The 60,562-nt window shown below is 39.5% G+C and overlaps 1 protein-coding gene across 3 annotated transcripts; it reads left to right on the top strand.

Annotated features, from left to right (window-relative positions):
- Positions 1–15,820: 15,820 nt before the first annotated feature.
- sgpp2 (sphingosine-1-phosphate phosphatase 2) lies at positions 15,821–55,579 on the top strand. Of its 3 annotated transcripts, none has more exons than XM_063044911.1 (5): positions 15,821–16,279; positions 28,634–28,789; positions 42,626–42,805; positions 48,767–48,856; positions 53,461–55,579. In XM_063044911.1, the coding sequence occupies exons 1-5, from the start codon at positions 15,998–16,000 to the stop codon at positions 54,004–54,006; spliced, it is 1,254 nt and encodes a 417-aa protein (XP_062900981.1). In that variant the 5' UTR covers positions 15,821–15,997; the 3' UTR covers positions 54,007–55,579. The 3 variants fall into 3 exon arrangements, with proteins under 3 accessions (XP_062900981.1, XP_062900982.1, XP_062900983.1); XM_063044913.1 differs by lacking the exon at positions 15,821–16,279 and adding an exon at positions 29,929–29,992 and having other exon boundaries at positions 28,654–28,789; XM_063044912.1 differs by lacking the exon at positions 28,634–28,789 and having other exon boundaries at positions 15,823–16,279.
- The last annotated feature ends 4,983 nt before the right edge of the window (positions 55,580–60,562 follow it).

Genomic DNA, 60,562 nt, shown 5'->3' with positions numbered 1-60,562 from the left:
AGGGAACCCTATTCCTAGTGGGGTGGCGGGAGGATGGAGTGAGAGCAGATGTGTGTGAAATGAGAGAAATGCGTTTGAGAGCAGAGTTCATGGTGGAGGAAGGGAAGCCCCTTTCTTTAAAAAAGGAAGACATTTCCTTCATCCTGGAATGAAAAACCTCATCCTGAGAATAGATGCGGCGGAGATAAGTCCCTCCCGGCACTTATCCTTGTAAGCGGAACAAGTGCTACACATGCCCTTACACTTCCTCCCTCACCACCATTCAGGGCCCCAGACAGTCCTTCCAGGTGAGGCGACACTTCACCTGTGAGTCGGCTGGGGTGATATACTGCGTCCGGTGCTCCCAGTGCAGCCTTCTGTATATTGGCGAGACCCGACGCAGACCGGGAGACCGTTTCACTGAACTCCTACGCTCTGTCTGCCAGAGAAAGCAGGATCTCCCAGTGGCCACACATTTTAATTCCATGTCCCGTTCCCATTCTGATATGTCTATCCACAGCTTCCTCTACTGTCAAGATGAAGCCACACTCAGGATGGAGTGCCTTATATTCCGTCTGGGTCGCCTCCAACCCGATGGCATGAACATTGATTTCTCTAACTTCCATTAATGCCACTCCTCCTGTTCCTGTTCTTACCCCATCCCTTATTTATTTGTTTGTTTGTTTATTTATTTATTTATCCTTTTTTTACTCTCTCGCTCTTTTTTCTCTCTCTGTCCCTCTCCCAATTACTCCTTGCCTGCTCTCCATCTTCCTCTGGTGCTCCTCTCCTCCTTCCTTTCTCCCTCGGCCTCCCATCCCATGATCCTCTCCCTTCTCCAACCTTGTATCCCTTTTGCCAATCAACTTCCCAGCTCTTAGCTCTATCCCTCCCTCTCTTGTCTTCTCCTATCATTTCGGATCTCCCCCTCCACCTCCCACTTTCAAATCTCTTACTATCTCTTCTTTCAGTTCGTCCTGACGAAGGGTCTCGGCCAGAAACGTCGACTGTGCTTCTTCCTATGAATGCTGCCTGGCCTGCTGTGTTCACCAGCATTTTGTGTGTGTGTGTTGCTTGAATTTCCAGCATCTGCAGATTTCCTCGTGTTTGCGATTATACCTACCTCAACCACTTCCTCTGGCAGTTGATTCCACATAGATTCCAATCTTTGTGTAAAAAAAGTTGCAACTCATGTTCCTTAATTTTTTTTCTCTCTCACCTCAAACCTATGTCTTCTAGATCATGATTCCATAACTTCAGGAAAAGACTGAGTGCATTCACCCGTCTACGCACCTCATGACTTTATACAGCTATAGGTCATAAGCTCATGCATCATTAGATTCAGATTCATTTATTTATCACATGTACATCGAACATACAATGAAATGGCTGGGGTCACCCATGTTGTAAAGACACTGCTCAGAAGAAGGCAATGGCCAACCACTTCTGTAGAAAAATTTGCCAAAAACAAACATGGTCAAGACACGACTGCCAAGTCATATGACACAGCACAAAATGATGATGATGGTGGTGACTATGAGCGGGATTGTGTGAGATTGTGGTGTGATCATAAGAGAAACTGGTGGTCTTCAAGATCAGAAGGATCCAATTATTATTTTCTTTTTAGTTAAGGATGACCAGCAGATTTGATAAGAAGGAATGGGTGTGGAGTATTGCTTGACAAAAAGTAGCACTTTCAATGGAGTTAGGAGATTTGAAAGAACTTTGGGTGACCAGAGTTTAGTATTTGGGGAGAATAAAGAGGGAGTGGGATACAGGAAGAAAGCAATTTATTGAAGACTAGAAATGCATAAAGGAAATTGAACTTGCAGGTGTGCATTAAATAGACCCAAAAATTCACACACATGCATCATCAATAATGATTACTATGGGGTGCCTCTGGACCTACTCCAATACCCCACCCCAAAAGCAATTCATGCCACTACTACTACTACGTCGACTCAGGCCCAGGGGGCCGGCGTCGGGCACGATGACAGACTCTCCACTTCTCCCTCTCCCTCATCAGTGTGTTCAGTTCATCTACATTAGCCGCGCCACTGTCTTCTAGGAGCGTGTTGACCTAGTCTTGGGAGGGTGCCCAGGGTTCATCCTCCCGTGCTTGAGCTCCCATATGATGACTAGGCTGGCAGGTAGCTCGGGGTAGCGTAGACAGTGCCCTGCTAATTGCAATCTTCTCGCCTTGATTTTAGTGGTGAGCATCAGTAGGTTGTTATAGAGCTCGACGTTCGTCATGTGCTGTTGCCAACTCACGTCAAGAGCCATCCGGAGCATTCGTGTATAGCAACCATCTACAGACTTCCGCATAGTCTTGGTGAGTGTTCATGTCTCACATCCATACCTGAGAATGGACTCTATGACTGCTATGAAAATCCTCTTTTTAAGCCCTCTGGTCAGGTTCGACTTCCAGATTTCCTTCATGTCATTCATAGCCCTCCACGTCAGCGTCTTCCGTATCTTTATGTCCTTCTCCAAACTCATCATTCTTGACCCAAGGTACTTGTAGTCAAAGACTTCCTTAATGGTATCAGTCTCTACGGTCTTGAGAGTACCTTCATCACAGTTAAACACCATGTACTCTGGAAGACTGGAAGACTGGAAGGCATTCTATTCATGCCCGTGAAGGTTAAAACACAGCGAACTCAAGGCAAAGAGGAAATGATGAGTTGATATGAAAGATGAAGAGAGAAGTAATTTATATCATAAGAAAAAGGAGCATAATTAGGCCATTTGGCCCAACCAGTCTGCTGCACCATTCCATCATAATTTATTTTTTAAAATCTCCATTCTGCTGCCTTCATCCCATAACCCTTAATCGTCCAGTCAGGAGCCCATCATTCTCTGCCTTAAATACACCCAGTGATTTTTTTTTGGCCTCCACAGCCCTCTGTTGCAACAAATTTCACAGATTCACCATCTGCTGGCTGAATACATTTCTCCTCATCTCAGTTTTAAAGGGACTTCCCTTTATTCGGAGGATGTACCCTGGGATGCTAGACTCTCCTACTAGTGAATTTATTCTCTCCATATCCAGTCTATCTGTCCTTTTAGGCTCTGATAGGTTTCAATAAAATGCCCTTAATCCTTCTGAACTCCATTGAGTACGGGCCAAGAGACATCCAACTCTCTTCATACATTAAGCATTTAATTCCTGGTATCATTCTTGTGGATGTCATCCGGACCTCTTCAGGGCTAACAAAACTTTACTCTGGCTGAATAAATGCGTCCTCAGCTCAGTTTTAAAGGGGCTTGCTGGACACCAAAGATGCATAAATCAGGATCGTCTTTATTGGCTACAGCTTAACATTCAACACTACCACCCCCTCAAAACTAATCAATAAACTCCACAACCTAGACCTCAGTACCCCCTTGTGCAATTGCATCCTGGATTTCCTCACTTGTATACCCCAGTCAGTTTCTATTGGCACAAGCATCTCCTCCACAATCTCCATCAACACAGGAGCACTGCAGAGATGTATACTTGGCCCCCAGCACTACTAGCTTTACACCTATGACTGTGTGGCTAAGTACAGCTCCAAAACGATATACAAGTTTGCGGATGACACCACTGTTGAGGGCTGTATCCAAGGGGGTGATGAATGAGCACACAGGAGGGAGATTAAAAACTTGGCTGAGTGGTGTAATAACAACAACTTCTCACTCAATGTCAATAAGACCAAGGAACTGATTGTAGATTTCAGGAGAGGGAATCCAGAGGTCCATGAACCAGTAATCATCGGAGGATCAGAGGTGGAGAGGGTCAGTAACTTTAAATTCCTGGATGTCACTGTCTCATAGGACCTGTCCTTGACCCATCAGATAAATATTATCGCGAAGAAAGTATGACAGTGCCTCTTCTCCCTCGGGAGTCTGTGGAGGTTCGGCATGTCTTTGAAAACTTTGGCAAACTTCTATAGATGTGTGGTGGCAAGTGTGCTGACTGGCTGTATTACAGCCTGGTATGGGGACACCAATATGTTAGAGCACAGAATCCTGCAAAAGGTAGTGGATTCAGTCTAGTACATCATGGGTAAAACCCTCCCAACCATTGAGCACATATACATGAAACGTTGCCATAGAAAAGCAGCATCCTTCGTCAAAGATCCTCACCACCAAGGCCATGCTCTTTTCTTGCTGCTGCCATCAGGTAGAAGATACAGGTGCTTCAGGACTCACACCATCAGTTCAAGAACAGTTACTACTCCTCACCCATCAGACTCTTGAACAAAAGGGGATAAATATACTTATTTAAGGATTCTGTTATATTGTTAGTTCATGCTCATTATTTATTGTTATTTATCTATATCTGCATTTGCATACTTTGTTTACAGTTCATAGTTCCTGAAGTTTACAGATTACAATTACTGTTCTATAGATTTGCTAAGTATGCCTGCAGAAAAAGAATCTCAGGGTTGTACATGGTGACATATATGTACTCTGAAAATAAATTTCACTTTGAACTTTGAACTTCAACTTCCCCTTATTCTGAGGCTGTAGTCTGGGATTCCAGACCCTCCTACTATTGGAAATATTCTATGCATATCTACTCTATCCAGACCTTTCAGGGTCTGATAGGTTTCAGTGGGATTCCTTTCATTCTTCTGAACTCCATTGAGTACAGACCCAGACTCTTGTCATATGTTAAGCCTTTCATTCCTGGAATCAATTTTGTGAAACCTCCTCAGGACCTCATCATTTTTCCTTTGATATGGGGCCCCCAAAAATTTTCACGATATTCCAACATCTTATAAATCCTCAGCGGTACATCTGTGCTTTTATATTATATTTTTTTCAAAATGAATGCTAACATTCTTTTGTGTTTTAGTTAATCCTCTTGAAATGAAAGCTAACGTTGCATCTGCCTTTATTTTACGACGAACTCAACATGCAAGTTAATCTTGAGGAATTTAGTGCAGATATGAAGGACAGTGAAAAGCAGTGAAGATATCTCCTAGAGGAAATTTGTTGTAGTTGTTATATAATCCATACAGAGCAAGGACTTCAAGCGATAGGAAAATGTTGAACGGCATGTCATGTTGAAAGAAAGCAATATGCCAGATGAGAAAGGGAACAAATTAAGATTTGGTGCACTATCACTTTAGTACTCTGGGTGAAGCAAGGGTCATAAGGTATATGCAAGTAGGAAGCCTTCGCTCTGTCAAGACATGGTTGTCTAAATAATCATACACAATAAGCACACGAATAGAAAGAGCTGAATTTACTAGTGAAAGAACATTGAAGAGTGGTGATGATAGCTGATACAGTGTAAATGATTGGGAGGGAATGGGAAGGAGATGGGACAGATTTATCCTTAATAGATGCCTTTGGCAAAAAATCCAGCAAGGAAGTAAGATAAGGTAGCTTGGGCTACTGCTCATAAAGATACAATAAATATGCCTCAATGCTTCTTTAGAGGAGATAGAGATTCAGAAAAGAAGCTGGAGTTATTTTTAATATTCATTTTTGGTATCTGCCCATCAAGTGCAGCAGTTATTCCCCATCAAAGGTGATAGTGAGCTAACTTCTTGAATTTGCAGTCCTGATGAAAGTACTGCAACACTGAAGGGCCAGCAACCCAGTTGTACGTCAAGGTGTTGTGCAGCTTGGAGGAGAACTTGAAGGGGAGCACACTCCTTTCACGTGCTGTCCTTGTCCTCCTTAGTGATAGAGGCCTGGGTTTGTGGTATGCTCTCAGGATAGCCTGGGCAGGGACCACTGAGCACTAGTGAGGGAAGGATTGAATATTTCAGGTGGTGTCATCTAAGGAGTCCACTTTATCCTGAATAGTGTCAAACTTCATGATAGTTATTGGTGCAGCACTCATCTGTGCAATTGGAGAGTATTCCTCTACACTCCTGATTTGTGCCTTGCAGAGGGTGGAAAAGCACTACAGACGTTGGAGAAGAGACAATCATTACATGATATTCAGCCCTTGACTTGTTCTTGTGGTTGATCTACTTCAGCTTGTGGTCATTGGTGACAGCCTGGGCATTGATGGTGGTTGGCTTGAAGGTGGTAATGCCATTGCACATGAAGGGTAGATGATTAGATTTTCTTTTGTTGGAGATGGTGATTGCCTGGAACTTCTTCAGTGTGAAAATTGCTTGCCATTTATCAGTACATATGTGAATGGTGTTTAGGTCCCATTGCATGCAGGCTTGGACTACTTCATTTGCTGAAGGCTTGCAAATAGAAATAAATATTGTGCAGGCATCAGCAAATTTACCTACTTCTGGCCTTACTGTAGAAGAAAAGATAAAACAGCTGAAGATGTTTGGACCTAACACATTGGTCTGAGGAACTCCTGCAGTGATGCCATATTCAGTTAACTGCAGCCTTCATGTCATGGGCAGTCACTCTTACTTCACCTGCAGAATTCAGCTGTTCAGTCAATTTTGATCCAAAGCTATGAAAAGCTCTGGAATATGGTGACCCTGTCCAAAACCAATGACTGAGAATAGACTGCTGAGTGGTAACTAATTGGATTGGATCAGTCCTTAGCAAAACCAGAAAATACTGGAAACACTTACCTTATCAGGCAAGATCTGTAGAAAGAAAAACAAAGCTGATGTGTTAGCTCTGAATCCCTGTATCAGAATGAATCTGTTTTGTTCTTTTTTGTGACCAGAACATGCCTGAAAATGTTTTCATCTTATCAGGTAGATACCGCTGTTATAATTGAACCAGAACAATGATGCTAAATGTGCAGCTGGTTCTAGAGTTCATGTATTTCTGCTGTGTTGTTTTCTGGCTCTGCAGCCTCTGCTGGTTCCGGTGCTGTCAGTTGTTTCCAGATATCACATGGAGTGAATTGAATTGGTTGGACACTGGCGTCTGCGATACTGGAGATTATCAGGAAGACAGAGTCATAGAATTACAGATTCATAGACAGCTGCTGCACAGAAACAACGTCTTTTGCTCACTGAGTCACTGCTGACCATTAGTTACCCATTTTCTGCAATGATTCTACCCTTCTCCATTTTACTCTCCCTAATCCCTATCAACTCCCGCCAAGTTGTACCACTTACCCTCTGCACCAAGAACAAGTTACAGCAGTCAATAGGCTTGCCAACCCCACCATTCATCCACTCAACACTAGCTAAATATGGTGGCTACTAATTCAGTGATTCCTTTAGCACTCACACTGTTAGTACGTGGAGCGTCCTTCTCTAATTTAATTGCCCATCACCATTCACAACTAGTCATGGTGGAATTGTGGAGCTTTATCTCGGTACTGGATTAACTACACATTTTACACCAGGCCTATTTTTCCTTCAATTTTAGTCACAAGGTATATGATACAAAATAAATCTACTGCCTCTTGGTTTGCACGCTTACCTAATATAAATTTTATTCCCATTATTATCAGAAGAATAGCTGTCAGAACTATTAATTAATATAGTCCATAGATGATTAATATCTTATCAATGGAATACATTCTTTGTGAAAGAAAATTCAGTTCTCATTAAGAAATTTTCTGTGCTCTTATCGCTACTCCTAAAAATGTCAAAAGCACTTCATATAAAAAGAATGAAGTCATGAAGTTGCATAATAACTACTGTTATGCAGCTAAACTATTTATCACAAGGTCTCAAATAGAAGTGGAGCCATTGATCAGTTAACATTATTTTGAGAAAAGGACATTGGTTAGAAAGTCAGGAGAACTCCCTGTTTTTTTCAACAACTCTATATTGGTATTAAAAGGAAATGTCAGTGCTTTAATGGATCTTGAACCTTTAGGTTTCTGGCAGAGAACAATTGATTAGGAACACAACTAAACTGACATTTGTAACCGTGTTAATGTTTCACATAATAAATGCATTCCAAACCACTGGGAGGTTAACCTGCAGATTCTCGATTTCTCAGGAATATGTGTAGATTGAAGGTTGCACTAGTAGCTACATTAACCCAGAATTTGGCACAATCAGAACAACTGAAGCATGAATTTGAAATCCAGCCATGTAACTAAACAATGCTGGCAATGGCAGCTGATTAAATAAATTTCCATGATATGCAAACTAGAGGGTAATAAAACCCCTGGGTCAGGCACTGTATTGTTTTTGTGTTTTTTCAAATAGTCTATCACTTACTATAAAAGCAAATGACAGCCCTTTATTGTTTTCATGAAAAAAAGCTCCTTTCTCCTAATAAGCTTTTACATATCATTTCCATTCTGCAACTGAAAGTGATCTGCCACCAGGATTCTGTCAGTGCTGTTGAGTCAGTCACGTGGAACCGAGCAAGAGTGATTCCAACATTGTCCAGGTTTTATGAGGAGAAGTCTCGATTTGTAATTAATTGATTTGCATCACAAATAACCTGCTTGGTACTTCAGAAGATACTCTGATAAAATTCCACATGTAAGCCGTATAGGGACAAAAGTTGTTGTTCAGGGAATTAAATAAACATCTTAATAAGTAAGATTTGAAGACCTGTGTGATAATGCAAAACAGAACTAACAGAAAACAGTACTTGGAAGTGACGTGGAGAAACATATGATACGAAACATGTGGACCACCAGGATTAGGTAAGCAATGTCTCAGTTTAAAAATTCTCACCTCTTGTTTTCAAATCCCCCCCATGACTTCATAAGAGAATTGGAAACACAAAGTGAAAATTCTTTCCAGTATCCTATAGCTGCATGGCCTCTGTGTTCTTCTATTTCTGGTTGCTCACCATTTCTGAGGATAATCATTCCTTCATTACCTATAGCCTTAAGTTCAAGTTCATGATTGTTTAATGCCATTTCCTGCAAACAAGTGTAAGGAAGAATGAAATAATTGTTGACTCTGGATCCAATGAAGCACAAAAAACACAATAAGATGAAGAACACAATAATAAAATAAGCACAATATATATAAATACATAAGATAACTTACATACATTCATTGACTGTATGTCCGTAAAGTGACACGAGCCACGGGAGTGTCTGTACATATGGTGCTACTGGCAGGAAATAATAAAGAAATGGCGATGTGCAGTGGGGAGGGGTGGGTTAGATCAGCCTTATCTGGTGGTCCTGGTGTGGATGCTGCATAGCCTCCTCACTGATAGGAGTGGGACAAACAGTTTTTGAGCAAGGCGGTGGGATCCCTCATGATGACACCGGCCTTTGTCCAGCTCCTTTCTGTACATATGTCCTTGATGGCAGGTAGGCGGGTGCCAACAATGCGTTGGGCAGTTTTGACCACCCATTGTAGAACTTTCCTGTCTGCTGCAGTGCATTTTCTGTATAATGCAGTGATGCAGCTTGTCAGGATGTTCTCTACTGCACATCTGTAGAAGGATGTGGTTATAAGTGTACATAGCCCAGCTTCCATAGTAAGTGGAGGCTTTGGTGAGCTTTCCTGGTTGTGTAGACTGTGTCCTGGGTCCCTGACAGGTTCTGTGAGATGTGCACTCCCAGGAGTTTCAAACAGCTTGCAGTTTTCACCGCTGTGCCATTAATGTAAAGAGGGGTGTGAGTGGAACAAATTCTCCTGAAGTCGATAATCATTTCCTTTGTTTTGGTGACATTGTGGAAGAAGTTATGTACCCAGCACCAGGCCCTGAACGCTTCCCCTCTTCTCTAAATGCCATCTCATTGTTGATGATGAGCCCCACCACTGTAGTGTCATTGGCGAACTTGACAATTTGATTATTCGGATGTTTGGCCATGCAGTCAGCTGTGGGCCCAGCACACAGCCCTGAGGGGTACTCGTATTGAGGATGATGCTGAGGCAAGAGCAGTTGTGCATCCTGACCATTGGAGGTCTGTGGGTTAGGAAGTCCAACACTCAGTTCCACAGTGGTGTGTTAAGATGACAGACAAGTAGGAAAGATCTGTGGGACAATAGCATTGAATGCCAAACTGAAATCCAGAAACAGCATTTTGACGTAAGTTTCCTTCTTTTCTAGGTGTGTCAGGGCCAGGTGCATGACTAATGCTATGGCATCTGCCATAGAGCAGTTCTATCAGTAAGTATATTGGTGAGTGACCAATGTGGCAGGAATGGTGTTTTTGATCTGTGCCAATCAAAGCATTTCCTGATGATTGGCATCAGTGCCATCGAGCAGTAGTCATTTGGTTCTGAGGAGTTATTTGATACAGGGATAATGGTGGCTGATTTGCAGTATGTAGGAACAGCTGCCTAGATGAGTGAGGTGTTGAAGATGTGCATGAAGACGTCAGTGAGCTGGTGTGCACAGTCTCTGAGTACTCAGCCTGGGATTTTGTCTTCTGGGGTTAACTCTCTGCAGACTCCTTCTCACATCTGCTGCTGTTATAGGCCATGGCTACTCATCTGGGAGGGGCGGTAGCTTCTGTGGCTGGCATTGTATTGCATGCCTTGAAGTCCGCATAAAAGTTGTTGAGGGCATCAGGGAGGGGAGTATCACTGGTACAGTTGACACTGTTTTTTTCTTACAAGTCATTAATACTCTTGATGCCCAGCCACACATACCAGGGGATCGTTTTCTGGAAGGTATTCCTGAATTTTTTGTGCATAGGCAGTCTTGGCCCTCTTGATGCCTTAGAAGAGGTTCTCCAGGTGGCTCTGTTTTCACTGAAGCCAGCATCCCATGTTTCTAGTCGGGATCACACCTCTGCGTTCAGCCAGGGCTTCTGCTTGGGGTGTGAGATGATTGTTCTTGAGGTACCAACATCACCTTCACACTAACAGATGTAGCTGGTGACAGATGAGGCATATTTCTTGAGGTCTGTGTATTCTCCGCATGTGGAAGCCTCCTTCAACATCTGCCAGTTAGTCCGTTCAAAACAGTCCTGAAGCATAGAGATTGCCTCATTAGGCCATACAGTGATGGTCCTCTGGACTGGTTTCTCCACTTTCAACAGCGATCAGTATGCTGGGATTAACATGACTGAGAAGTGGTCAGAGAGGCCAAGATGAGGGCATGGGATGGCTTGATAAGCTCCACATCCGTTTGTATAAACATGCTCCAGTCTGTTTGTTCCCCTGGTGGCTATGGTGACATGTTGGTGGAATCTGGGTAAAATGTCCTGCAGGTTAACATGATTGAAGTCTCCTACAATCATGAAGACACTGTCTGTATGCTTGTTTTGTAGAGAGCTGACGATACTGTAAAGCTCTCCCTGCAAACCTTGGCATTTGTGCTCAGGGGGATGTAGACAGCAGCGATGAACACAATAGTCAACTTCCTGAGCCCCTATACTTTGAAATTCCCTCCCTGAATCAATCCCCATCTCTCTTTTCCCTTGTTAAATCTTATCCCACTGATCAAGTTCTTTCTTATCCATCCTTATTATTTGAAAATGCTGCTGCAAAGTGCCCTGGTGATTTTGTGGTGATAAAGGCTTGATGTAAAACAAAGCATTAGTGGTTATAAATGTTAGTGGAAGAAGACCATTTTTTTTCTAAACCAATTAAATTGATGGACTAAGGCATGGTTAATAGTTTTCAATGTAGGCATAAAGAAGGAGATATTTATAGACAATCTTCTATGAGATTGTCAGCTGTTTACAAGATGTAGAGTACTTAAGTAGTTTTTCAATTGCACTCATAGCCTCCCCTCTAATAATACTTCATTCTAAAATGCAGTAGCTTTTCCCAGAAGGAATTAATACAATATATGATTTACTGCATAGTTTTCCAATGAGTTTTAACTAGTTACTTCACAGATGCTAAAATCAAGCTTTTAGAGACAATTGCAGGATTATCAAAAACTGAGTGTCGCAACATCAAAATAAGGTCAAAATAGCTCTGATGTAGCAGAAATGGTGCAATGCAGCAGACTGACTGAATTTACTTGTAATGTAGTTTCCACCTAAAATTCGGCGCTGCATATTTTGTCTGCTCATTGTGATCTTTGTGTTCACAGCAGTCCTGGCCTTTTTAGGTGATATTTAAAAAATTGAATTCCGGGTTTTGAGCTTAATCAACAGTGAATTCTAAAGTTCCAAGTTGTGCACTTCCAGATTTACTGATAATGCGTTGGGGTCCTTCATGAAGTGAAGAACTTCCCTGTTTGAGTAACCACTTAAAGCCTGAGGAATCTTTTAAGGTTGGGCTGCCATCTATGTCAATTAGCCACATCCCCTGATATCATTACTTTCCAACATCACAAATTTCTGGCTTCTTGCATGTTTTGCATGCACAACCATACCACAGCAAGAGCTGAATCTGAGTTGTTAACTTACACCTAATCTTTTGGTCTGACTGTCACTTTAAAGGATTTACATTATAAAAATATTCTTAAAGCAAACTTCATAAATTTTCATTCATTTGTTTATAGGCAAAGCCTACCCACCATCAAAGGCGTCTGCAAAAAGTGGTGCCTCAGGAAGGGGGCATCCATTAGGGAGAAGGTAAAAACTACTTGATGTTTTAGGAACAGCTTCTACCCATCTGTCATCAGATTTATGAACAATCCATGAGTCCACAAACACTACCTATACCTCATTATTCTTCTTTTACCCTATTGATTTTTTTATTTTTATTGTATGTTACAGCAGTTTTTTATGTCATATATTGTACCACTGCCTGAAAACAACTGATTTCACAACATACCGCATGTCGGTGATAATAAACCTGATTCTGACTCTGACCCCAGCTAACAAGGAAACAAACCAAAATCAGTTTCTTCAATCTGCACTGCAGTCTATATTTCCTAACCATCCTTCTCTCTGCCAACAGAGCCAGAAAGTTCACCACTTTTGTATCATTTTTGACTGACGATGACCGTCTGGCCACAGGTATGTTCCATCACTGAGACCACCCATTTCTCACTTATGTAACACAAACAGTGCCTTGAAGTGAAATTATCACTTTTTTTTAATTCCCCATCTCCCAATTTTGTTAACCCTCCTCTACTCTACCCAAGCTCCTTTAATTCTGGATCCTTCACAACCCTGATTTTAATTGTTTTTCCAATTTGCCTACTGAATTACCTACTCCATTTGCCTACAGAAGCAACAGGTCCGTAGCAGATGCCATCTCATTGGCTCTTCACACAACCCTGGAACATCTGGACAGCAAAGGTGCTCTTTATCGATTACAGCTCAGCATTTATTACCATCATCCCCTCTAAGTTAATTAGTAAACCAAAAACCTGGAGCTCAAAGCTCCTTTGTGCAATTGGATCCTGGATTTCTTCACCTGCAGACCCCCATCAGTTCGGATTGGCAAAATCATCTCTTCCACAATCTCCATCAGCACAAGGCTGTGTGCTTAGCCCCCTGCTCTACTCACTTTACACCGATGATTGTGTGGCTAATTACAGCTCCAATACCATATTCAAATTCACTGATGACACCACTGCTGTGATGAATCAGCATACAGGAGGGAGATGGAAAATTTGACTGAGCGGTGTCATAACAACAACATCACACTCAGTGTCAGCAAGACCAAGGAACTGATGGAAGACTTCAGGACTGGGAAACCAGAGGTCCATGAGCCAGTAATCATCAGAGGATCAGAGGTGGAGAGGGCCAGTAACTTTAAATTCCTGAGGGTCATTATCTCAGAGGATCTGTCATGCACAATTAAATGTAATTGCAAAGAAAACACAATAGTCTTCCGTAGGTGTCTTGTGGAAATTCGGCATGTCATCAAAAGCCTTGACACAGTTCTATAGATGTGTAGTGGTAAGTGTACTGGCTGCATTATGGCCTGGTGTGGAAACGTCAGTGCCTTTGAGTGGAAAATCCAAAAAAAGGTAATGGATTCTGCCCAGCATATCACAGGAAAAACTCTCCCAATCATTGCGCACATCTACATGAAGCATTGTCGAGGAAAAGCAGCTTCCATCATCAAAGATCCTCATCTCCCAGGCCAGGCTCTTTGTTGCTGCTACCATCAGCTGGACGGTACTGGTGCCTCAGGACCCACAGCACCAGGTTCAAGAACAGTTTCTGCCCCTCGACCATCAGGATCTTGAACAAAAGAGGATAACATTCTATTTCTGATGTTCCCACAACCAATGATCTCACTTTTAGGACCCTTTATCCTGTTATCTCATGCTCTCCTTATTTATTTCTGTTTATTTATATTTGCATTTGCACAGTTTGTTGTTCATTGATCCTGTTTACAGGTACTGTTCTATAGATTTGCTGAGTATGCCTGTACTAAAAGAATCTCAGGATTGAATGTGATGACATGTACAGAACATACTCTGATAATAAACTTTACTTTGAACTTTGAAATGATCTGTCATTATGGCTTTATCCAAAACTACTAAGCTTTAGGTTTGGAGACAGCAAACAATGCAGAGACTCTGCAAGTTGGGCAGCATCTGTGGAAAGAGAACCTGAGTTACCACTTACAGTCTCAGATCCTTTCTTTTCTTTCCCACAGATACTGCCTCACCTGCTGATTGCTTGTAGAGTTTTCTGTTTCATTTCAGATTATCATTGCCTGATTTTTAAAATTTTCTTCTAAGCTGTCAAGGTTGTATGTGGTGACATGTATGTACTTGCTGCCTCACCATAAATCTCTGTATTTTATTTTAATCTTACTCACATCATTTAAAATGATTGTTTGTGATCAAATTTATGGCCACTTGCACATACAGTAATCAGATTGCTGACACTCTAGGGATGTTTTACTATGTTACTCTGTTCTTTTTTCCCTAAAGCAATTGCACTGGCTGAGGGAGGGCTTGGTTCCAGTCTAAATTTTTGCTTTCAAAGGTAGCCAGGAGTCAATGTCATAGGTCGAGAAGGAGGTGTTTGATGTAGTAGACCAATAATGTCTCTTCCAGGCATTTTTGCTGGACCTCTTCCCTACAGCAGAGGGGAAAGGAGAGTCTTCAGGGACATCCCAAATACCCTTTCTCCATTTTGTGAGGTCAGGAATTCCCAACAGATATAATTTCCCCTCATATTCCTCTTCATTATCTCTGGTGTTAAAAGAGCTCTGAGTAAAATACCTGTCAAAGGTATCATATAAATGCAAGCAATTATTGTTAAATTTGTTTTGCTATTTCACCACATTCAGAAGACTTGTTTTTTTTATATTGAAAAAATAAACTAGTTCTTTTAGAGCAATTTTACAATTGTTTAATACAGTACAATGAATAGTCAGGGAGACTTCCTATTTTTAACACGTTCACAAATTAAGTTCCTTGCGACATCTTCTCCACAGATGTAATAAACAAGGTATATTTGCTCTGCTCCTTTATGAGCGGGAGGGCATAATGACGTCCATGGGGATAAATACTGGCAGCTGCTACAGCTGATGAAGAGGTTCTCCGCTCGGAGCCGGAACTATCTTCTGTTTATTAAGTTTCCCACTGAACACCGGTTGCATTGAATGTAATTAGTTGGTGTTGCAATAAAAAATTAGTAATAAAAAAATTCCCACTGAAGTGATCAATTTTTATTTCATCACATTGACGAGTTAACTACATGGAATTACACAGCTTGAAAAAGGCCGTTCGGTCCAACTCGTCTATGATTATTTTTTGTTTAAAAACTGCAGATGCTGGACATCTGAAATAAACATAGAAAATATTGGAAATACGCAGCAGGTCATGCATTGAAAGGGAAAGAGATTTCATTTTCCAGATTGCCTTCGTTAGAACTGACATCGCCTATGATAGTCTCCAACTAATTTCTCCCAGTCTTCAGCTGCTCCGTCAGAGTGACTTTTTTTAACCTTGTGTACACATCTACCTCTCCCTTAAAGGAGTCAAGTGTTATATTCCTTAACTATTTCCCACGGCAGCAAATTACACTCAGGTGAGAGCGCTCCATGCTACATCTTTAATTAATGTTCCGCCGCGAAGCGTGGGAAATCAAAGCAGGTTGGAATATTTAGATAGAGCCGTGAGCCGCCGCCTGCATCTGAGGACAATAGCTCTGGCATGGAGCCAAATGAAAGTTCCCTGTTGCTTCCTCTGTTTTTAAGTAACCTATTGCGTAAAACAAGTCTCAGCGGAGATTATCCGCGTTAGTTGAAAGCAGTTCCACAAGTGTAAACGTTTCAACTGATTTCCCGCAGCCGAGCTTGAAAGGACCTTTTTTTTAAAATCGAGAAAAGAGATGATAGGTTCGTTCCTCCAATCCCTGCAAGATCCTCGCCTCGTGGCCAGTTTCCAGAGGCGCTGTGGTTTATTTCTTCAGGTTGAAGACGGAGCCTCAGTCAGCTCTAGCAGCTCCTGTGGCAACCGGGCTGCGAGCCAGGGGCTCGTGGAGAATGAACGAGTCACCCGGACAAGTGCTTGCACTAATGGATACGGGAGGGACAGGGCTGGAGAGTCACTACAGCACCTCCAGGGACGCGAGGGGAAGGAACGTCCTGAAGTAAATGGATCCGTACTAAAGGTGAGAGATGCGGTTTCTGTCTAATGTTTCGGTTTCTTATAAATAATATCTCTATAAATACCAATTATTTATAACAAAAATTACACTTCTCTTCCCATTCGCCGATTGTTTAAAAATGTTTCCTTTGGACTTTGCTCCGTAGTATTTCACCTGCAGGCGTTCCCTGTGCACTAATGGGCATTTTTTAGCCGATAGAACAGGTCATTCTAGTCTATCAGGTCTAACCAGCAGAGGAAGTAACAATGCCAAGGGAGGAGTCGGATTAACTAATGGCGGGAGAGAGAGAGAGCAAAAACGTACAGTATTCCTCCTGCCGTGCCAAAGTGATTATTCATACCTGAGCGCTGTAAGTGCCGGAAAGAAAAAGAACTATTTGCATGGCACCAGAATAACGGAGAAATGAGTGCAACGATAAAACTCAGTTTAAGAAAACATCTTGCAAGAAGTTTTCTATTGAAGATGCTTGTATTGGGACGTTGCTTTCTTGATTGACTTGGTACAATATTAGGCTAGAATCATCTCTCCATGAGAGTCAATTAGACAAATCAGAAGATTCTGGATTCATCCTTGCCAAATTAAACTGACTTTTTCCCCAGTTGATTCATTGGGATTGGTATACATTTGAAAAAATTATTATCAGTGATCGTTTTCCAAGTACTTTTTCACTTTCAGATTGGTTTATTGTCGTATACACCAAGTGCAATGAGATTCCTTGCTTACAAAAAGCTCACAGAATAAACTAGAACTGGAGATGCAAACTACAGTAGCAATAATTCCACTTTATTTTTCAGTATAAAAGAAGTGAAGAATTATCATTACAGCTGTAGGCAATATAATAGAACACTAAACTGATAGGGAGCATTACTGGGGTGCGGAGATGGGGGATGGGTGGAAGCTGGAATATCTCTGTATTACAGCATGATTTCATAAGCTTCCCACTCTTGAGGGGCTGAGGGACAGTAAGTGCAGTTGTCCATTATCTCTGGCTGGACGGAAGGTGAAACGAAGCCTCGTTGCTTCCCGTCCTACCACACAGTAAACATTTGTAGCATCAAAATCTTCCGGGATTTTTAGAACAAATCTGGTATTTCCTGGGTGTTCTCTTTGTAGACAGAATTGTGCTTACACACAATTAGACCAAACTGTTTTGCCAGTTTGTGGATTTGACAGTGCACTGCAGTTTGCTCCTGTGTGCTGGGCGTGAGTTCAGAAACAGATTTCTAAATAGATTAGAGTGATGTCTTGAAGGCTAGATGAGGACATGACAAGGCAAGGGTACTTCAAGGCAACTCCTGGGCAGGATGCGGGACTCCTGGGCAGGACACAGGACTCCACCCCACAGAGGCAAGGACAGGGAGGGACAGACCCAACCACAGGGTAACGGCAAATGGCCTGGCGTACCCGACGGAGGCAAGGGACAGGGAGGGAGCTAGGTCTGGGGTGACTCCAAGACTCAAGGCGGCCGGTAACCTCAGCGGGCTATGGAACAGCCAAATCCATATCTCAATGACTGCATGAGCCTTCCACCAGTGGGATGCTCCAAGGGGAGACTGACAAGATGACCCAGCAACCACACTGGATCCCAGGGCCACTTATATTCCTAGCCCCAAGATGAGCATCAGGTGCTTATGGTTAAAACCAACCAAAAGAGGGACAGCCGGAAGACCCGGAGTCCAAGGACCGGACCGTGAACCGGAATGTGGACTTTGGACCGGTGCATGACACCGTGTCCATTTTACAGATGCAAAAAAATCCATTTAAGATCTCCCCCCTGTCTCTTTTGGCTTCATGCATAGATGATCACTCTGATCTTCTAGAGGACTCATTTCATACATTTTCCTTTTGTTCTTAATATATCTGTAGAACCCCTGAGGATTCTCGTTTACCTGTCAACCTCATACCTTCTTTTAGCCCTCTTGATTTCCCTCTTAAGTTTCTCTTGCATTTCTTACACTCAAGTACCTCATTTTTTTATTCCTGCCTATACCTGCTATACCCTTTTCTTAACCAAGACTTCAATATGTGTTTAATTATAATTATAATATAATTGCCTTTTATTCTGACAGGAAGATGTAACTCTGTACTCAAATTTCACTTCTGAAGGCCTCCCACTTACCAAATACACATCTACCAGTAAACAAACTATCTACACTTGCAAATTGGTCTTTCTTAAATTTAGAGTCTCAATCTGAGGACCATACCTATCCTTCTCCATAATTATTTTGAAACTAATGACATTACATGCAATATGTTCCCCTACACAAAGATTTGTCACCCACCCTGTCTCATTCCCTAATAGATCTAGTATCACACTCTCTGTAGTTGGGATCTCTATGGACTGATTAAGGAAACTTTCCCAAACACATTTGACAAACTATCCCATTCAGTCCCCTTACAGTACTGGGACATGGGAGTCCCGATCAATATGTAGAAAGTTTAAAATCGCCTTCTATCACAACCTTGTGTTTCTTGTAACAGTCCACAAATTTGCTCCTCTAAATCCCATGGACTTTTGCGTGGTCAATAACATAATCCCATTAACATGTCATCACCTTGTTATTCCTCAGTTCCACTCTTAAAGCCTCAGCAGACAAGCTCCCTAGTCTGTCCTGTCAGAGGACTGCTGTGACATTTTCCCTAACCTATACCATCACTTCCCCTTTATCCCTCCTGCTTTATCACATCTAAAACAACAGAGCCCCAGAATACTGAGCTGCCCAAAAAAATAGTGACCACATTTCACTATGGCTACAACATCATAATTCCATGTCCTGATCCATGCCCTAACCTCCTCCACACTGGAGGTCTCCTCGCCTTCCCACATTCTGCAGGATGGGCATTCTGCTATCCTGCCTGGCATCTCCACTGCTCTAACTGCACAATAAGAAAGAAAAAACAATTAAACTTTTTTTAAAAAATCATCTACAGCCTCTGCCTCTAATGTTCTATGTGTTTTACTTTCATTTCTATTGTAAGACATATCATTTTAATGTATTGCACTGAGCTGCTATTGGAAAAGAATAAACTTTGTGACATACATCAGTGATAATAAACCTAATTCTGATTCTGAAATTGACAGATGAGAAAATTCTACATCGAAGGGTAACGACTATTTGGAATTGTGTCCAGGAGGACTGTGGAGGATGAGTTGCTGAGTATATTCAAGACAAAGATTGATAGATTTTGGATATTTAGATTTTAATGCAAGAATATTATGGTGAGGTGAAAGAGAAGCTGTATAGTTCAAAGTTCAAATGATTAAATAAATTAGTAAATAAAAGTGACTTCATTTGGTTTAGTTGCTCAAATGCAACAGTGTTACAAGCTAGGAAGTTATTCACTGACTTCAGTGGGTAACTTAAATTTGAGATCAAGGTCCTTTATTTATTAAACTAATTTTCTAATTTGAGTGCTTAAGGAATAAATGACCCACACCCTTAAAGCTTAGTTACAAAGTGCATATAGACTCATCTCATGCACCCTCTGGACATTGCACTGTGAAATGTAAACATAAAAAGCAGAAAGTACAGAGGAGTTAGTCAGCAATTGCAGTAACAAACCAAATGATTTTTTGGGTGTTGTCCACTTTCTCCAGATAACTTTAGATTTACCAGCACGGAAAAGGAACTTACCACATTTTTATCCATATTAGGTGAAGTCAAACTTTATGTGTAAGGCATTGGAACTAAGAGAATTTATATAAAATCATAAACTTAAATATATAAAAATTCAACTGTATTAGTGTGCAAGGAAAGTGTAAGAAATAATGTTTCACAAACATCATTGCTTGAGCCATACTTAACTGGTATTTCAAAATTTGTAGAGATTCATAATTGTAGCTTTAATGTAGAACAAAAATATAAGATGTAGTTCAAAGTAAATGTCTTATCAAACTTACTTAATATGTCACCATTACAACCCTGAGATTCATTTTCTTGTGGGCATACTCAATGTCTATGGAATGATAACCATAACAGAATCAATGAAAGACTGCCCAACTAGAGTGTTCAACCAAAGTGCAGAAGGCAACGAACTCTGCAAATACAAAAAGAAGAAATAATAATGAGTAAATAAGCAATACATCTCAAGAACATGAGATGAAGAATCCTTGAAAGTGAGTCCACTGAGTGTGGGAACATTTCTTTTTAAATCTTTTTATTAATTATTATTGAAAATCAACAACAGAGAAAAATGCATCAAAATAATCAAAATAACATATCCATATGTAGAGTAAAAGTTAAACTATCAACCAGGCTAAACAGTATATCAATAATAATCAAAAAACAAAGTGTTAAAGCAACACACGTAAAAGTTGCTGGTGAACACAGCAGGCCAGGCAGCATCTCTAGGAAGAGGTACAGTCGACGTTTCAGGCTGAGACCTGACGAAGGTCGACTACCTCTTCCTAGAGATGCTGCCTGGCCTGCTGTGTTCACCAGCAACTTTGATGTGTGTTGCTTGAATTTCCAGCATCTGCAGAATTCCTGTTGTTTGCGTTAACAAAGTATTAAAGCTTTTTTTTATGGAAAAAAGGAAAGAAGGGAAAAAAAGAACCCCTACTAACTAAAACAGAGGAAACCCCTAATAACTTAAAAAAAAAAAAGGGGGAGAAAACCCATTTGGAGCACAAACCCGGAGCTATGCGCCATACAAGCTTCCATAAAAGAAAGACATCAAACCGCCAACCAAATTCTTATAACCAAGCATCAGAAAAGGACCATCTTAATTAACTCAAGTCAGATGATAATAACAGGCAAAAGAGCCTCACCTTTTCTCAAAGTCAAAGTTAGGATAAAAAGTTCGACTTCTAATTTTTTCCAAACTAAGACATAACATCACCTGAGAGAACCATTGTATCAAAGTGGGAGCAGAGGCATCTTTCCATTTTAATACAATAGCCCTTCTAGCCAATAATGTGACAAGTGCAATTACATGTTGGTCAGATATAGAAATACCATGAATATGTTGAGGAATTATACTAAACAAAACTGTCAATTTATTAGGTTGTAAAGCTTTAGAGATTATAGAAGAAATAGATTTCCAAAATTGTTTCAATACAGAACACGAACAAAACATATGTGTCAACGTAGCTATCTCAGTTTTGCATCTATCACACTGATTATTTACATTAGGAAAAATTTTAGACAATCTCTCCTTCGTCAAATAATAACGATGTACGATTTTAAATTGAATTAGAGAATGACTGGCACAAATCGAAGAAGAGTTAACCAGCTTCAAAATTCGCAACCAATCCTCTGTTATCAAGGTCATATTAAGCTCTCTTTCCCAATCTTGCTTGATCTTAAGTAAAGGATAATTGTCCTGTTGTAATAGCAAATTTTAAATTTTCCCAATAAAGCCTTTCATTAAAGGGTTCATTTTTAAAATAATGTCTAATGGGTCAGAATCTTGTATATATGGAAAATTACTTAAATATTCTTGTAAAAAATGTCTGACCTGAAGATATTGCAAAAAATGTGAATATGAGAGAGAGTATTTAGTTACTAATTTCTCAAAGGATATCAATCGACCTTCTTGAAACAAGTCCATGAAGGAAAAAATTCCTTTATTCCTCCAAAGAGAAAAGGTAGGGTCATTAAGTGAAGGTTTAAATAAATAGTTTTGATAAATTAAACAAAGAAGGTTAATTTTTTAAGATTAAAAAACTTACGAAACTGATACCAAATTCGTAATGATTGATTAATCATAGGATTTATATTTAGAATAGAAATTTTGGCTAATTGTACAGGTAAAGGAGCTCCTAATAACGAAGCTAAATGAAATTGTTTCACAGTTTTCAATTCCAAGTCAACCCAAGATGGTCGTTCCTTTTTATCGGTCCAATACAACCAAGAACACGCATAACATATATTAACCGCCCAATAATACATTCTTAAATTGGGCAAAGTAAGACCTCCATCCTTTTTTAATTTTTGTAAATGACATGTGTTGTTTCTTTAGATGCTGAAAAGGCATTTGATAGAGTTGAATGGAAATATATATTTAAAGTTTTAGAGAAATTTGGCTTTGGTACTAATTTTAATAAATGGATTAGGTTGATACATAAAAGTCCTATTGCCACTGTTATCACTAATAACTGTAGATCCCCCTTTTTCCAACTTTCTCGGGGTACGAGACAAGGATGTCCGTTAAGTCCTCTGTTACTTAACTTGATGTTGGAACCCTTGGCTATTGCACTTCGTGAAGCTAAAAATATTCAAGGAATTTCTATAAATGGGACTATTCATAAGATCTCCCTTTATGCAGATGATCTTTTGGTTTATATTTTGAATCCCGAAGAATCTATTCCTAGTTTATTGAAATTTTTAAATGAATTTGGTTTGTTTTCAGGATATAAATTAAACCTGCATAAAAGTGAATTATTTCCTTTAAATGATTCCGCTTCTATATATGATAACATTCCTTTAAAAGTTACGGATTCTTTTAAATATTTAGGTATTACCATTACTAAAAATTATGGAGACTTTTATAGAGCTAATTTAGTTCCCTTAGTGGATTTTATGAAGCAATTTTTTTCTAGATGGAATCCACTTACACTTTCCTTAGTAGGTCGAATTCATGCAGTTAAATTGATGATTTTACCAAAATTTTTATATGTATTTCAAAACATCCCTATTTTTCTAACTAAGAAGTTTTTGATCAAGTTGACTCTATTATTTCATCTTTTGTTTGGAATAATAAAAGACCAAGAATTGGAAAATGTGGGAACATTTCAATGATGGAGCAAGTGAAGTTGAGAGAAGTTATCCCCTTTGGTTCAAGAGCCTGATGCTTGAGGGGTAGTAACTTTTGCTGAATCTGGTGGTGTGAATCCTGAGGTGCTTGTACCTTCCTGGTGGTGCAGCTGGTTGGTGGGGGTCCCTGATGATGGATTCCACTTTCCTGCAACAGCATTTCATGTAGATGTCCTCAATGGTTGGGAGGACTTTACCCGTGATGGACTGGGCCATATCCATTACTTTTTGTAGGATATTTTATTCAAGGGTGTTGTTGTTTCCATACCTGGCTGTGACGCAGCCATTCTGTATACTCTCCAATACGTATCTACAGAAGTTTTTCAAAGTTTTAGATGTCATGGCAAATCCCTACAAACTCCAAAGGAAGTAGAGACACTGCCATGCTTTCTTTGTAATTGAATTTACATGATGGACCCAGGACAGGTACTCCAAAAATAATAAAATCTAGGAATTAGTTGCTAACCCTCTCCACCTCTGATCCTCCGATTAGGACTGGCTTATAGACCCCTGGTTTCCTTCTCCTGAAGTCTACAATCAGCTCCTTGGTCAAAGTTCAAAGTAAAATGTATTATCAGAGTACATACATGTCAACACATGCAACCCTGAGATTCTTTTTCTGCAGGCGTTCTTAGCAAATCTATAGAACAGTAATTGTAAACATCAGGGACTGTAAACAGTGAGAATGCAGATATAAATAAATAGCAATAAATAACAAACATGAAATAACAATATAAGAGTTCTTAAATGAGGACAGCTATCCCCTTTTGTGCAAGAGCCTGATGGTTGACGGCTGAATCCATTACCTTTTGTATGATTTTGTGTTCAAACGCATTGGTGTTCCCATACCAGACCATAATGCAGCCAGTCAGCACATTTTTCTAACACACATTAATAGAAGTTTGCCAAAGTTTTCGATGACATGATGAACCTCCACAGACTCCTGAGGAAGTAGAGGTGCTGACCTGTGTCTTTGCAATAACATTTATATGATGGGTCCCAGACTGTTCCTCTGAGATGGTGACACCCAGGATTTAGAAACATAGAAAATAGGTGCAGGAGTAGGCCATTTGGCCCTTTGAGCCTGCACCGCCATTCAGTATGATCATGGCTGATCATCCAACTCAGAACCCTGTACCTGCCTTCTCTCCATACCCCCTGATCCCTTTAGCCACAAGGGCCATATCTAACTCCCTCTTAAATATAGCCAATGAACTGGCCTCAACTGTTTCCTGTGGCAGAGAATTCCACAGATTCACCACTCTCTGTGTGAAGAAGTTTTTCCTCATCTCGGTCCTAAAAGGCTTCTCCTTTATCCTCAAACTGTGACCCCTGGTTCTGGAATTCCCCAACATCAGGAACAATCTTCCTGCATCTAGCCTGTCCAATCCCTTTAGGATTTTATACATTTCAATAAGATCCCCCCCTCAATCTCCTAAATTCCAGTGAGTACAAGCCTAGTCGATCCAGTCTTTCAACGTATGAAAGTCCTGCCAACCCAGGAGTCAAATCTGGTGAACATTCTTTGTACTCCCTCCGTGGCAAGAATGTCTTTCCTCAGATTAGGGGACCAAAACTGCACCTAGGTGTGGTCTCACCAAGGCCTTGTACAACTGCAGTAGTATCTCCCTGCTCCTGTACTCGAATCCTCTTGCTATGAATGCCAGCATACCATTCGCCTTTTTCACTGCCTGCTGTACCTGCATGCCCACTTTCAATGGCTGGTGTATAATGACACCCAGGTCTCGTTGCACCTCCCCTTTTCCTAATTGGCCACCATTCAGATAATAATCTGTTTCCCTGTTTTTGCCACCAAAGTGGATAACCTCACATTTTTCCGCATTAAATTGCATCTGCCATGAATTTGCCCACTCACCTAACCTATCCAAGTCACCCTGCATCCTCTTAGCATCCTCCTCACAGCTAACACTGCCGCCTAGCTTTGTGTCATCCGCAAACTTGGAGATGCTGCATTTAATTCCCTCGTCTAAGTCATTAATATATATTGTAAACAATTGGGGTCCCAGCACTGAGCCTTGCAGTACCCCACTAGTCACTGCCTGCCATTCTGAAAAGGTCCCATTTATTCCCACTCTTTGCTTCCTGTCTACCAACCAATTCTCTGTCCACATCAATACCTTACCCCCAATACCGTGTGCTTTTAAGTTTGCACACTAATCTTCTGTGTGGGACCGTGTCAAAAGCCTTTTGAAAACCCAAATATACCACATCTGGTTCTCCCCTATCCACTCTACTTGTTACATCCTCAAAAAAATTCTGAGATTCGTTAGACGTGATTTTCCTTCCACAAATCCATTTAAAAGAAACTGACCCTTTCCACCTCTGATCTTCTGTGATTACTGGCTCATGGACCTCTGGTTTCCCTCTCCTGAATTCTACAATCAGTTTCTTGGTCTTATTGACATTGAGTAATTGAACTGAATTGACTTGACTTTATTTCTTACATCCTTCACATACATGAGGAGTAAAAATCTTTATGTTACGTCTCCATCTAAATGTGCAATCATAGTAATTTATAATAAATAGAACAGTCAATGTAATGTAGTGTACACTCAGATCAGCGTGAATTAATCAGTCTGATGGCCTGGTGGAAGAAGCTGTCCTGGAGCCTGTTGGTCCTGGCTTTTATGCTATGGTATCGTTTCCCGGATGGTAGCAACTGGAACAGTTTGTGGTTGGGGTAACTCGGGTCCCCAATGATCCTTCGGGCCCTTTTTACACACTTGTCATTGTAAATGTCCTGAACCATGGGAAGTTCACAACTACAGATGAGCTGAGCTGGGCTGTCCGCACCACTCTCTGCAGAGTCCTGCAATTAAGGGACATACATTTCCCTTACCAGGCAGTGATGCAGCCAGTCAGGATGCTTTCAATTGTGCCTCTGTAGAAAGTTCTTAGGATTTGGGTGCCCATACTGAACTTCCTCAACTGTCTGAGGTGAAAGAGGCACTGTTGTGCATTTTCACCGCACAGCTGGTGTGTACAGACCACGTGAGATCCTCAGTGATGTGGATGCTGAGGAACTGAAAGCTGTTTACCCTCTCAACCCCAGATCCATTGATGTCTACAGGGCTTAACCCGTCTCCATTCCTCCTGTAATCCACAACCAGCTTCTTTGATTTTGTGACATTGAGGGAGAGGTTGTTTTCTTGACACCACTGCGTCACAGAGATGACTTCTTCCCTGTAGGCCACCTCGTTATTGTTTGAGATGAGGCCAATTAATGTAGTGACGGCAAATTTAATTAGCAGATTAGAGCTGTTGGTCTACAGGGAGTAAAGGAGGGGACCCAGCACACAGCCCTGAGGGACTCCTGTATTGAGAGTCAGAAAGCTGGAAGTGAGGGAGCCCACTTTTATAACCTGCTGTTGATCTGACAGGAAGTTGAGGATCCAGCTGCACAAGGCAAGGTCAAGGCCGAGGTCGCTGACCTTCTTGTCGAGCCTGGATGGAACTGTGATGTTGAATGCTGAACTGTAGTCCCAGAACAGCATTCTCACATAAGCATCCTCCTTCTCCAGATGTGTAAGGATGGTATGTAAAGCAGTGGCTATTGCATCATCTGTCGATCGGTTGTGTCGGTAGGCTGTTGTATCAATACCATTCAGTATCAATACCATTCAGTAACAGGCTGTTGTTATGGGTACAGGCACTCAGCCAGATTTTTCATCTCTCTCCTATATGCTGAAATGTCACCACCTTTGATTCAGCCTATGACTGCTGTGATCTGCAAATTTGAATAGGACATTGGAGCTGTGCTTATCCACACAATCATCACTGTAAAGTGAATAGAGCAGGGGCTAAGCACACACCCTTCTGGTGTACCTGTGCTGATGGAGATTGTGGAGGAGATGTTGTTGCCAATCTGAACTGACTGGGGTCTGCGAGTGAGGAAATGAAAGATCCAATTGCACAAGGAGGTATTGAGGCCAAGGTCTTGAAGCTTATTGGTTAGTTTTGAGGGGATGATAGCTTTGAATGTTGAGCTGTCGTCGATAAAGAGCATCCTGATGTATGCATCTTTGCTGTCCAGATATTCCAGGGTTGAGTGAAGAGTCAGCAAGATGGCTGTGGTGGACCTGTTGCTCTGGCAGGAAAATTGGAGCAGACCCAAGTCATTTCTCAGGGAAAAGTTGACATCTTTCATCATGAACCTCTCAAAATTTCATCACTATGATGCTAGTGCTACTGGGCAATAGTAACTGAGGCAGTTCAGCATGCTCTTCTTGGGTCCCGATACAACTGAAGCCTGTTTGAAGCAGGAGGAAGAGGTTAAATATTTCAGTGAATGGGTTTAGTTAATAAGTTACTTTCAACATTGGAAAGAGTAAGATGTATACTAGGGTAAGAAAACTATGTAAGTAACACAAAAGTTGAAAAACTGGTGTTTTAATGGGATGAGAACAAATAGATCTAGTGATTTTAGCTAAACCAAGTAGTATTGTTGGTTAGTAAGCCTATTAAAAAACTGGGGTTAATTTTTTGAGAATTATTGCTGATAAAATGAGAGCTTGCATTAAAGTGAACAAGAATGTTAGTTGTCTATATTGTCAGCATTGGGGTCACTAGAGAAGGAAACATAATTAGAAGATTTATAACATCATAACACTTGTAAAATTATAAAATTGATAATTCAAAATTAGATTCTGGAGGAACTTCATTTGCCAGATTGTAAACACAGTCATTAGAACTAGTATCATTGACATATCCTAAGGAGGAATTAGAGAACCACAAACGGAGAGGACTCTATCCTGACACTGTTCAGGTTTTCTAGTTTGCAGGGGAGACTGATGAGTGTATTGTGAGGGTGGGTAGGAGGTGCTCTTTTGGGTACAGGCACTAGCATGAACCTACCAGTTCTTGTCAGTGTGAAATGTTTATCTACTAGTAATGTAATAAGAAATCTGGTTAAAATGCAATCACACAATATTAATAATGTTTGTAGTGACATAAAGTAACATTAATCAAAACTTAGCTATACAGGTTCTGAGTATTAAGATATCCTCAGATGCTCTTACTTTGCCATTTATTTAGCAGATGTGCAATGGAAACCTCATTTATATTGTACAAAATGTTTCTGTCACACTTCTAGAGAATTAGTGCTAGTTGTAAGGAGTTCTTGGACTGTTTAATGGTTGCAGTCTACACCTCTTTCCTCTTGAGCACCTTTTTTGAAGTAAATCAAAATTTAATTTGTTTTCATTTCACTTAAGTAATAACATTTTTTATTTTAGAATGTAAAGTAACAAAAACATTTTTAGGGATACTGGAACAAATTTGAATCTCACCATATTCTGCTTTCAAATATTGAGAAAGCTATGTTATATTACAATACACGGAGCCAAAAGGAAAACCTGGTCTGTAACCATGCATTTGATCTGTACTTTCTACTCCTATGTCGATTAACTTGTATTCTTGATCCTGAAGCACCTTTTGAGGAAAAGAAAGTTGATGATTTTTATATCTACGTAAGCAACAAGATATAGGAAACATCTGTAGAATCTGGGACAAGGTAAAATTCTGCTGACTCAAAAAGAAAATGAAGGTGAAAGATTCATGTAGTTTTACATTTTCACAGGAAAAGCCAGCATATGTCGTGAAGAACTTTATCTTTTACTATTTGTTCCGATTTGCTGCTGCACTGGGCCAGGAGATCTTTTACATCACATTCCTCCCATTCACATACTGGAATTTTGACCCATATGTTACCAGGAGACTGGTTGGTATGTGGGCAGTAAGTACCTCAAATTTTTTTATACTATTTCATTTTGGCTATAAGTAGTAGAATACTACAAGACATTGGAATTTTAATTTGAATCCTTAACATTGCTGATTATGTATGTGTACTAAACTTATTTCTGTTTTACATAAAATGCATAGCACACAATGGATCAAAATATAAAGTGATGGCACCTCAAAATGCGGCTTGCCTCCACACTTACCTCATTTTTCCCCCCTAAGGAACTCTATGCAGATCAGTCCAATCAGAACGTAAGAAAATCCCTTCAATTACTAAATTTCCATATTACTAGCCATTCTCCTGCTCCACAAGCTTTCAAATTGAAGTGTGGTCTTCAACTGCAAGGGGGATTTGCAGGTGAAAAACAATTGCATCTCAGTTGAGTAGAACTTAGAAAAATTGAGGGTGATTAACATGCAAGGCAGAATGAATGGGGAAAAGGAGGGGTGATTTCTGGTGGAACAGGGGGGAAAGTAGAATGTATTAAAATAGATGGAAACTATAAAGGCTGCTCCAATGAGCAGAAGTAAGAGTCAGTGGGAAGTGCTAGTTAGAGATCATTGGCAGTTACAAGAAGGATAACTTGAGGAGGAAACATGGATAGGAGAATGGAGGAGTGATAAAGATGAGGGAATTAGAGTTTAAAAAAAAATAAAGAGAAAGGGTGTGAACTGCTGAGACTTGAAGAGATGAAAGAAAGGTTTGGAGAGGTTAGAGAATTTGCTTGCACAATTATTGTTATGGATATCAGAATTTTTGAGTGAGGAAATGATCATTTGGAATGTAAGAGATTTCATTCCTCCAATGAGTGTGAAGACTAACTTTATTCAACTAAGTTTTAGGGTAAATACTTCAGGAAACTCATCATAAAAAGCCATCAGAAGGAAGAAGTTAAAGTGCACTTTGACTAAGTGCCTTATTACAGATGTATTAGCCATAAATGCAGGAGATGAGCCAGATCACCAAGCAAATGCCTGGCTACATTTGAGCCAAGAGAAATGGCCGCTGGAGTATATGCATTAATGAAATGAAATCCTCCCTATTCAAAAGATAAAAAAGCTTATAAAAACGGGCCTTAACTCAAGGAAGATCCATCAATTTGCCCATGTACCTGTTCTCTCCCTTTTGTCTAGTTCCATTAGGAAGAAGTTGGTTTGTGAAGAACTTCAGACAAAATAGCTGAAATATTTTTTTGAGGTAAGTTTTATCAAACTAAGAAGTACATAACCACAAATAAAATTCAGGACATTGGCAACCCTGGTTGTGCCACTGATGGTCAGTAAAACCTAAACGTAGTCTTGGTACTCCATGGATTTCAATTGGGTTTAAACAAAGAGAAAAGATAACATTGATTCTTGAATCTTAAAGGCAGGTGTTACAATCTGGCAACACACATCAAAGTTGCTGGTGAACACAGCAGGCCAGGCAGCATCAATAGGAAGAGGTATAGTCGACGTTTCAGGCCGAGACCCTTCGTCAGGACTAACTGAAAGAAGAGCTAGTAAGAGATTTGAAAGTGGGAGGGGCAGGGGGAGATCCGAAATGATAGGAGAAGACAGGAGGGGGAGGGACGGAGTCAAGAGCTGGACAGTTGTTTGGCAAAAGGGATATGAGAGGATCATGGGACAGGAGGCTTAGGGAGAAAGAAAAGGGGGAGGGGGGAAGCCCAGAGGATTACAATCTGGTCTCTTTTATGTGTAAGAGTAGACTATTTTTATCCAGGGTATTCATTGTCACAATACAGAACTAGTCTATAGAAATATGTATGACTATAGTACGTTTATGATTAGCTTACTGGACTCATTTCGGGAGGATCTGAAGGTATTGATTTGAAGTCCACCACACCAGCTGAGAAATTCAATTCCAGTAATTAAATGCACTTGAAATAACATAGCTAGTTTTAGTAAAGGTAGCCATTAAATCTATTGATTGTTGTACTAACCCAATTTGTTCAGTGATATCCTGCAGGGAAGGAAATCTCCCATCCTTACATTTGAGAGTACATAACTCTAAACCCACAATCTTGTGACTCTTAACTGTCTTCTGAAATGGGTCACCAAGCCAGAGAAAGTTAAAGATGGATAGGAAATGTTTGACTCATCAGTGACATCTAAATCCTAAGAGTGAATCTGCATCTTAAAAAAAACTTGCAGCAGAAGACTGAAACATACTGAAGCCTCAAAGTACAAAAGCTATCGAGGGGCAGGCAAACTAGAAAACAAACTTGCAACAAACTTTCCATTCTGTTATCGGTAAATTGTATTTGGAATTGTCAGAAAACTGACAATTTTTTGGTTGGACTGCACATCCAAGCTCTGTGCTCACTTGTATTAATCTTAATTATATATGTTCACTAAAAATAATTTGGTCTGTTAACACAGCAACTTTTTTCAACATTAAGTTAACTATGTCAAGGCCAGCTCTAACGCTGAAAAAAACAGTTCTGTCTGAAGACAATACAGTAAAATAATTACTATTTTTTAGAATGTATTGTCTTCTGATTGCCTTCAGTTCTTGCCATAAACCCCATCTCCCCCCCCGCCCCCCCGACACAACTACACAATACAGCATGCCTAAATTGAGGTTGTTCGTTGAAAATCACCTCCAGACTTCAGTCATTTTGCACAGTGTCTCATCGTTGAGCGTGAGCCAAGTGGCAGAAAGGGTTGTTCTTTTTTAAAAGTGAAAAGCAGGCCATATTGCTCTCCATTTGAAGCAATTCTTTTCCAACTGGGAAGTACCTCACCTTGTGCACTTCCTGCGTGTTATTGATTGCCTAATAATAGCACAGTCAATGTGAGGAATTTAATCTGTGGGGAGTCACAGATCCAAATATAGAGCTGTCAATTTTTGAAAAACTGAATATAAAAATTGAAAGCAAGGGAGATGGGCCTCAATCCTGTTTTTAATTGGTATGTTTCCTTTAAATTTTTAAGTGTATGCTCACCAAAATGTGTGACTCTTCTAAATCAAAATGAGAGAATCTGACTTTGAGTCAGCATGACTTGATAAATCTGCCTGAGTTACTTAGTAGCAATCATCGGAACATTAGCATACTGAGCTAATATTGAGCTTAATAAACTCTTTAACTAGCATTGTTCAACTTCCAATGGATAGAGGTACTGAGAGGTAATAGTTTTTTATTAAACAAAAAATAAGCATGCAGGTATTTTTTGTTTAATAAAAGCCTACTGCAGAAAACAATGCAGATTCTTAGTGGTATTTAAATATATAAGAATCTTTCAGAAATAAGATTTTTTTATATTCATGTAAAGTACTATTAATAAAGTTCAGTAAATTTGGTGTTACATAACTGCAGGCAGTCCAGTATTCTGAAGCCAAGAAAAAAAACTGCAAATTAAAATGGAGAATACTGTAAATGCTCAACCAGATTTCTTTAATTTCTTTGACTCCTTTTCTCCATGGGGGTACCTTCCAATATAACTAAGAAATTCAACAGCTGCCCTGTCCCCCTTTCCACCATCCACAGATCTAAATGCTATTCCTAAGTGCAGCGGCAAGTAAGGTGACTCTTCCATTTTAATCTACTGCACTATTCGCTCCATATTGGAGAAAGCAACTAGGTTGAAATTTTGCAAGTCACCCTCCATTCAGTCTGCAAGTTGTCCATTCTGACCTCCTTGTCTTTGACATGTTATACTGCTGTGACAAAGTTCCAGATAAGCTCGAGGAACCACATCTTATTTCCCTCAGGTTTACATTACACTTAACAATTTCAGATAAACTGTCTTTTTCCATTTCTTTCATTAACTGCCCTATTTTGATTAAAGACCATCAATATGAATCTTTGCCTTTCCACAAATGCTGCTTCACCTCCTGACTGTTTCTAGCATCTCTAATTTTATTCAGCATTTGTAGATTATCCAGTGTTTCCTACCTCCCAGTTTCAGCACCTTTTTCCCTCCTGCAGTACTTACTTTCTTTCCTGGCCACATCCCTGCACACATTACTTGTGAATAAGAGAGCAGTAAAGGCTTATAAACTAGTGCTGCCACTAATATCTCTGCCATTGAATTTCTCTTGGCTTCTGCCATACCAGAGACATTCTTTGTTCACTCCCCTGCTCTGCAACTTAAAACGTTTGATTTCTATCTTTTCCCTGTTCTGATAACAGATTGTTCACCACAAATTTTATCATGGGCTCTCTCCACACTGTTGCTGCCTGACCTGCCGAGTATTTCTAATATTCTGTTTTTATTTAATACTCTAATAAACTTGATCTTCAATTCATCAGTTTGCCCTTAATTCCACAAAACTACACATTCCCATAATTGCTTATTAATCTGGACTACTCCATCAATATCAGAAATTTGAGGATAAAAGTCATCCACAATTTTTTTAAATTCTAAGTGCATTGCATGATTTTCCAGAATATTTATTAAGTGTATTCCAGTACTCTGCCAGTTTTCTGTCTCCGTTAAACTAGATTGTGCCTTTGCCTTTTGCACTTGAAATATAGCCTTCTATGAACTGCCTTTATTCATTGAACTTTTAAGTTCTGATGTGGTGCTATACTTTAGAGCATTAAGTCCTATTGCTTGCTGGTCACAGTTGTTTTCAGAACAATATAATTTCATGTTGGAAGATGAACATACTCTATAATGTTTGTCTTTTATTGCCTCTATCCACAGTCTGCTATCTTCTTAAATTTACTCAACGTACCACCAGTTGTAAGTATTGGGAATGGCTTGCTTCCATTCATTTCTGTGGATTTGAGGCTATTGAATCTGCTTTACTGGGGCAGAAGGTATTTGATGGGATAGGAGAATGCATAGTTTGGGAGGTGTTGTGCTTCCTACACCATTCCTGCTAGACTCCCAAAGAAGAAAGTCAATGTTGATAGATGCTTCTCTATTTTGAGCAGTCATGGGCAAAAAACCTCAATGATTTGCCACAGAGGTCATACTTTTAACGGGATGACTTTGAGAATGCCTGACAATTGAGGACTAAGGGTACATGGAACAAGGAAGCAAGAGAGGATTGAGTCATAATTTGCATGAGAGAGAGTAGAGGAGCTGCAGATGGCAGAAGAACTGGGGAATGTAGGAGGAGGATGGTGATGGTGCAGTAGACTATAGCCTGAAAACAAGGAGGTTTGAAGGTGGATAGGATTGAGGGTGAGGTGGAGAGAATCGAAGATGAGGTGCATCATGGGATGTCACAATAGTGCCTCTAGTAGATCTGCTCCCTCTCACAATCCAATGACTTGGGTTTGAACCGACTAAAACCTAAAGCAACATTTAGGAAATAATGAAAAGTTGTCTAAAGGTATCTTAATTTTAACAAAATATATATTGCTGGCTGTTTCTGTGTCACAGTGTTTAGCTGAGAAGTTCATTTAACATCAGTCTGTAAATGTGAGATGCTGAGGCATCTTCATGTGAAAAGATTAAGCAAAACTCGAGAGAGCAAACCCACTTGGGAGCAACTTTTGATGTTATGCTATTTAAGCAGGTCTGAGGAAGTCTCTCAAGATTCAAATTTTTCTCACGTCTACGCCAAGCATACAGTGAAATGAGTTGTTTGCATTAACTATGAGAGTGTGCTAGATGTAGCACACATATTCCAGTGCCAACACAGCATTTCCGCAGTGCTTGCCAGAATGCAACAAGCAGCAAAACACACCCAAGCACATACACAGTGCCACACCAAAGACAGGCCATCTTCAGCCTCCAGCCTTCAGCAGTCTCTGATTTGGACTGTCAGTCATTGGGCTTTCGACTTCCTCAGTGAACTCGCAGAGGTTTGCTGACTCAGGCTCCGAGTAATGAGCCTTGACTTCCAGACCTCGGTTCAAATTCTCTGGCCTTGATCTTTGGCATCGACCTCAGAACTTGCTGATCACCGAGCACAAGACCTCAAATTCCAGACTTGCTGATGATGGGATACTAAACACTAGGCCTCAAACTCCTAGTGTTTCACCAATTCATGAGCCCAGGGGGCCACTGGACCTCGTTCCTCCAGCCTGTATGGAACTCCAACTCTGGAATCCTCTGACAACTTGCTGACCCTGGGGCATGGGGTCATCAGCCCTCATCCACTCTGGTCTGCCAATCTGACATCTGACTACAAATGTCCCACAACCATGTCGCTGGCCTTTGACTGCAGAGTTGAGGTTTAGACTCTGGCCTGACCCCCCCCCCCCACATCCCTATCCCTAACTCCCCTCTCTGTCCCCAATCTTCTGCCTGGGGATAAATAGAGACAGAAGACTGGAAAAAGAAAATAATTAACATCAGGGGAGGAAAATCTATACTTTGTGTAGAAGGCATGACAGGAAGTTGAATATTACTGTGACTGCCCTCTTTTGATATTAGCCTCAGCTGCTCCAGGCTCTGTCTACACCATCACACGGGATTTATTTTTCACTTAACCTCTCAGTGCTGCACTGAGCAAAGTCTTTCTTTAATAACATGAGGTCAGTGTGGGGGGTGGGGGGAGTGCAGAGTGGTGCAGCAGTTAGTACAACTGCCTCACACTTTGTGATCCAGGGTTGATCTTAACTTTGGGTGCTGTCTGTGTAAAGCTTCCATGTAATCCCCTCAACCATGTGGTTTTCCATTAAGTGCTCTTGTTTTCTCCCACATGCAGTTGACATATTGGTAGGTTAAATGGCTGTAGTCAATTACCCCTCGATGCAAGTCAATTACAGAAGATGGTTATATGGTAAGAAATGAGCTACAGACTGTTGTGCATTTAATATTTGAGTAATGTTGTAAATATATGGTTTGATTAAGCAATCATGTTGGTTTAAGTAATTCATATGGATTATATGTAAAAATATGTGAATTGCATTCATCATGACTATACAACGAGATAAGTGCACACCTCTCTTAAAGTAGAACTAAGAATGTACATGAGTTATTCCTGAGTCCATGCTTGCCTTTCAATTAGTTTTTGTTTTGGAGTTACAAAACATTACACAGACAAACAAGGAATGTCTTCTTTCTGTAAGTGAGCTTGAGCATGCATGCTGACAAAATCTCAGCTTTATCCATCTCTCTTTACCTCTTAACTATCTCCAAGGCTCTAAACTTTTTCTCCCCCGTTCTGAATTGGATGAGCAATTATCAGTTGTGATTCCCCTCAGCCAAAAACAAAGCACTTGTGTTTAGGCCAGAGTGTTGTCTAGCCCCAGGCAGAAGGTCTGGGGACAGAGTTAAGGATACGGAGGTCAGGCCAGAGTCTAAAGCTCTGCTCCACATTCAAAAGCCAGCGATGTGGATGTGGGACATTTGTAGTCGGACATCAGGCTAGCAGACCAGCGTGGACGAGGGTTGGTGCTTGCCAAATCATTGTCCCTCCTTTCATGGCGTCAGATCAAACTACAAGCTTGAACAATCTTGACACAGGGTTAAAACCTTCTGGACCCTTTGCCTCTCCATTCTTTAATTTACTTGCTTTCACTACCACAGCATTACTGTTCATTATGTGGATCTTGGATCTCCCCTTTGTCATCTTCAGTTCCGAACCTTCTGTTCAAGGGCATTTTCAATCACTCACTGCTGCAGTTGGAGATTCCCACCTGCTTCAAAAGGGTGACAATCATAAAAGTGCCCAAGAAGAACAGGATGAGCTGCCCCAATGATTATCGCCCAGTTGCACTCACATCTACTGTTCCTTGAGAGATTCATCATGGCCAGAATTAACTCCTACCTCAGCAAGGATCTGGACCTGCTGCAATTTGCCTACTGCCACTGCATTTCTACAGTGGATGCATTCTCACTCAGCCTTGGATCCCCTAGACAATAGCAATACCTATGTCAAGTTTCTATTTATTGATTGCAACTTGGCATTCAACAACATTATACCCTCAGTGCTAATCAACAAACTCTAAAACCTGGGCCTCTGTACCTCCTCCTGCAACTGGATCCTTGACTTTCCCATCAGGAGACTGCAGTCAGTGCAGATAGGAAATAACACCTCCTCCTTGCTGATAATTAACACAGGCGCACCTCAAGGATACGTACTTAGCCAACTGCCCCGCTCTCTCTACACCTGCGACTGTGTGGCTGGGCACAGCTTAAATACCATCTACAAATTTGTCAGACACAACTACTGGCAGTATTTCAGATGGCAACAAAGAAGTGTATAGGAGTGAGGTAGATCAGCTGGTTGAGTGCTGTTGCAAGAATAACCTTGCCCTCAAGTTCGGTATGACAAGATTGTGGACTTCAGGAAGGAGAGGTCATGGGAATATACACATCAGTCCTCATGAAGGAATCAGCAGTGGAAAGGGGGACAATTTCAAGTCCTTCGGTGTCAACATATCTGAAGATCTATCTTGGGCACAACATACTGATGCAATTACAAAGGAGGCACAACAGCAGCTATATTTCAATAGCAGTTTGAGGAGGCTTGCTATGTCACCAAATTTCTACAGGTGTACTGCAGAGAGCACTCTAACTGGTTGGATTACTGTCTGGTGTGGAGTGTCCACTGCACAGGATCAGTAAAAGCTGCAGAATGTTGCAAATGCAGCCAGCTCCATCATGGGCGTTGGCCTCCTCAACATCAGGGACATCTTCAAAAGACGATGCCTCAAAAAGACAGCAACCATCGTTAAAGATCCCCATCACCCAGGTTCTCTGAGAAGGTCCTCTTCTCATGCTACCATCAAGGAAGAGGGACAAGAAGCTAAAGAGACACACATCTTAGAAACAGATTCTTTCCCTCCAGCATCAGATTTTTGAAGGGAGAATCAAACCATGCATATTACCTCATTATTTATTTTTTGGGTTTTTTTTGCATTACTTATTTTAATTTGTATATAAGAAAAATATATATAATGTAATTTACAGTTATTATGTATTGCAATATAAAAAAGAATAAATTTCACATCATTTGCCAGAGATATTAAATCTGATTCTGTTTCTGACTGTTGTTTTAAATACCCTGATCCTTGCCTTCTCTCCTGTACTCAGATATTATTCTTCTGTTGTTGTTTTGCATTAATTTCTGATGTTCAGGCAACTCCATGTTAAATTTCTCTTTCTTGTGTTTTCAATCCCTTCCACATCTTTGCCTCCTCCCCCCCCCCCCCCATCAACTCCCATGCAACACCATTGCAATATATTTTGTTGATCCAACCCCTCACCCTCACTGGTTCTTTACTGCATTGAAATTAGTTAACAGCAGTGGCCAAACAATTTCCTTGAGGCTACTAATTGTCAGTAACACTTTAATAAAACTGTTTCCCTTGTGTGAAGTCAACATTCTGGAACTCCCTCTGCAAACTGAAGTTACTGACTGGTTCCCTTGCCTGTGGGAAATTGCTGCACTGGGTGAATTTCTATCCTCCTCTTCCTGCTTGTAAATCAGTTTCAAAATGGCATCTTCTTAAAAATTAAATAAATGTTCCATGCAAGAATTCACAAAACACTTAAATTAGGTAATACATTCAATATTTTCTAAATTATACATAAATATTACCTTGCTGACACAAATCTGGCTCTGCTCAAATTCTGTTCAAGGAACTTTAATGTCACAGGCTTGTAAAAGCAAATCTAAAGTTTAAAATAAAATGTCAGGAGTTTTGAGTTGCTACTGGGAGATTATTTAAATCAAGTTAATATATCAGATGTTTTGTTTTTCAATATGTGACAGTTAATTTAAATGATGGATTGATGATAAAATGTACTTTAGTCTACAGATTTTTTTTATCACTACAGACAGAAATAGCAAGAAAGGAGCTTTAAAAAAACACAAGATCACAGAGTATTTACAAAGCAAATGTATTATCACAGAAATTGACTGCTGTAGATTATCCAAGAAGTGTTGCTGATGCAAGCAGAGTGCAATCCCTAAGGTCTGAATTATAGGCTATGTTGTCATCATCCAAAATTGAATGAACAACTGATGTTAATAAAGGAACTGCAGACTTCCATGAAAAGTTGCTGATCCATGTGAGGAAAATCAGTCAGAATACAAATAATTCACAGTTATGTTTCTGTGATAAGCACATGAGCATCTTCAGTCAGTCAACAGTTCAAAAGTTTAATGTTATTAACCACCTTGACTAGGCTTAGTGAGGTTGACCTCTGTTGTATCTAGAGAGGAACTGCATTGATTTTGCTACTTTCTGCAGATTCGGGGGATGTGCAATCTTTATTTTTTTCACCTGCTTCATTTAAGCAAGTTATTAATTGGATTATGATCATAGTTTGGGAAGTGAATTCATTTTGAAGGGAAGAGAAATAGCAAGGTCTTCAAAAATGTATTTCAGTCAACCAAACATAATCCTTCACCCTCCATATTTTTATATGGCTAGGTTATAGTGCACTCTAGTTTGGCGGACTTGCAAGGTCCACTAACTAAACAAGCTAGTGAAGGTCTGCTTCAGTATCATTATCATGCATTCTTCAGTTTTATATGATGTTTAGATATCTTTGTGCTCAATTCTTTGAGTAAGAGAGGATGTAATCAACTTTCGAAGGAATTACTTTTCTGAGACTGGGATTAGAATGTTCACTTCTTGTTATGAATTCATATAATATTGTAACTTATGGGATTCTTAAGGTTAAATATTTCATTAACGTGGATCTATATGTAGGCATTAAATAAAACAATATTAGGAAAGCAATCTGATATTATAACCTATACTGATCCTTTATACATAATCATTTGATGAACATTTAATACAATAATCTTAAAGCAAACAAGTAGAAGCAGATTTTGAACAAAAAGTTCTAGCTGAAATTTATTATTCAAAATGAAGTCATTCAAATGAAGGCACGAGGATAGAGGGTCTAATTCTGGAAATATTTTATTTATGTAAATTATATATAAAAATGCAGTAAATCATGTGCATAAGTATATTTGTTCTTTACCTTTCCAACAAGAACTATTAATGAAACCCTTAACTAAAGCCTGCCAATTTACAGAAGACTGGGCACTATTTACCCTTATTAAGGTTGTTGCTAAGGCTGATCACATGGTATTTAGTTACAAGACTAAAGTCAATACTCCCTTGGCTGCACACTTTCTGGTTCCATCTGGTTCTGCTAGCCAATTCCTGAGCTGCAGAGTGCTCTCAAAGTCACACAAGCAAAGGAGACTTAACCCTTGAGTAATATCACAGTAATTTCATAATTCAAGCCCATTCAAATATTACAAACTGATAACCAAGGATTGTTCATAATTCAACATCATTTTGGAAGATACATTACTTTAATATATGTTGCCTTAGACCTAATGTTTAAGTCATTAAAATATATTTTGAAACTATAGTAGAAAGCTTGATAGATTTTCCTATGTACATTGCTGTTCTTTAATAAATTGAATGATGCCCTATCTTTTTAACTTTTGTTTGCATCTCTCACTATCCAAGTTTCAAAAATCAGGAATTGAAATATGAGAGGTGATTGATAAGTTCGTGGCCTAAGGTAGAAGGAGATGAGTTATACAGTTCTCGTTACATGCACATGCAGTTCACCTCTTTGAGTGATTATGCAGAAAGTTTGTATTTAATAACTCATCAGTTAATAACTCATCGGGGGTGATTGATACGTTCGTGGCCTAAGGTAGAAGGAGATAAGTTATTAACTTCAAACTTTCTGCATAATCACTCAAAGAGCTGACCTGCATGTGCATGTAACGAGAACTGTATAACTCATCTCCTTCCGCCCTAGGCCACAAACTTATTAATCACCCATCTGTGGACACTTTCTGAAGGTCCAACCGCTGGACTAAGTGTGTAAATGTAGAAGGGCATTATGTTGAAAAATAAATGTGCTAGGTTTCCTAAAATTGACTCCTTCTACCTTAGGCCACAAACTTAGCTATCACTCCTCGTATTTATAAAATCATCAGATGTTTCTATCTACAAATATAGGTACATAATATATTTGTGTACATAGAGTTTCAAACTTATCACTAATTAAAGTTTTCACTCTAATGCAGCGTTGCAAAGGTCTTAATATTTTCTCAGGAAACATCCATTTAAGGATTAAATTTGTACTATGTCTTTCCTAGATTTCTTACTGCATTGAGTAATGGGAAGTCGGGTGTCAAAAAGATTTTGGTGATCACTGAATCTTCCTAAAATTATCTGCTGCAAAATCTCGAACTTATTTAAAATATATTGGGTAGTAATTAAATAATGAAAATGTTTCTTTTTGGTGTTCTCTCATATAATAAACGTAGTAGCCACTGCCTATTACGCCACTGATGCTTTGGGCAGCAATGAAGGTCCTCCTTAGAAATAGGATTCTTCATTGCAGTCAAGATTGTTAGTCCTGAGCTGAACCCCCAAACCCGGAGGACGAGTGGACCACTCTTAGTCTGGCCTCTATACTTTGACCTATTTGACATGGGTGACCCTACCAAGCGTCAAAGTACAAGGTCCTGACTCCAGCCAATATAGCTCCCTGGGTCACTGAGGCACACAAGCCTCCAAACCCTATGACAAAGGTCATGGTCCTCTAGGAGAATAGAATAAAAGGAAGGATCTGATATTTATTATAGTATTATGGTTGTAAGATCGGCATTAGTAACACAGAATCAAATATTCAGAATGGAGAACTCTGAATAAGGAGATAACAGCATGCAGTGTAATTGTTTGTGGAATTCAAGTGAAATTGGTACTAGAAATTAGTAAGAAAAGACATTGAAGTGTGGATGAGAAAAGTATTTTATCATTGCAGATGCTTTTCTCATTCTTATCTGTTTCAAGTGACAAATCCATTATATGAATTTTCAGGTTTGCTTAAATGATTCAATTCAGTTAAAGTTCTCCTCAACATTAATTTTTTTATATGCATGTGTGGTCTGTTTTCAGTGACATTTTTAGGTGCAGAAATGTGTTCTCATTTTATCACCTTTCGACGTTCTCTCTAATTATTTTTACGGCTGTGTGGACCAACCACACGGGCAACGGCACCTCTGAACTGGCGTTCACAGTGCATTTATTTATTTAATTGATGTCAAGTGCCGCCACCTCACTGAAATTTTTTTTAAACTATTACTTTGAGCAGGAAGTTTTCGCATGGCCTGAAACACGCACAGCACTTTAAATGTTATTTTTGTAATATGTATATTTGGAATCAAAACTGAAAAATCACATACTTTGATTTTATTTATTAATTGAAGGCTAGAGTGGAACACAATACAACAAAGGAAATCTTTCACATTTCGTAAATATTTTCCAGCTGCACGACAAAGTCTATGTGTGCAGGAGCATTTCAATTACTGCACAGCCATGCACCCGCGCAGCTTAAAGGGAATAATGCTTAAGATGTAGACTTCCACGAAGCCTGTGGAGCTGACACAGAATACAACAGGCATATTTTTCATATCTTTGGAACTTAACAGACTATTCATCTTTGTAAAGCTTTGCAGCTGCTACTTCTGGATATTAACTATCCACGTGATTTGTTAGCATTAAGACTAATTTTGGCATCTCTAATTGTAGCAAAAAAAACATAATTTTGGAGACTTATTTTCATCTTTCTACTCAGCTGGGCAGTTTTCTAGCAGTTAGTCATCAGGATGACATTTATAGAGAGAGCAATAAAGGAAGGTAAACTGACAATTTGAATTAAGTAAAATGAATTCTAATGTTGGCCATAACTTGGAACCTTTCTCCTCTGCAAGTCAGTACATTTTAACAGCAGTTCCAGCATGCTCTGGGATGTCCTGAGGTGGTTAAATAAATTCAAGCCCTGTTCCCATTTTTTCTTTCTGAAATGATAGATTTATAAATGCTAAGTTAACCAGTACAAAGAATCTATCAGAATGGAAATAAAAGTAACAATGAAATACATTACACCTTCATGAACACCAGTTTTTTTTCTGTATCTGTTTTGACAGATCGTTATGTATTTGGGACAGGCCTCCAAAGATATCATCAAATGGCCACGTCCATCATCCCCACCCGTTATAAAGTTGGAAACCAGAGTTGATGCAGAGTATGGTATGCCATCAACCCATGCTATGGCAGCCACTGCTATTTCCTTTACATTCCTAATTGCTACCATGTACAGATACAAGGTAAGAAATGTATTTGACAAATGACTCAAAATTATAAATAAGATAACTAGAAATATTGAGTTTTAAGGTCAGTTGAAGGATTCACCTTTATTAAAAGGGATTCCTGTCTTAATTTTACAAGCTATCCCATAAGATTAATCATTTCTCACTAAAGATGGTTTACATTGTTTCAATTTGAATTTCCAGGAGGCATTTGCTGATAACTACCATTGTTTTGACATCATGAGTTCACTTAACAGAATCCGCTTATGATTATTTGGTGTGTTGCAAAAGAAAGAGCAATCTGCAGAGCTGAAACAAAAGTATATTTAAATCTGAATAAACTCAAATTGGCCTGTTCCAAAGAATTTTCATTCCAAGTCTAGAAATTCGTCTATAATAGCACCAATCCCACTGTAAGTAGGAAGTGTCTTTAGTACTGCAATTCCAAAATTTCAATAGAATCAAATTTTGAAAATTCAGACAATGGACTATCAATTTCATGTCCATGTTCAGTGCTACCCACCAATGATAAATTCTTACTTATCTACATTTGTAGTTTATCAGTTTGTTACCAACAAATATTTTACTGTATATGGTGTTCTTCCACAGGGTTTCAGTAAATTATTTTTGCTAATACAAGCTTCACTCATCCACTTTGGGGGGGGGGGAAATTAATCCATATTTTGTGCTTGTATTAGATTTAAATGTGTGATATCACATTTTCTAGTTCTGCCCAAATATTATTCATTTCTCTTTCCATGTGCTTTATATAATTGAGCAACATATTTGTTTTTTTTCCGTCATTTGCTTTATATATTTTCTTGTGTTACTAGGGAATAATTGGCAGTTGCTTTTTACAACTTGTCACATTAATGAGTGGGAAATTGCAGGTCTCAACAATAAACAACTCAAATGATGATGCAAGCAATAGATCAACAGATGTAATCCCGGATCTCTGAGCTACCCACTCAGAGGCTAAAGAGAATGGGAGTCCTTCTAAAGATTCATCAGAGCATGTGAATTTTATTTTGACCCTTCCATATTAAAGGAGAAACAAATTAATATTTTAGTTACAATCTAATTTCATTATGTTTAATTTGGGAAAAGTTTTTTTTAATGAAGGTGCATTATTATCGAGGAGTAGATAGGGAGACGGATTCTGAAAAGGAGTAATAATAACAAGGTTGTTGTGGTGGGAGATTTTAATTTCCCCAATATTGATTGGCATCTCCCTAGAGTGAAGGGTTTAGATGAGATGGAGTTTGTTAAGTGTGTTCAGGAAAGTTTCTTGACACAATATGTAGATAAGCCTACAAGACGAGAAGCTGTACTTGATGTTGTATTGGGGAAATGAACCTGGTCAGGTGTTGGGTCTCTCAGTGGGAGAGTATTTTGGAGAAAGTGATCATAATTCTAACTCCTTTACCATAGCATTGGAGAGTGATAGGAACAGACAAGTTAGGGAAATGTTTAATTGGACTAAGGGGAAATAGGCTATCAGGCAGGAACTTGGAAGCATAAATTGGAAACAGATGTTCTCAGGGAAACACACAGAAGAAATGTGGCAAATGTTTCAGGGGATATTTGAGTGGGGTTCTGCGTAAATATGTTCCGATGAGACAGGGAAAGGATGGTAGGGTACAGGAACCGTGGTGTACAAAGGCTGTTGTAAATCTAGTCAAGAAGAAAAGAAGAGCTTAGAAAAGGTTCAAAAAAACTAGGTAATGATAGTGATCTAGAAGATTATAAGCCTAGCAGGAAGGAGTTTAAGAAGGAAATTAGGAGAGCCAGAAGGGCACATGAGGAGACCTTGGCAGACAGGATTAAGGAAAACCCCAAGGCACTCTACAAGTATGTGAAGAGCAAAAGGATAAAACGTGAAAGAATAGGTCAATCAAGTGTGACAGTGAAAAAGTGTGAACGGAACCGGAGGAGATGGCAGAGGTACTTAATGAATACTTTGCTTCATTATTCACTGTGGAAAAGGATCTTGGCGATTGTAGGGATGACTTGTAGTGGACTTAAAAGCTTGAGCATGTAGATATTAAGGAAGAGGATGTGCTGGAGCTTTTGGAAAGCATCAAGTTGGATAAGTCACCGGGACCAGATGAGATGTACCCCAGGCTACTGTGGGAAGCGAGGGAGGAGATTGCTGAGCCTCTGGCAATGATCTTGATTGAATTTTTTGAGGATGTGACTAAACACATTGATGAAGGTAGAGCCATAGATGTAGTGTATATGGATTTTAACAAGACATTTGATAAGGTACCCCATGCAAGGCTTATTGAGAAAGTAAGGAGGCATGGGATCCAAGGGGACATTGCTTTGTGGAACCAGAACTGGCTTGCCCACTGAAGACAGAGTGGTTGTAGATGGGTCATATTCTGCGTGGAGGTCGGTGACCAGTGGTGTGCCTCAGGGATCTGTTCTGGGACTCCTACTCTTTGCGATTTTTTATAAATGACCTGGATGAGGAAGTGGAGGGATGGGTTAGTAAATTTGCTGATGACACAAAGGTTGGGGGTGTTGTGGATAGTGTGGAGGGCTGTCAGAGGTTACAGTGGGACATTGATAGGATGCAAAACTGGGCTGAGAAGTGGCAGATGGAGTTCAGCCCAGATAAGGGTGAGGTGGTTCATTTTGGTAGGTCAAATATGATGGCAGAATATAGCATTAATGGCAAGATTCTTGGCAGTGTGGAGGATCAGAGGGATCTTGGGGTCCATCCATAGGACACTCAAAGCTGCTATGCTGATTGACTCTGTGATTAAGAAGGCATGCGGTGCATTGGCCTTCATCAATCCTGGGATTGAGTTTAAGAGCCGAGAGGTAATGTTGCAGCTATATAGGACCCTGGTCAGACCCCACTAGGAGTACTGTGCTCAATTCTGGTCGCCTCACTACAGGAAGGATGTGGAAACCATAGAAAGGGTACAGAGGATGTTGCCTGGATTGGGGAGCATGTCTTATGAGAATAGGTTGAGTGAACTTGGCGTTTTCTCCTTGGAGCAATGGAGGATGAGAGGTGATCTGATAGAGGTGTACAAGATGATGAGAAGCATTGATCATGTGGATAGTCAGAAGCTTTTTCCCAGGGCTAAAATGGCTAGCAAGAGAGGACATAGTCTTAAGGTGCTTGGAAGTAGGTACAGAGGAGATGTCCGGGGTAAGTTTTTTTTATGCAGAGAGTGGTGAGTGCGTGGAATGGTCTGCCAGCGGTGGCAGTGGAGGAGGAAATAATAGGGTCTTTTAAGAGACACCTGGATGGATACATGGAGCTTAGAAAAACAGAGTGCTATGGGTAACCCTAGGTAGTTCTAAGGTAAGGACATGTCCAGCACACCGTTTGGGCCGAAGGGCCTGTATTGTGCTGTAGGTTTTCTGTTTCTATGTTTCTATTATCTGATGGCAGTAGTAAGTGGTTGAGGTACTGGAGATTCAACTAAATTATTTCTCATTAAACAATACGCAAGTGGACCTTGGGGACTATGAGAATCATTACAAATGAATTCTGTAACAAGGTAACATTTATTAAATAATTAACAAATAAATTGTCAGCTGATCAAATTAATACCATCTAAATAGTGATTCTTAATTGCATTTCAGATCTGCACTGTAATACATTTCACAAAATCCAGCACTCAGATCTTTGTTTTTAATTGACAACCACCAATTATTAAGATTTTTAATGTATAATAAAATTTTTTTAAGTACGTTTGCCTTTTAAGAAACTGTTAGAGGCAAAGGAAGTTCATGGGATTTGGCAACTGTTTTTAAACGATGACTTGCAGATTCAAGGTCATTCATTTTTTTTATCTCATCTGCACCAGACTTTGCAGTAGGACTGATTTTTGTAGCAGTGAAAGGTCAAAATGTTAAGCCATAACTTGGAAAGAGTAATTGAAATAAAATTATTAAAGAATATTTACTCCAAATTAACATTTGAAATACTGCTTCCAGAAAAATGTTTAGTACAGAAATAAGCTGTCACTTCCCCATGTTTCCTTCTAATTCTATTATATTAATTTAACAAACATTAATTCTAATCTTCTCTTTGATCATATTTATGATAGCTACTGAATATACATTAAGGAAGAAATAATATATTTTGCATAAAATCATTAAAGGATCATATTTTAAAACCATTTATTAAGGAACTATTTAATATTACAAACACAAGAAATTCAGCGAATGCTGCTTGCTTGACCTGCTGAGTTCCTCCAGCATTTTATGCACATTGGATTCAATATTACATGTGTTTACAAGTCAATATATTTGAATCAGAAGCAATTATTTTGCTCTTTTCTTAAGAAACACATGTTTTGTGTAATAAAAAGAGAAAAGGCTGGAACCATTCAAGTCAGGCAGCAACAGCAGGGAGAGAAATGGAGTTAAATGTTTCAAGTCAATGAATTAGGATATCATGTAAATGAGTTTTAAGCTGCAGGGAAGAGTGTGGAGAGAACCAAGGGAATGTCTCTGATAAGATAGAGACCAAGGTAGACTCATGGCTCCAATGGCTGACAGAGAAAGCAGAGGATTTGTTAATCCCAACTAATCTGTCTGGAGCAATACTGGAAAGATACAAACTGAAAAAGTAAGTTAAGTGAATTTTTCTGTGTTTTGAGATCAATAATGTGGCCAAAAAGAAAATGGGCTGTTGTTCTTTGACCTTGAATTTGGCCTCTTTGGCACAAGGTTGGAGATTAAAGATGTGTCAGTGGGAGTAGGACGGAGAATTAAAATGACAGGCAACTGTAACATCAGGATCACCACTTGGACTGGATGGATATGTTTTGCAAGGCCATTACACAAACTGTGATTGCTTTCTCTAAAATAAAGTAGCTCACATTGTGGTAGCACTAAATTGGAAGAAATTCGCCTGAAATATTAGCTTGGGTTCCTAGTTGATAGGAAAGGAAGAGCTGAAAGGGCAGCTGGTGATACTGTACCTTCACAGTTCCATTAGAATATTTTGGTAAAGATGGACGTAGAGTCATTGAGGAAACAGTTCATTCAGAATGCTGAAGTGAGTAGGTTTGAAGCAAGGACTGTCCAATGTATCTCAGAAAGATACAGGCATAGTCTGGATACCTGCTGGATCCTTCAGTAATTTTAAGAAATGAGTGGTCTTAAAGGAGAAGATGTTAAATGTGAGAACGAGTTCAATCTGGTGAAGGACTTCAAAATGAGATTCGCTAGACATAACGTTCCAGGAAGAAGCAAGGACTTCCATGCCAGCCCAGTGTGAAATGTTAGTGCAGATGTTTTACAATTTACGATTTGGCTATATGCCAGTGCCAGATTGTTGGCTGGCTTTTCAATCTGACCAGCAGCAGAGTGCCAAGCAAGCTTGCACATCGTTGGTTTGATTACCATTAAAACCATATCAAATACTATTTAAATTATTCATTGCCAGGACTAATTATCTTTTCAAGCATTCTTGAGGTCAAACAAAACAGTAGGTATTGCCTTTGATCAATGAAATCAAATGTCAAGCAGCATCAAATATTTAAAAAAATGATATTCCCATACACCACTCATATCACAAAAATTGCATAATGTTTTTATTTCTTCCATTCATATTCCCTCAGATGACATTTCCATATGTTTGTCTGTGGAAAATTTGAAATTCTGCAAGGGTAACTTACCTAGCTGTAGTCATTCATGAAATATTGAATGTTTAGTTTTTCTTCAATAAATTTATTCAATATAATTGCAAAGATTATGCTCTTCTGTTTAGAGACAGTTGAAAATGTATATTATTTTCTAATATAGTTATCCCTACTCCTCCCTGTTTCAAGTTACTTCCATGTTTTATAGCAATGTTTTGATGCTTAAATTAGAAGACTTTTTAAAACACTGCTCCTAGAATGCTTAGGGCAATTCTAAATCTTAATCACCACTTGAAACTTGACTGTTCTGAATAATTAATCTATTTTTCTAAGTGATTTGACCTGATGTTTACTTGATTTGCAGTATTCATTTGTATTAGGACTAATGGCTTCTACAGCACTCTCGACCCTGGTCTCACTGAGCAGGCTCTACACAGGAATGCACACTGTGCTGGTAAGAGATAAAGGTTGGCTTGTTAGTATTTTACCTGTCACCTGAAGAAAAGTATTTGAAACAAAGGTGAACAAAGCAAATGAATAAACATTTGTTGATGGTAAATCAACAACAAGACATAAAACATAGGAGCAGGATTAGGCCATTCAGCCCATCAAGCCTGCTGCACCATTCAATATTAGATGATTTATTATCCCTCTCAGCCCCTTTTTTTTCCTGCCTTTTCCCCAATGGCATTACTAATCAAGAACCTAACAACCTCCGCTTTAAATACACCCAATGACTTTAGTTCCAGAGCCATTTGTGGTAATGAATGCTATAGATTCACCATTCTCTGGCTAAAGAAGTTCCTACTCATCTCTGTTTTAAAGGGATGTATCTCTATTCTGATATGTGGCCCTGGTCCTAGACTCCCCCACTAGAGGAAATAACCTCTCCATGTCCAATCTATCAATATTCGATAGGTTTCAATGTAATTCGCCCTCATTCTTCTAAACATCAGCAAATAGAGGCTGAGAGCCATCAAATGCTCCTTGTACATTAACCCTTTCATTCCAGGATCATTCTTGTGAACATCCTCTGGAACTTCTCCAAAGCCAGCACATCCTTTCTTAGATGAGGGGCCCAAACATGCTCACAATACACCAAAGCAGTATGACCAATGCCTTATAAATCCTCAGCTTTAATGTTCTAGTCTTCTTGAAATGAATGCTAACATTGGATTTGCTTTCCTTATTCCTGACTCAACATGCAAATTAATCCTTAGATAATCCTGCACAAGGGCTCCCAGGTCCCTTTGCACCTCTGATTTCTGAATTTGACCACTGTTTAGAAAATAGTCAATGCCTTTAGTCCTGCTATCAAAATGCATGACCATAAACTGCCCTACACCGTATGCCACCTGCCACTTCTTTGCCTTTTCCCCTAATCTGTCCAAGTCTTTCTGTAGGCTCCTTGATTCCTCAAAATTAGCTGCCACTCCACCTATCTTTGAATCATCTCCAAACTTGGCCACAAGGCTATCAATTCTGTCATCCTAATCATTGACATTTAACATGAAAAGAAATGGTCCTAACACAAAGCCCTGCAGAATAACACTAGTCTCTGGCAGCCAACCAGAAAAGATCCCCTTTATTCCCAGTCTTTGTCTCATGCCAGTCAACCAATCACCTGTCCACTCTAGCATCTTTCCTGTAATGTCACAGGCTTTTATCGTGTTTAGCAGTCTCTTGTGTGGCACCTTGTCAAGGCCTTCTGAAATCCAAGTAAACAACGTCCAGTGACCCTCCTTTCTCTATTCTGCTTGTTATTTCCTCAAATAATTCCATCAAATGTGTCAGGCTTAAGGAAACAATGCTAACTTTGGCCTACTTATCATTTACCTCCAAGTACCCCGAAATCTTACCCATAGTAATGGACTCCAACATCTCCCCAACCACTGAAGTCAAACTAACTTGCCTATAATTTCCTGTCTTTTGCCTCCCTCCCCTCTTAAAGAGAGGAGAGGCATTTGCAAATTTCCAGTCCTCCGGAACCATTACAGAATCTAGTGTTTCTTGAAAATTCACTACTGATGTCTCCAGAATCTGTTCAGCTACCCCTTTTAGAACACTGGGGTATCGTCCATCTGGTCCAAGTGACTTATTTACCTTCAGACCTTTGTGTCTCAAGCACCTTCTCCTTAGAAATAGCAAATACACTTACTTCTGCCCCTCAGGCTCTCTTGTATTTCTGTCATGCTGCTGGTAAGACTTGTTGAGTTCGTTCACTATTTTCTTGTCCCTATTACTACCTCACTAGTGTCATTTTCGAGCGATGTAATATCCACTTTTGCTTCTCTTCTACTCTTCAATATTCTGAAAAATCTTTTGGTATCCTTTTTTATATTATTGCATAGCTTACATTCATAGTTTGTCTTTTCTCTCTGCATTGCATTTTTAATTGCATGGCAATCCCCTAGTTTCCTGTTTGAACAATTATTATTTCAGGTCTGAGTAAATTCTGTATTAATGTATCCTAATGCAGGTTTGATATATTCCCTGCTTCAAGGTCATCTGTCTCTATTGCTCAAAAAATTGGCTCCAGAATACCCCTGCTGGTATAGCTCTATAGGTTACAAGAATGACTCAAAATCAGTGCTGATTTATTATCTCCATCAAGATATCAATTGACTTCAGTGTCTTCAATCTAGGTGGTGGATCATCTTAACTAAAGGCCTTGCTCTGAGCTAACCACTCATTTAAAATGGACAGTGCATTCAAATCTGCAAATGTAAAACAAGAACTGCTTTGAGTTCAGTTGTGAAGCCAGTAGCACTGCAATAAAAGCTGCCTGGACTGTATGGCTTTATAGCCTAGAAAATAACAGTAGCTGCAGAGAAAGTAGATGCATTGGATGTAATAGAAAGAGGAAAGTGGAGGCGAAGTGTAGAAATTCATAAGGGAAGAATGTAGTTAATTGTGTATTGCTGTAACTCCTATTCACAATGTACATTAATGATTTAAATTCTGGAATTAAAATCAATATTTCCTAGTTTGATACTTTAGCAGGGCTGGGTATTGAGCAGTCAACACTGAGGAGGCTTGCAACAAATCACTGGTGGGTATTAATGGCAGACAAATAATTAGAGGTCCAACACAGATAAAAGAAGGAAGAATAGGGAAATTGCTTACAAAATGGGGTAGAAGAGGAAAGGAATCCTAGAGTTCAAATGGACCAAATTACTGAAGTTGTGCCACAGGCTGGCAGGGTCAGGGTAAACCAAGCTCTTGGTTTTGTAGAGTGATAGAATTGGGAAATAAAGTTAAGATAAGCTTTTATCAAAAATTAGTTACACCACACCTCCAGTCCTGCACATTGTTCTGATTGGAATACCACAAAAGGTATATAAAACAGAATGGAAGGGTGCAGAGAGGATTTTAAAAGAATATCAAAAATGTATGATCAGGCATATCCAAAGAAGAAAGATAGAATTGTTTATTTTCTTGAGAACTGAAAGCAGAGGGCTGACCTAACAGATGTCTGTAAAAATGTAAAACAGTTTTGAAAGAGTGCAAGAGCTTAGTCAGAAGAGATTCACCATAAACTAAAGTTTATAATTTGGAAGAAAGAAAGGATGATGATGTGGAATTCACTACCATGGGGAGTAGCTGTAACAAATTGTGTAAATGATTTAAAGGGAGGCTGGATAAGCATTTGTGAAGGGAAATGAAGGAATGTTGGATCACATGGATAGATTTAGATACAGAAAGACAGGATGAGGCTTGATTGGGAGCTAAATGATGGTATGGATTGGTGGAGCTGAATGTTTCTATGCTACGTCTTCAATAATCATATAACTTTAAATAATTTCCAAATTCTTGGATTCTTGTGGTTTATAAGGCATAATTTGAAAACAGATTGCTCTAAAAGTGGATAGAGAAAGTAAGTTAAATGCTGGAATGAATTATTACAGAACAAGACGATGGGTCATTTACTTTGATTGCTATGCTTTTGAGTTGAAGATAGAGTAAATAATTTTATCAGCAGGTGCAACTAGCAATATGAAGGGAAGACCAACAAATGTAGTGTATTGGACTTAATACAAGCATTCAATGAGGGTCTACACAAGCCTGTTCTAGAAGAGTAGAACTCATTAGCATAGACTGAGGATTAGACATGGACAAAAAGAAACTAGATATGTGAGCAATTTTGATTGAGAAGGTGTCAGTGCCAGTGCTTGGCTGTATACAATCTATACATTGTAGGTGACAGGATCAGAGGTAATATATCAAAGTATACTAATACAAAGCTGGATAGAAAAAAAATGAGCCCTGATGATACATGGGTATGTAGTGACCAGATATTTTAAAAAAAATAGCATTTCCTATTTGGCTAGGAAGAGTGGAAAAAACGATTTTAAAAAGTTGACAAATAATTACAAAGGTAACCTGAAGCCAGGAAGGCTGTTAATACATTAGCCTTTATTGCAATGGCGTATAAATACAAAATTTTGTTCAAATAATGTAGAGGGGTAATGAGATCAATCCACAAGAGGAAACTGAGAGGAATAAACCTAGAGGCTCTGCGTGAAGGAGAGGATTTTGCTAACTCTCCAGAGGGTTTGACAGAATAGGTTCAGGATAAGAATTCAGCTATGTAAGACAAATGAGAATCAGGTCATTCAGAGAGGAATCATTGTTATTAAGTAAGTTGGGGGCTCTGGACATGCAATCATTGAATACATTCAAGATTCAGTTTGACAGATTTTTGAGCATTGATGTAATATGGGCTTTGCGTGGGAAGGTAGCGGTTTGTGGAAGGTCTTACTAGCTGGAAAAATAAATTCAAGGGGCTGTTTAGCCTCTGCTCCGATTTCTTGGTTTTAGTGCACACATATTAAGAATGGCTAACTTGATCAGAAAGCTGTTGAAAATCACGTAGACACACTTCTTAATCGGTGGAAAAAACTATTTGTTGATAAATAATGCATGAGATCTGGCCTAATAACTTGAAAATTACTTAGAAAAAATTATCTTGGAATTTTTCAAAAATGTATCATTGTAGTAGCTTAATTAAATACTGTATTCGGTCAAAGCATTCTAATTTGTTTATGTCATTTTCAGGATGTGATCTGTGGAATCCTTCTTACTGCAGTACTTATGGGCCTGACATACCCTTTCTGGAACATTCTCGATAATCTACAGTTAACCAGTCCCCTAACTCCAGTCATTGCAGTAGTTATGCCCTTTCTCATGAGTTATAACTATCCAGAATTAGATCATTACAGCCCAACCAGGGGAGACACCACCATAATCCTAGCTGTGGCATCAGGGTGCACCATTGGCTTTTGGATGAACTACCAATATGGTCAAACATATGAGCCCACAGGATCTCTCCCATTTGAAATACCTTCTATAACACTCGAGGTTGCGTTGATATCCAGTGCACGCTTTCTCATTGGAATTGTTGTTCTCGTTGCCACTCGCTTAATTGTCAAAACTCTTTCCCTCAAAGTACTATATGCTTGGTTTGATGTTACGGAATATAATCTGGAAGCCAGGAAGAGACTAGAGATTGAAGTGCCCTATAAATTTGCAACATATTCATCCATTGGTTTCATTGCAACAGTAATCGTACCATTGCTGTATCAATTACTCAAACTATTGTGATGATAAATGGCATTGAACGACTTCTCTACAAATTTTGAGTATGAGACGCATTCCATGTGTTGATGAAGACCCACTGTAAAGGAATCTCCTGTAGATGCTATAAGGACTCAACCTTTTAAATATTTTTAAGGATGCAAATCCTTTTTAAAAATTTAGTTGCAACAAGTTTCCAGACAGCCTAGTCCAGAATACGTGTGTAATATGATGTACTAGTCCACAAGAGACCAGCAATTCCACCACCGCTTGCTTTTCTTTTCCTCTCTACGGATGCGTTTGAGATGAGGGGCTATAAATATGAACCCACATTCTATCATTCCTTACTGTCATGTGCTGCTGCTGTAACGTGCCTCAAATATAGCTTTTCATTGGAGATTTTAAAAAAAACTTTGAAAGTACTTCATGTCAATTTGTAATTGGAAATCAGTGCAATTTACAGCAGTAGCAGCATTTCAAATACTTCATTGGGTGGAACAATGCCTAGGGAAGTACTTATGTTTTGAAAGGTGCAAATGTTTCTTTTGAGGCCTACTAATCACATGTTTAAAAAAAAGTTGTTAAATTTTCCTATATAAATATGTAGGTTCTTTCAATCAGATCATTGATCCAAATTTGACAAGTTTGTTTCCATTAGAATGTAAAATGTTTGTTTATCTGATTATGCAGCATTGCTAATGAAGTTCTTTCGGAATACAAACTTTTCCGTAACATGAATGCAGTTGGAGTAAGACAGTCTTTTCCAATAATGAAATCTTACTAAATTACATTCCACAAATGATTCACTTTAGATTGAATACTGTATTTTGACTGGATAATTGCTACAAAAACAACTGCGTACATTTATATAGCACCTTCAACTGAAAAATATCCAATGCTGTTTTATCATTATCACAGATTTTTAAAAAAGACATTATTGAAAAGAGAATGGAGAGTTGGGCATTTAGTCACGATTTTATGTGTAATCAGGTGTAACTATGCAAAGTTGAAGTAACTAAATTATTAATACTTTACGTTAGTAAAGACACTCAAAATAAGTCTCTCAAATAGATGTCTCCATTTATAATGGAAATATTGTAAAAATAATTTACTAGTGTTGGCCTCAAAGAATCTTAAAATGTGTTGTACTGAAGGCATGAGGTTATTCCAAAACTTCAGTGTAATACCACCTTGATTATTTTCAAAAGCATTTTTGCTCTATACTGTGGCGGTGGGGGGGGGGGGTGAATTAGATTTCACTTAATTTGCGTACAATTTTTGAATTGTATTTGGATAATGATAAAATTTGTACCTTCCAATATATTAATGGAATATGTTGAAGATGATTCATCTATATGTAGAAAAAATATTGCACATTAAAAAGTATTTCTTGTTTATAATTTAAATTGCATAGAACTCCCATGCAGTTCACTGCAAGACTGAATCTGATTGTACCTTTTCATAAGATAATTGTATTGACATTGTGTTATATTGTTAAGTCCTCCTCATTACATTGATCCAGCGGAAGTGGTTAATGTTTCCAGAAAAATTGAATAAATTAAGAAAATAAAATGTGTGAAGATTAAAGTCACAATTCTGCCCATTTGTAGGCATAAAGTTAACATGGTTGGAGTTTTTTTTTGGAGAAAAACAATTAAGCATGCCATTAAAGAGCAACTGCAATAGATCGGGACTCTTTCTCCTGAAGTGATGAGGCTGAGGGGTAATTCTATAAATGTTTGTAAAATTATGAAGACCAAAAAAAGTGTAGATAGTCTTTTTTGCCTCAGTTTAAAATTTGAGGGCACCGATTTAAGATGAGAGGGGAAGATCTAAAGAGGATCTGAGGGGCAAGTTTTTCCACATAGATGGTAAATTAGTTTATTTTTGTCATGCGTACTGAGGTACAGTGGAAAAACTTACCTTGCATACAGTCCATACGGATTAGTTCATTACAATGGTGAATCGAGGTAGTACCTACCAGATAAAACAATAATGGGGTGCAGAATAAAATGCACTGCCCTTTCTCTGGAGCTGTTACAAGGTCTCAACAAGCTAGATTGAAAGGTTAAGAGTCCATCTTATCATACTAGGGAAACTTTTAATAATCTTACAATCTTAGTTGGATTGTAGCTGTACTTGAACCTGGTAATACATGTTTTCAAGCTTTTCTGTCTTCTGGGGGGGTGGGGAGAGCAAAGGATATCTGGGATAGTTGAGATCTTTGATTATGCTGGCTCCTTTACTGAGACAGTGAGAAGTGTAGACAGAGAGCCAATGAAGTGGGGGGCTTGGTTTCTGTGATGGGCCATGTTTACAATCTCTGCAATTTCTTGTAGTCTTCGGTAGAGCAGTTGGCATACAAGCCATAATGCATCCGTATGCTTTCTGTAGTGGATTGCCAAAATACGGTGAGGATCAAAGGGGACGTGCCATCCTGAGGAAGTAGAGAGGCTGGTGAGCTTTCTATGCTATTGGTCTTGTTCACTCCTAGTAACTTGAAATTTCTTTCCTCACGATTGGTGGTGGATGTGTGGAACAAACTGCCAAAGGAGATAGTAGCGGTGGGTATATTTACAAGATTTAAATGTTTGGACAGGCACATTGATAGGAAGGTTGTAGAGGGATGTAGACTGGATGCCGCCAAATGGGTCGTCATAGATAAGTATCTTGGTTGGGATGGAAGAGTTGGGCCAAAACAAAAATCCTTTAATCTGATCACCCCTACCCAACTTTATAAATCTGCAAATTAAGACATAAGCTGCCAAGTGGATGTACTCCTTGCCAAGTAATTAGTGCCAACAGGTCAAATAAAACTAAGGCTACACTTGGACACACTACAATCAGGTTGGCTTTAATGGTCTTTTGGATTTTTTTATGCCTTCTGTTTTTTTCACCTTTAGCTGCTTCTTATGTGTTTCTTTGTAGTCTGGTGAGATATGGTGCTGGGACTGGAGGAGTATATGGATAGCAAGAGACTAGTGGGCAAAGGAGGGCAGACCGAGGGAGACCACATTCCAGAGATTTTATTTAATTGAATATCCTACAATCAGCTAAAGAGACGTGTGTGGCATCTCCTTTTCACCAAAGGCTGTGGGCTGGGCCATCAGGAGTAGATATGCAGATCTACTGCTTTTTATTGGCCAGCACCTTGCCACTCTCCAGTCTGCTTCTGGCTGTAAAGTTCATTGTGCATTAAATGCCCCAGCTGCCACTGAGAGAGTGCTGCCAGTGACACAAAGCAAAGTTAATGCATGTACAATAGCAGCTAATACAAGATCATTATTCTTGTCCAATGCAACTTTCTATCTAGCTTACAAATATCCTTTAAGAAAAGCATATCATCCTTACTGAATCTGGCCGATGTATGACCAGCAACAATATGGCTGCTTCTAAAACTAACTTTCTGTGGGTGGTACTAATCACTAATGTTCCACACTGATCTATGTTGGACCTACAACTATTCATAATATTTATCAATGACAAACAAGTAAGTGGCCATTTATACAAATTTGCTAATAATGCTGGGATTGCTGGAAAGTAGAAAAAGTAGTGATAATGATTTGGGAGTTCAATCAGACAGAATGTAAAGGTTAAATATAAAGTTTAGGGGAACTGCAAATGTTCAATGGCCACTAACCACTACCTTCCCAGTGGAATTAAACAGAATAACAAATACTAACCTCTTTTAAACTTTTCATTTGATTTTAATTCATTTTCAGAGGTAGTGCATGGTAACTGGCCCCTGATCCTACACCAGCCAGTTACAGTCATGTGACCAATTAACCTACAAACCCGTACATCTTTGGAATCTGGGAGGAGACAAGAGAACCTGGGGGACACTTGTGGTCACAGAGAGAATGTACAAACTCCTTGCACATAGCAGCAGAATTGAACCCAGATCAATGGCGCTGTAGTAGCATTACACTAATCATTATACCACTGTGCCACTTCTGGCTGACAATGCTAAACGCTGTGACAAAGGGAAAATAAAACCATAAGACACAGGCGTAGAATTAGGCCATTTGTGCCATTGGGACTGCTCCGTCATTCCACCGCAGCTGACTTATTAACCCTCAACCCTATTCTCCCATCCTCTCCCTGTAACCTTTGACACCCTGACTAATCAAGAACATATCAACCTACATTTTAAATATATCCAGTGACTTAGAATTCTGAGGAAGTACCCACTGGTCCTAGACCACCCCATAAAGGAAACATCCTCGCCACATCTACCCTTTCAATATTCGATAGGTTTCAATGAGATTCCCCTCATTGTTCTAAACCCCAGCGAGTACCTAGCCAGAGCAATCAAATGCTCCTCATTTGTTAACCCTTTCATTCCTGTGATCATTCTTGTAAACCTCCTCTGGACCCTCTGCAATGCCAGCATCGTGATTAGATAAGGGGCCCAAACCTGCACAGAATAGTCCAACTGCAGGCTGACTAAAGTCTCAGCTTTTATTTTCTAGTCTTCTAGAAATGAATGCTAACATTTCATTTGCTTTCATCACTGACGCAACCTTTAGATTAACCTTTAACCTTTAGGGAATCCTGCACGAGGACTACCAAATTCCTTTGCACCTCTGATTACTGAATTTTCTCTCCATTTAGAAAATACCCTACACCTTTAATCCTTCTACCAAATTACATGACCATACCTTCCCTACACTGTATTTCATCTGCTACTTCCTTACCCATACTCCCAATCTGTCCGTCTTCCTGCAGACTCTGCTTCTTCAGCTGTACTTGTCACTCACCTATCTTTGTATCATATGCAACTTTCTTCACAGTACCATAAATTCCATCATCCAAATCATTGATACATAGCGTGACATGAAGTAGTCCCAACAGTGACCCCTGCAGAATATCACTAGTCACCAGCAGCCAATTAGAAAAGGCCCCCTTTATTCCTACACTTAGCCTGCTGTCAGTAAGCCAACCTATCCATACTAGTATCTTTTCTGTAATAACATGCACACATATCATGTTAAACAGCCTCATGTGTGGCAGCAAGTAAACATTCACCAACACTCCTCTGTTTATCCTTCCTGTTGTTTCCTCAAAGATTTCCTATTCAGGAAACCATGCTGACTTTGACCTATTTTATCATGTGCCTCCACATATCCCAAAACTTTGTCCTTAGTAATGGACTCTGACAACTGAAGTCAGGCTAATTGGCCTATAATTTCCTGTCTTTTGCCTCCTCCCTTTCTTAAACAGTAGAGTGATGTGTGCAATTATCCAGTCCTCTGGAACCATACTAGAATCTAGTGACTCTTGAAAGATCACTACTAATACTTCCACAATCTCTTCAGCTACATCTTTCAGAACCCTGGGGTGTACATCTGGTCCAGATGATATCTACCTTCTTCCTAGTAACTCACTTTTGTTCCCCGATATTCACGAATTTCTGCCATGCAGCTGGTCTCTCCTGCATTGAAGACATACAAAATACTTAAGGTTTGTCTGTCATTTCTTTGTCCTTCAGTGCTATCTTGCCAGCCCCATCTTGAATAAATCTGATATCTGCTCTTGCCTCTTTTACTCTATATCTGAAAAAAACTTTTGGTATCCACTTTTATATTATTGGCGAGCTTACCTTAATATTTCACCTTTTCTCTCCTTATTATTTTTTTCCGTTGCCTTCTGTTGATTAGTAAAAGCTTCACAATTCTCTTAGCTCCCCTCTAATAGTTGTTATACTATACACCATCATTTTTGCTTTTATGCTGTTCCTGGTTTCCTATATCAGCCACTATTGCCTCATCCTCCCTTAAGAATACTTATATGTGAAAAAGCCATCCTGGGCCTTCCAAATTGCTCCCACAAATTCCTGCTATTGTTGTTCTGCTGTTATCCCTGCAATGTCCCCTTCCAAGCAACTACAGCCAGCCCCTCTCTCATCCTCTGTAGTTCCCTTTACTCCATGGTAATACTAATATATCAGATTTTAGCTTCTCCCTTTCAAACTGCAGGGTGAATTCTGTCATGTGATCACTGACTCCTAAGGGTTCCTTTACCTTAAGCTCCCAAATCAAAACCTGGTTCATTACACAACACCCAATCCAGAATTTCCTTTTCCCCAAGTGGTTCAATGCACAAACATTCTACAAATTCCTTCTCTTGGGATCCAGCTCCAACCTGATTTTTCCAATCTACCTACATATTAAAATCCCTCATTACTATTATAACATTCCCCTTTTTACATGCCTTCTCTATGTCCTGTTGTAATTTGCAACCCAAGTCCTGGCTACTGTTCAGAGACCTGTATATAACTACCATCAGGTTCTTTTTATTCTTGCAGTTTCTTAACTCTACCCAGAATGCTTCTACATCTTCCAATCCTATATCACCTCTTTCTAAGGATTGGATTTTATATTATTTTTTAGCAGCAGAGCCACTCCACTCTCTCTGCCTACTTACTTGTCCTTTCAATACAATGTGTATCTTTGGAAGTTAAGTTCCAACTATGATCCTGTTTTAGCCATGACTCCGTGATACACACGTCATACCTGCTCATTTCTAACTGTACTACAAGATCATCTACCTTATACTGTACCCTGCATGCATCCAAATATAA

The sequence above is a fragment of the Mobula hypostoma genome, chromosome 4, assembly GCF_963921235.1.
Source record: "Mobula hypostoma chromosome 4, sMobHyp1.1, whole genome shotgun sequence".
NCBI classification, from domain to species: Eukaryota; Metazoa; Chordata; class Chondrichthyes; order Myliobatiformes; family Myliobatidae; genus Mobula; species Mobula hypostoma.
Note: the sequence above shows the minus strand (reverse complement) of the source record. Positions and strands in the feature narration are given on the sequence as shown.

Excerpts from the sequence above, each read along its gene's own strand:
- sgpp2 (XM_063044911.1), top strand. The coding sequence starts at position 15,998 with ATGATAGGTTCGTTCCTCCAATCCCTGCAAGATCCTCGCCTCGTGGCC. Across the intron at positions 28,790-42,625 it reads GACTGGTTGGTATGTGGGCA|ATCGTTATGTATTTGGGACA; the intron begins GTAAGTACCTCA and ends CTGTTTTGACAG. Across the intron at positions 42,806-48,766 it reads CTACCATGTACAGATACAAG|TATTCATTTGTATTAGGACT; the intron begins GTAAGAAATGTA and ends CTTGATTTGCAG.